The sequence below is a fragment of the Lolium perenne genome, chromosome 3 (assembly GCF_019359855.2).
Source record: "Lolium perenne isolate Kyuss_39 chromosome 3, Kyuss_2.0, whole genome shotgun sequence".
NCBI lineage: Eukaryota > Viridiplantae > Streptophyta > Magnoliopsida > Poales > Poaceae > Lolium > Lolium perenne.
In genome coordinates this window covers 159,668,177-159,740,265 of record NC_067246.2, presented here as the reverse complement: position 1 = coordinate 159,740,265, position 72,089 = coordinate 159,668,177, and the positions used below count along the sequence as shown (strand labels likewise).

The 72,089-nt window shown below is 47.2% G+C and overlaps 2 protein-coding genes across 2 annotated transcripts; both read right to left on the bottom strand.

Moving 5' to 3' along the window:
- Positions 1–45,293: 45,293 nt before the first annotated feature.
- Positions 45,294–46,580, bottom strand: LOC127323553 (uncharacterized). The gene is made up of 3 exons (XM_051351671.2): positions 46,442–46,580; positions 45,976–46,277; positions 45,294–45,887 (listed from the first exon to the last, which is right to left on the bottom strand). Exons 1-3 carry the CDS (start codon positions 46,578–46,580, stop codon positions 45,294–45,296), a joined length of 1,035 nt encoding a protein of 344 aa, XP_051207631.2.
- A 750-nt stretch (positions 46,581–47,330) lies between these two features.
- LOC139837594 (uncharacterized) lies at positions 47,331–48,021 on the bottom strand. The gene is made up of 2 exons (XM_071826966.1): positions 47,581–48,021; positions 47,331–47,486 (listed from the first exon to the last, which is right to left on the bottom strand). The coding sequence occupies exons 1-2, from the start codon at positions 48,019–48,021 to the stop codon at positions 47,331–47,333; spliced, it is 597 nt and encodes a 198-aa protein (XP_071683067.1).
- Between the last annotated feature and the right edge of the window lie 24,068 nt (positions 48,022–72,089).

Genomic DNA, 72,089 nt, shown 5'->3' with positions numbered 1-72,089 from the left:
CTTTGTGTGTGTGCCTGATACAATTGATTTTGACCTCGGCTTGTTGGATCGCCCCGATCTTATCATACCACGGTAAGATTGCGAGGTAGTGTTCTTCCACTAACATACACCATATAGATACCATCGTGCTAACATGTATAGCGACGGAGACGACACGGAGGAGTACATGGAGTACTTCGAGGAGGATGCCTCCTCAAGCACCGCGGATGTGGAGGAACATGTGGAGCTCGACACCGACTCTAGCTCCACAAGCATCATCGGCATGTCCGACATCGAGGAGCTCAACAACGACCATGGCTCCCCAAGCATCACCGACATGACCGACATCGAGGAGCTCTACATCGACAATGGCTCCTCATGCATGGACGACATGGTGGAGCACCACCTCGAGGACGACATGGACGACATGGTGGAGGACCACCCCGAGGACGACATCGACGAGCTCTACATCGACACTAGCTCACTACTCATGAACGACATGGTGGAGCAACGCCACGACTTCGACATCGACACCATGGCGGAGCCTCACCTAGTCTCCACACGGAGCAAAGACGATGCGCCCTCGCATCCATACTTGGCCAAGGGAGCTACATATGAAGATGGAGGACCTCCACGATGGCGCCATCATATGGTTCACCAAGAGCGTCCTCAACATGAGCGTCATCGACACACTACTCCGAGCTCCACAAGGCACCACCATGAGCGTGCTTATGCACAAGATCGTCGACCTCAAGTACATCATATGGAGCATCAAGAGCGTCCCCAACATGATCGTCGTCGACACTCTTCTCCAAGCTCCACAAGGCGCCACAAGCGACATGCCAAGCCACATGAGCCATCATCTTACATGCACATGCACAAATTTTTGCCCTACCACATTTTGGATACATCGACACTCTTTTGGTTCCCATTTTTGCCAAATGCCTCTTGGAGAAACGACTTGATGCTTCGTATTTGATTGAGAGCCTCTTGTTCGCCGATCACAAAATTGGCATCCACAAGCTTTCCATTTGCAAGTTGTTTTTCCCCAAGCTCTTCTTCGACCACGACTTTATCCCTCTACCACAACATGGGACACCCGTCATGGACTACACCATCGGTGAGGAGGAACAAGAGTCGAGGACGACTCTTCCCCAAGGGGGGGGGGAGATGATGTAGCCCCGCCTATCGTCGAAACTACATCATGGCCAACGTTTCCCCCAAGAGAACCAATGACCCGAGACCGAGTGAAGTCCATACATGATAAGGTGAATTCACTCCTCTCTACACTTGAACTCGACATAACCTTGGACGGATTGCTACCTCATATCTATGTCTATGTGTCATTAGGTACCAATCTCGCCAAGGACCCAAAGGAAGCTGATGAGGTCTGAGACCCGTGTGTGGCCCGATCTCGCGGATTGACTTCGAAACCAAGGGGGAAGATGGGAAAAACGCGAGGAACACGAAGAACACGGCGATGAACACGAGGAACTCCGAGACTCACGCACACACACACCCCGATACACCCGATGCTTACCTCCGTGGCTCGATGGACCACGCCAATAGAATCACCCGGAAGAGGCACGCGGCAGAATTCCCGGTGAGAGATTGGGATTGGAGAAGAAGAGCTTGGTGAGGGAGAGAGAGTATCTTGTACTAGAATCTCACTCAACAAGTTCCAAATCAACAACCGAGGTGCCTTGATTACAGAGGGATGATACCCAAGGGAGACTAAGCTCAAATTTAGGTTTGAGTTCAAAACAAGTCTAAAGAGCTAATGAGGGGTTCCAGCTACTTATATAGTCATACACGGCCAGCAAGGGCGAACAGGTACGCGAATGGATAAGTTAAGGCAGTTTGGTGGGGCATTCTCGTCAGGTCCGGTTTGGGGCCGGTCGGACCGGGCCTGGGACCGGGCTGTCCGGTTTGGGGCCGGTCTGACCGGGCCTGTGACCGGGCCGTCCGGTCATGGGTCCGGTCGACCGGGCGCAAACCGGGAAACTGCGAAGTTTCCGGTCCTGGGTCCGGTCGTCGTCCGGTACGAGGGAGCTGGCCCGGTTTGCGCCCGGTCGACCGGGCCTATGACCGGGGCGTCCGGTTGTAGGTCCGGTCGACCGGGTCCCTGGACCGGCCGGCGTCCGTCTCTTCCTTGGAGCGCTTCGTGCGACGTCTGCTTCGGCTTCATGATCATCTCCATGTCCAGTTGCTTCTCTCCTTCCCTTGACCTTGGCGTCTTCTCCTCCCCGTGGTCTTGACGCGCCTTGTACCTAATGACACATAGCGCGTCGGCATGAGGTAGCAATCCATCCAAAGGGGTACCAAGATCAAGGGTGGTGAGGAGCGAGTTCACCTCATCATAAAGAGCTTTGACTCGGGCTCGTGTCATCGGTCCACTAGGGGGACTTGTTGGTCTTGGTGTAGCGACGTCGGTGACCGGGGCTACATCATCTCCCCCCCCTTGGGAAAGAGTCGTCCTCGACTCTTGCACCTCCTCATCTCCATGATAGGGTGACAAGTCCGAGACGTTGAACGTGTTGCTCACCAAGTACTTGGATGTTGGTATGTCGATGACGTAAGCGTTGTCATTGATGCGCTTGAGGACCTTGAAGGGGCCATCTCCTCTTGGCTTGAGCTTGGAGTTTCGCTCATGGGGAAACCGGTCCTTCCGGAGGTGGATCCAAACGAGGTCTCCTTCTTCGAATATCCTTGCCTTCTTCTTGGCGTTGATGTGGTTGGCTTGACGAAGAACATGTGCTTGTATGGTTGCCCTTGTCTCTTCATGTAGTTTCTTGACGGCGGCGGCGCGCTTGTCGAAGTCCATGTTGATGCGCTCGTGGAGGGGAAGCGGAAGTATGTCGAGTGCCGTGTAAGGTTCGAAGCCGTAGACGACCATGAAGGGGCTCCTTGATGTAGTCTTGTGCTTGGCGCGGTTGTAGGCGAACTCGGCGTGGGGAAGGCACTCCTCCCATGACCTCAAGTTTTTCTTCACGAGGACCCGTAGGAGGGTGGAGAGGCTTCGATTGACCACTTCCGTTTGGCCGTCCGTTTGCGGGTGCGATGATGATGAGAACAAGAGCTTGACTCCAAACTTCGCCATGATTGACTTCCAAAGATAGCTCATGAACTTGACGTCTCGATCCGACACAATGCTTTGCGGTACTCCATGTAGGCGAACGATTTCCCTGAAAAACAATGAAGCAATGTGTGAAGCATCGTCGCTCTTATGGCAAGGTATGAAATGAGCCATCTTAGAGAATCTATCCACTACAACAAATATGGAATCATGACCATGCTTAGTGCGAGGCAAGCCTAGAACGAAATCCATGCTAATATCTGTCCATGGTGCAAAAGGAATAGGCAATGGCATGTAGAGACCATAAGGGTTGGAGGTAGACTTAGCTTGTAAGCATGTTGTGCACCGACGGCAAAGGCGTTCCACATCTCGCTTCATCTTTGGCCAATAGTAGTGGGTTGAGAGCATGGCATATGTCTTGTCACGGCCAAAGTGGCCCATAAGACCTCCTCCATGAGACTCTTGCAAAAGCAATTTTCGAAGCGAAGACGCGGGAATGCAAATCTTGTTGGCTTTAAACAAATAGCCATCATGCAAATAGAAATCATCCACTCCTCGCTCAACGGAGCACTTCTCAAAAATGGGAGCAAAGAAAGAATCGGAAGGATAGAGTTCTTTGATCTCTTCAGAGTCCCAAAACATGAAAATCCAAACGAGTTAACAAAAGGGTGTTTTTGCGGGAAAGAGCATCCGCCACAACATTGTCCTTGCCCTTCTTGTATTTGATCACATATGGGAAGGACTCAATGAACTCGACCCATTTTGCATGTCGTTTGTTCAAGTTGTGTTGGCTTTTCAAATATTTCAAGGACTCATGGTCGGAATGAATGATAAACTCTTTTGGCCAAAGGTAATGTTGCCAAACTTCAAGAACACGAACCAAAGCGTAGAGCTCCTTGTCATATATAGGATAGTTGAGGCGTGCGCCATCTAACTTCTCACTATAGTATGCCACGGGTTTGCCCTCTTGCATAAGAACACCACCGATACCAAGCCCACTTGCATCACACTCAATCTCAAAAGTTTTGGCAAAATTTGGAATAACAAGAAGTGGAGCTTCGGTAAGGCGTTTCTTCAACTCATCAAAAGCATTTTGTTGGGCCTTGCCCCAAACAAACGGAACATTCTTCTTGGTAAGCTCATTCAAAGGGCAAGCGATGGTGCTAAAATCTTTCACAAAGCGGCGATAAAACCCGGCAAGTCCATGGAAGCTTCGGACTTGGCCAACATTTGTAGGGGTAGGCCAATTATGGATGGCCTCCACCTTGGAAGAATCAACTTCAATCCCATTAGCGGAAACCACAAAACCAAGAAAAACCAATTTGTTTTGAGCGAATGTGCACTTGGGAAGGTTAGCATAAAGCTTTTCATGGCGCAAGATGCACAAGACTTCTCTCACATGTTGCACATGGTCCTCGAGGTTTTTGCTATAAATAAGAATATCATCGAAGTAGACAACCACGCTCTTGCCAATGAGAGGACGCAAGATGTGATTCATGAGGCGCATGAAAGTAGATGGTGCATTGGAAAGACCAAAAGGCATAACGAGCCATTCATAGAGACCAAGTTTGGTCTTGAATGCCGTTTTCCATTCGTCACCAATAGCCATGCGGATTTGATGGTAACCACTACGCAAATCGACTTTAGAGAAAATCGTGGCACCACTAAGTTCATCAAGCATGTCATCTAAACGCGGAATGGGATGGCGGTAACGGACGGTAATGGCATTGATGGGGCGACAATCCATACACATCCGTTGCGTCTCATCCGGTTTAGGCACGAGGATCACGGGAACCGCACAAGGGCTAAGGCTTTCACGGACATACCCTTTGGCGAGGAGATCTTGAATTTGACGGTTGATCTCCTTGGTCTCTTCGGGGTTGGTGCGGTAGGCGGCACGGTTTGGGAGCGGAGCGCCGGGTATTAGGTCGATGCGGTGTTCTATGCCGCGGAGTGGTGGTAGTCCATGAGGGAGCTCGTCGGGGAAGACGTCTTGAAATTCCTGCAAAAGAGACAACAAAGACGGAGGAATGTTGGTTAAGTCGTTAGTTGCCGACGAGGGTCCCTTGCATATGAGCACGTAGTGCAATATGGTGGATGGGTTCTCTTGTAGCTCTCTCCACTCACTCTTGGTGGCTAGAAGGACACTCTTGGACTCACTCATATATGGCTTGTGGTGCTCACTATCTTTGTGGTGGGTCGCTCCCTCTCCTCTCATCTCACTATGGTGGGTGCGGAGTTGTGCCCTCGCTAAAGCCTTCGCATTATCCGCGATGATTTGGCTAGGAGTCATCGGGCGCAATTCGAACTTCTTGTCGTTGACCTTGAAGGTGTATGTGTTGGAGAGTCCATCATGTATAGCCTTCTTGTCATATTGCCAAGGGCGGCCAAGCAACATGTGGCACACCGTCATGGGTACCACGTCACACTCGATGGTGTCCTCATAAGGGTCGATCTTGAAGTTGACGGTGACGGTATGTTGTATCTTGACGTTGCCCTTGTCACTCAACCATTGGATATGGTAAGGGTGAGGATGCTTGCGGAGAGTGAGGTGGAGCTTCTCACACAACTCGGTGCTCGCAAGGTTGTGGCAACTTCCACCATCGATGATGACCTTGATAGACTTGCCACCAATTCCGGCACGAGTTTGGAAGATGTTGCACCGTTGTTCTTCCATATCATGAGGTTGTGTGGTTAGCACCCTTGTGACCACAAGTGAGGGACTTGGGTCATGCTCACATAAGAGAGGATCTTCTCCACTTTCTTGTTCATAGGCTTCTTCACTTGCCACGGCGGCTTGCACAAGGGCTTCATATTCATCTTCATCAAGAGTCTCGATGTCACCATTCTCCATAGTGATCATGACCTTGGTGTTCTTGCACTCAAACGATTTGTGACCTTGGGTGCCACACTTGAAGCAAGTGACACTAGAGGGTCCCGTGGATGCCTTAGAGGAGGCGGTGGAGGAGACCGTTTGCTTCATGCGACTTTGGATAGTCGTCTTCTTGGACGGTGTAGAGGATGCGTCGGCCTTGGCACTTGTAGCATAAGGAGTTGATGTAGTAGGAGGAGTCGATGTAGCGAGCTTGGAGGAGAAATAGGACTTGGCCTTGGAGTACTTGATGTCCTCAATCACTTGGCGCTCGGCCTTCGATGCTTGGTGGACTAGCTCAACCATGTTGGAGTAAGGTTGGAACTCGACAATCCTCTTGATGGGATAAGTAAGGCCATTGAAGAAGCGAGCAATTGTTTGTTCTTCGGACTCTTGGATGTTGGCTCGCATCATAGTGAGCTCCATCTCCTTGTAGAACTCCTCAACGGTTTTGGTGCCTTGCTTCAAGTTTTGGAGCTTGTTGAAGAGGTCTTTCATGTAGTGCTTTGGGACAAAGCGAGCATGCATCTCCTTTTTCATATCTTCCCAAGTGTCAATTGGAGGTTCACCCTTCTCTTCTCGGAGAGTGAGGACTTGCTCCCACCAAGTGTTGGCGTAGTCTTCAAACTCGAGTGATGCCATAGCCACTTTCTTGGCACCGGAGTAGTTGTGGATGCGGAAGATCTTGTCCACCTTGAGTGCCCATGAGAGGTAAGCTTCGGCGTCGTCTTCACCTTTGAACTTGGGCATGTTGAACTTGAGCTTGCCATACATGTTCTCTTCATCCTCCAAGTTTCTTCTACGAGGAGGGGCGCCGTCAACTCTTGCGGCTAGAGGTGGAATAGGAGGTCTTCTATGGCCAACCATAGCATTGGGTTGGTGGTGGAGTTGAACACTTGCTTCACTTGGTTCACGGTGAGGATGTGGTTGAAGATCTTGTCGCGGTTGAGGACGATGCTCAATGTTGGGTCTCTCATCTTGATCATGGTGAGGCTCTCCTCGGCCACGTTGGTCATGGTGAGGGTGGCGACGAAGATCTCGACGAGGTGGATCTTGAGGATCTTGGTCTTGGGGATGGCCATCACGCCCATGGTGAGCATGGCGATCCGCTTGGTGACGATCTTGTTGAAGGCCTTGAGCTTGTGGAGGACGCTCATGCGGACGAGCATGGCGATGTATTTCTCCACGCCTAGAGTTGGAGCGGGAGTCTTCATGACGAGCATGTGAGCGATGAGGTCGATGATGGTCTTCACGCCTTGAGGAGGAGCTTGGGGACGAAAGGCCACCATGAGAGTAATGGTCTTCATGCCTTGAGGAAGAGCTTGATGAAGAGGAAGTAGAGCGGTGTCGACGATGGCGACCCAAGTTGGTGATGGCGCGCTCGAGGCTATCCATGCGCCGCTCCATGTTGGCATCATTGGCCGCCATTTGGCCATTCAAGTTGTCCGTAGCTTCACGAAGAAGGGCCAAGTCGTGGTTCACGGTGGAGAAGTTGTGAGCCACTTCATTGTATTGCTCATCGATGCGCGTCTCGAAGAGGGAGAGTTGCTCCTTGAACTCTTGTCGTTGCGTCCATAGGTTGTGTTGAGTAGCCAACCTCTCGGTGTTGCGAAGGATCTCTTCATCCCTATTGGTATCTCCGGTCCTATCCATGATGCAAAGACAAGAACTATGTTGTGTATGTTAGTGGAAGGAGACTACCTCGTACTCTTACCAAGGTAAGATAGTATTGAGGCAATCCACCAAACCGAAAGCAAGATCAAGTGTATCGGGGACACACGCAAAACCACACGCAAAAGCTAGCAAATATGGTGTTAGGCGAGTGTTGTGGAAAGCCAAAAGACAAATCCAAGATCAAGTATGTTGTTAAAAGTGGGTGAGGTCCAAAAATCCAAATGTCAATGTGAAGATCACTATAAACACGGAAAAAGATGTGGAACACACACACGAGATAAGCGGGGTTAGTGCAACCAAAAGTGAGCGGAAAAGTGTATGTATAAGTGCTCGGTGTCACACTAACACAAGGAGAGCCAAAGCTTTGGTTGCAAAGGAAGAGACAACAAGATTCACACGTGGCCTCTCTTCTCCTATCTCTCTTTGCTTAAAAGCTTTTTCTCTTTTGTATATGGCGGCACTTGCACTCGTTTGTATCTTTGGTGGCACGTGGACACTTTTGTGTATATGGGCGTATGGATGTATGGATGTATGGATGTATGGTGCTACTCGCACTCTTTTTGTGTTTTTGGGGCTTTTTGACGCACTATGCTAGCGTTAGCCTCGCTTTTGCTATCTTGCCACACGAGTGTTTGCTTGGGTGCCTTACTCAACGCGACACACACACCTCACAATGCGGGGCCACGTGCAATGTCTCGCAACACTAGACAAGCAATGCTCGATGGGATAGATCGCAAAAGGAAGAGGGGTTACAAGGTGAAACCTGCAAGTTATACCTGCGATGATGGTGGTGGTGGTGGTGGTGGTGGAGATCGCCGGATGTCGAGGTCGAAGGAGGGGGCGTAGATGCGCCCGGTCTGGGGTCCGGTTGGACCGGCTCCTGGACCGGCCTGTCCGGTTGCCGCCCGGTCGACCGGGTTCTGTGCTGGGCCGTCCGGTCTGTGGCCCGGTTGACCGGGCTCGAAACCGGATTTCGCGGGATGAAGGTTTCTCTCTCCTGTTCTTCACGAAAACCAAGCCAAATCGACCAAATCGAAGGGAAACGATGGAATTGGAGGCTAAAAGTTGGGGAAATAGTAGATCAAGCACAACAACACCAGATCCACGGACCAAAACCACTCAAAACGCAACCAAATCACAGATCGGTCAAGAGGCAATTTAGGGCTATTTTTTGGGGATTTTTTGAAAAATTTTCTAGGGACGAAATCGGGTGGGTGGGAGGTCAAATCCGCGGTAACCAAGAGCTGCTGATACCATATGATGAGGTCTGAGACCCGTGTGTGGCCCGATCTCGCGGATTGACTTCGAAACCAAGGGGGAAGATGGGAAAACGCGAGGAACACGAAGAACACGGCGATGAACACGAGGAACTCCGAGACTCACGCACACACACACCCCGATACACCCGATGCTTACCTCCGTGGCTCGATGGACCACGCCAATAGAATCACCCGGAAGAGGCACGCGGCAGAATTCCCGGTGAGAGATTGGGATTGGAGAAGAAGAGCTTGGTGAGGGAGAGAGAGTATCTTGTACTAGAATCTCACTCAACAAGTTCCAAATCAACAACCGAGGTGCCTTGATTACAGAGGGATGATACCCAAGGGAGACTAAGCTCAAATTTAGGTTTGAGTTCAAAACAAGTCTAAAGAGCTAATGAGGGGTTCCAGCTACTTATATAGTCATACACGGCCAGCAAGGGCGAACAGGTACGCGAATGGATACGTTAAGGCGGTTGGTGGGGCATTCTCGTCGAGTCCGGTTTGGGGCCGGTCGGACCGGGCTGGGACCGGGCTGTCCTGGTTTGGGGCCGGTCTGACCGGGCTCTGTGACCGGGCCGTCCGGTCATGGGTCCGGTCGACCGGCGCAAACCGGAAACTGCGAAGTTTCCGGTCCTGGGTCCGGTACGAGGGAGCTGGCCCGGTTTGCGCCCGGTCGACCGGGCCTATGACCGGGGCGTCCGGTTGTAGGTCCGGTCTGACCGGGTCCTGGACCGGCCAGCGTCCGTCTCTTCCTTGGAGCGCTTCGTGCGACGTCTGCTTCGGCTTCATGATCATCTCCATGTCCAGTTGCTTCTCTCCTTCCCTTGACCTTGGCGTCTTCTCCTCCCCGTGGTCTTGACGCGCCTTGTACCTAATGACACATAGCGCGTCGGCATGAGGTAGCAATCCATCCAAAGGGGTACCAAGATCAAGGGTGGTGAGGAGCGAGTTCACCTCATCATAAAGAGCTTTGACTCGGGCTCGTGTCATCGGTCCACTAGGGGGACTTGTTGGTCTTGGTGTAGCGACGTCGGTGACCGGGGCTACATCAGAAGCGTCAAGGAGCCGAGGAGAGGGAAGCCACATGATTCATGGAAGAAGAAGGGAAGACCGAAGAGAAGAAGGAGAAGCGCTCCAGCCGCCAGCCACGACAAGGCCGGCACTGCCGCCCCCACCTGGCCGGCACTGCCGGTGGGCACACCCCGGCACTGCCGCTGCGACGCCGGCACCGCCGGCCCAACTCTTGAAGACGCCACGGAGACCAGGCCGGCACTGCCGCCCCATCTTCCCCGGCACTGCCGGCCCCACCGGCACTGCCGCCCCAAACACGCCGGCACTGCCGGCCCCCTCGAAGTCAACTTCATCCCAACCGTCTATTTATCATCTATGGTCACCACTCCTTTATTGTAATGCCCCTTTTACCCCTGGACGGATCTGGGCCTATATATACCTCTCTCCCCACCTCATTTAGGTTTAGACAAGATGATAGCTTAAACATGGATATGAGCTTTGTCTCCCTAGGGTTTCATCCCTCTGTAATCAAGGCAACCCTTGTTGTTGATCTAGATCTGTGAGTGAGATTCTAGTGCGAGCACTCTCTCTCCCTCTCCGATCTCCTTCTCCAACACCGGTCTCTCTCCTCGGAATTCTACCGCGGTCTCTTCCGTAGGAGATTCTATCGGCGTGGTCCATCGAGCCACGGGGGTAAGTAATCGGTTGTATCGGGTAGGTGTGCGTGCGTGAGTTCCTCGTGTTCTTCGTGTTCATCGTGTTCTTCGCGCTCTCCCTCTCCTTCCCCTTTGGATTTCGGGTCAACCGCGAGATCGGGCCACACACGGGGTCTTAGACCTCATCATTAGCGTTAGCTCACTTTTGCTATTTTGCCACACGAGTTTTGCTTAGAAGCTTGACTCCACACTACACACACACCTCACAATCGGGGCCACGTGCAATGTCTCGCAACACTTGGTAAGCAATGCTCGATAGGATAGATCGCAAAAGAAGAGGGGTTACAAGGGGAATGCAAGTTATACCTAAGATGTTAGGCGGTGATGAACACACAACTTGCGATGAAGGCGGTGATGTCAAGAGTACGGTTGCAAGTTCGGGGTGCCGAGGATGTCGTCGCTTGCTTCGGAGCTGCGGGTTAGTTTCACAAACAAGGCACTCAAACCGGAACAAGCAAACACAAGTTAGCGGAAGAAAAGGGTCAAAGTAGCTTGGCGGTGGTGGCGGTGGAAAGCCGGTGGTGGGTGGTGCCGATGCCCTTGCGGTTGCGGTGGTGGTTGTGGAGCCGCGGTGTTGTTTACCGGTGGTTTGGGAGGGTGGTGGTGCTTGCCGGCGGTGGAGAGCGGTGGTGGTGGTCGGCGGTGGAGGTGGATGGGGTAGCGCCCGGTGCAGGGGCCTGTCTAGCCGGGCCTGGGGCCGGCTGCCCCGGTCTGGCGCCCGGTTGGCCGGGTCCTGGGCCGGCCTGGCTGGTCTGCCACCCGGTCAACCGGTTTTCTCAACCGGTCGGTCGTTTCTCACTCCTGTTCTTGAGCCAAACCAAACCAAATCGACCCAAATCGAAGGAAAACGATGGAATTGGGGGCTAAAAGTTGGGGAAATAGTAGATCAAGCACAATAACACCAAATCCATGGACCAAAACCACTCAAAACGCAACGAAATCGCAGATCCGTCAAAAGACAATTTAGGGCTATTTTTGGGGAAAAATTTTCAGAGATGAAATTGGGTGGGTGGGTGGTCAAATCCGCGGAAACCAAAGGCTGCTGATACCATATGATGTGGTCTAAGACCCCGTTTGTGGCCCGATCTTGCGGTTGACCCGAAATCCAAAGAGGGGAGAGAGGGAGAGCGCGAAGAACACGAAGAACACGAGGAACTCACGCACGCACACCAACTCGATACAATTGATACTTACCCCTGTGGCTCGATGGACCACGCCAATAGAATCAACCCGGAAGAGACGCGCGGTAGAATTCCGAGCGGAGAGATTGGTGAGGGAGATGAATCTAGGAGTGGGAGAGAGAGTGGGTAGCACTAGAATCTCACACACCAAATCCAATCATCCAACAAGGGTAGCCTTGATACAAAGGGGATGAAACCCTAGGGAGACAAAGCTCAAATCCATGTCTAAGCCTAAATCTTGTTTAAGGAGTAAAGGGGATGACCTAGGTGCTTATATAGAGGTACAAGGCGACTTGGGTCGAAAAGGTACGCGGTAGTTCGACTCGGGCCGTTTCCGGTCGAGTTTGTCCCGTGAAATCTGGTCAACCGGGTGCCAACCGGGCCTGGGACCGGACGGCCTGGCGCCAGGGCCGGTCAACCGGGCGCCAGACCGGGAAGTTCGCAAAAGTTTCCCGGTTTGGCGTCGGTACGACGCCGGTTGTCGCCGGGGTGGATCCGGTCTGGGGCCCGGTCTGACCGGCCCTGGGACCGGCCTGGCCGGCCTAGGGCCCGGTTTGGCCGGCCTCTGGGTCGGCTGGGCCTCTTCCTCCCGCCTCTTCTTCCTCTTCCTTCTTCTCTTCTTTCCTTCTTCTTCTTCTCTCTTCCTTGCACCATGGGAGTTCCTTCTCTCTTGGTCCTTGTCGATGTCGGCACCTATAGACACAATGATGATAGGCATGAGGTAGCATACCATTCAAGTTGGTGTTGAGGTCGACCATAGAGAGGAAAGGGTTCACCTTGACATATATGGCGGGGGTTTGTGTTGTTGGTCCACTTGGGGGACTCCTTGGCCATGGTGTAGCGTCGACGATAGGCGGGGCTGCACTTGACGGTCTTGAGGTGGAGGTGTCTGAAAGCCACCCCGCATCAGCTAGGGTTAGGGTTAGTGTTAATTAGGGTATAGGGTCTAGGGTTTAGGGTTTAGTGTTTAGGGTTTAGGGTTTAGGGTTTAGGGTTTAGGGTTTAGTGTTTAGTGTTTAGGGTTTTTGGGTTTAGGGTTTAGTGTTTAGGGTTTAGGGTGTTTAGGGATTAGGGATTAGGGTTTTAGGGTTTTATGGTTTAAGGTTTAGGGATCATCGATCGAGTGCGCACACACATTATTAGAGACACCCGCCTTAATTTGCGCATAAAGTGCATGCGTATATATATAAGTGTGTTTCTTGGCCACCAACGATATATAGATCGAGAGATAGAGATTGAAATCCCCTAGAATATGTTCAAATATACGCACACACATGAATTATTAGACGCACCCGCGCCTTTGCGCATAAAGTGCATGCGTATATATATATAAGTGTGCTTCTTGGCCACCAACGATATATAGATCGAGAGAGAGAGATTGATATATATATATCCCCAAGAATATGTTCAAATATATATTGAAATATATGCACGAATGATATGCAAGGTATGCCATGCGCGCATGCACACTAATTATATATATATATATTATGAGACTACTTAATCAGATGTGTTTTCATTCGAGATCGAGAACTTGTCAAAATTCAAGTTAATTAATTTATCAGCGCTAATTAGTTGGTCGCCTGCTTAATGCGCAATTAAGTGTCGTTGTCCTATATATATGTAGGGTTTAATTAGGGTTTAGGGTTAGCTAGCTAGGGTTTTAGGGTTAGGGTTAGGGTTAATTAGGGTTTAGGGTCTATATAGGGTTTAGGGTTTGGGGTTTAGTGTTTAGGGTTTAGGGTCTAGATAGGTTTAGGGATTAGGGTTTAGTGTTTAGGGTTTAGGGTGTAGTGTTTAGGGTTTAGGGTCTAGGGTTTAGGGTTTAGTGTTTAGGGTATACGTTTAGGGTGTACGTTTAGGGTATAATTAGGGATTAGGGATTTGGGTTTTAGGGTTTAAGCTTTAGGGATCATCGATCGAGTGCACACACACACATTATTAGAGGCACCCGCGCCTTTGTGCATAAAGTACATGCATATATATAAGTGTGTTTCTTGGCCACCAACGATATATAGATCTAGAGAGAGATTGAAATATATTTAGGGTTTATGGTTTATGGTTTATGGTTTAGGGTTTAGGGTTTATGGTCTAGGGTTAGGGTTTAGGGTTTAGGGTATAGGGTTTAGTGTTTAGGGTGTTTAGGGTGTACGTTTAGGGTATAATTAGGGATTAGGGATTAGGGTTTTAGGGTTTAAGGTTTAGGGATCATCGATCGAGTGCACACACACATTATTAGAGGCACCCACGCCTTTGCGCATAAAGTGCATGCGTATATATATATAAGTGTGTTTCTTGGCCACCAACGATATATAGATCGAGAGAGAGATTGATATATATACATATCCCCAAGAATATGTTCAAATATATATTGAAATATATGCACGAATGATATGCAAGGTATGCCATGCGCGCATGCACACTAATTATATATATATTATGAGACTACTTAATCAAATGTGTTTATCAGCGCTAATTAGTTGGTCGCCTGCTTGATGCGCAATTAAGTGTCGTTGGCCTATATATGTAGGGTTTAATTAGGGCTAGGGTTAGGGTTAGTGTTAATTAGGGTATAGGGTTTAGGGTTTAGTGTTTAGGGTTTAGTGTTTAGCTTTTAGGGTTTTTGGGTTTAGGGTTTAGGGTTTAGTGTTTAGGGTGATTAGGGATTAGGGTTTTAGGGTTTTATGGTTTAAGGTTTAGGGATCATCGATCGAGTGCGCACACACATTATTAGAGGCACCCGCCTTAATTTGCGCATAAAGTGCATGCGTATATATATAAGTGTGTTTCTTGGCCACCAACGATATATAGATCGAGAGATAGAGATTGAAATCCCCAAGAATATGTTCAAATATACGCACACACATGAATTATTAGAGGCACCCGCGCCTTTGCGCATAAAGTGCATGCATATGTGTGTTGTTCTGGCCACCAACGATAGATCGAGAGAGAGAGAGAGAGAGAGATTGAAATCCCCAAGAATTAGAGGACCCCCTTGCACAAGTGTTGGCCATCTATATATAATATGAATCCCAATAATGTTCATACATGATAGAGCATATGTGTGAAGCAATTTTTTTTCGAGAACTTGTAAAGATTCAAATTTATCAGTGCTAATGGAAACTAGTGCACATTAGAGGGACCCCCTTGCACATGTGTTGGCCATCTATGTATAGTTTGAATCCCAATAATGTTCATACATGATAGGCTATATGTGAATCAATTTTTTCTTCCAAGAACTTGTCAAGATTCAAATTTATCGGTGCTAATGGAAACTAGTGCGCACTAGACGAGCCCCTTGTGCAAGTGCTGGCCATTACATATAATTTAAATCTCAAGAATGTTCATACATGATAGTCCATATGTGCAAAGGAATTTTTTTCCCCGTGAACTTGTCAAAATTCAAGTTTATCGGTGCAAATGGAAACTAGTCCAAAAAATTACATAGAGGTCCCAAAGAACTAGAGAACAACTAATAGGACCTGCAACTTTACAAAAAGGACCCCAAAACATATAGAAGAAAATCAATCGAGTCCTTCTGGACCGCACATCAGATCTCTGTTCCGCATCCTTTCCAGCAACTCCGTCGCCGGGGACGCACCACTTGGGACGGTGTCGCCGGTAGTCGCCATGACAAAGGAGAAGAAGGGCCTCATCAACGGCATATTGGATCTGAGAAGGGCCGCTGAAAGGCCAAGATGTTCACGGGCAAGACGGATGACGCCGTCGTATGCCCCGAGCTTGTGAACGTTAGCAGCTTGACTTCCCCATTGGCTAGATCTGAAGCACTGACCAAAGCAAGCCTCACCGTTAGCGCCATCACCTTGATGGCACCAGATCGGGGTTTGGCCGGCAAGATCCGCCAGATCTGATCCGCCAGATTCACCATAGTCCAGATCTGAAGCCGATGACGAGATCCCCGACTCCATTGCGCCATTCTGCTCATGGGAAACACTGGATCTAAGCTTACAACAACACTAACTCCCTCGGATCCAAATTAGCTGACTCAACTTTGCTTATCTAAATATGGGTGTATCTGATACGTCTCCAACGTATCTATAATTTCTGATGTTCCATGCTTGTTTTATGACAATACCTACATGTTTTGCTTGCACTTTATATCATATTATGGCATTTATTGGATTAACCTATTAACAAGATGCCACAGTGCCAGTTTCTGTTTATTATGTCTGTTTATTGCAGAAAAGGCCCGAAAACCAAAGTGCTCGGAAAAATCCAGAAAAATCACAGAAATTCTATTTCGCCGGAAGACTCACGGAGCCAGAAGGACAAGCCAGGGGGAGGCCCAGGGCCTCCTCACAATAGGCCGGCGCGGCCAGAGGGGTGGTCACCCCACCCTATGGGGTGGGCCCCTCGGGACTCTTCCGACTCCGCCTCTTCGCCTATAAGATGCCTCGTGACCTAAATCTTCGACACGGATTGACGAAACTCCAGAAAGACTCCAGGGACGCCGCCGCCATCACGAAACTCCAATTCGGGGGATAGAAGTCTCTGTTCTGGCACCCTGCCGGGACGTGGAATTGCCCCGGGAAGCCATCTCCACCGCCATCTTCATCGCCATCGCTGTCTCCATGATGAGGAGGGAGTAGTTCTCCCCCGAGAATGAGGGCTCTACCGTAGCTATGTGGTTCATCTCTCTCTTTGTGATCTAGTTGAATATCATCTATGTGTTACTCTGGTGATGTTATTAAAGTAGTCTATTCCTCCTCCATGATGTAATGTTGACAGTGTGTGCATCATGAAGTACTTGGTGTAGGTTATGATTGTGATCTCTTGTAGATTATGAAGTTAACTATTACTATGATAGTATTGATGTGATCTATTCCCCCTTTCATAGCTGATGTTGACAGTGTGCATGCTATGTTAGTACTCGGTCTAAATTGCAATGGTCTATCATGCACTCTAAGGTTATTTAAATATGAACATCGAATGTTGTGGAGCTTGTTAACTCCGGCATTGAGGTGCTCTTCTAGCCCTACACAATTAATGATGTTTGTCATCCAACAAGAGAGTGTAGAGTGGTTTTATTATGTGATCAATGTTGAGAGTGTCCACTAGTGAAAGTATGATCCCTAGGCCTTGTTTCCAAACATCGAATCTCCGTTTATTTACTGTTCCATTGCATGTTTACTCGCTGCCATATTTTATTCAGATTGCTTTTACCACTCATATACATCCATATTACTTGTATTTCACTATCTCTTCGCCGAACTAGTGCACCTATACATCTGACAAGTGTATTGGGTGTGTTGGGGACACAAGAGATGATATGGGCACGGAGGCCTATGTGGAGCCCAATTTCAGGACTCCACCAACCTAGGTGGTACGCCATCAAGGATTCAGGAGTGACACGCTAGGACGACCTACGCCATGTAATAATTAAGTCTAAGGTTGTGTCATTCATTCTATGTTAGGAAATAATGTAGCCAGGTCATGCTGTGGGCCATCTAGGGTTTTAATAGAGTCTGTTTGACTTGGGCCTGTCCAAGTCAAACTAGGTTAGGCCCAATAAGGGGGGCCGGCCGGCCAGCTCTCCCTCTCATATAAGGAGATGGCACGGCTAGGGTTTAGGTAGTTCAAGTTTAGTCTCAAGTTTAGGGTTTCCCTATAGCGTGTAATCACGTGTATCATCCCTCTGGGGGTACGGCGCTGCCGTTATCTAGTATATCCGCTGCGAAGGTTCTTGTGTTCATCAAGGATTGTCTAGCTCTTGGTTTGAGGCCTATCGTTCATCGATCCGTTGCTTGCTGGATTCGTTCCCTCTTCTCCAGGCTGCGTTCATCGCGTTGTTGGGAGGATTCTCTACCCCAAGTTCTCGCTGTGAAAGATCGGGCATCAACTTAGGTGGATTGGCTTGGATCCACCATATCATGACCACGAAGCGGTAGATTGCAATCTTCTAATCCCCAATGGAACAGCAGATCACACAAACTTTCAGTAGCATAAAACTCCAGATCGCAACGAATTGGAGAGTTGGGGAACAATAGTTTTGCTTAGCAAACAACTATGAACTAGGGTTTATCTTAAACGTGGTCTAAAGCAGCTAGGGGGTCGTCCAAGGCACTTATATAGGCGTCCGGGACGAGTTCTGGTCGAAAAGATACAAAGAAAACCGACCCAGAATAGATCTGGTCGAGACAGACTCGGACTGATCCGGTCTGGAATCCGGTCAACCGGGCCAGTGACCGGGTATGCGACCGGTCGATCCGGTTGTGACCGGGTCTGGGACCGGACCCTGACCGGGACGTCGCGACGTCTCACAGAACACGCTCCGGTCGGCATCAGCGCATAAGCCGGTCTGAACCGGGCTCACCCGGCGCCTGGTCCGGTTGGACCGGCCCTGTAACCGGGCTGAAACACCATCAGCACTGGCTTCGCTAACCTTCTCGCCTCCCACTCCTCCCACGCGCATCTGCGCCATATGTACTGGAACATCATCAGCACAAACATCATCAGTCTGCATACTAGCATCAACACAAACTGGAACTGTAGCACATGCTGCAACATCCACATCAACAACAAGTGTAGCTTCATCCGGCTTGTCACCAACAAGAACTTGCTTGTCATCTACAGGCTTGGCTGAAACATCACCAACATCAATGCTCGGAACATCATGCACCTTATGCTGCACATTAGACTTGTGCAACTTCTCCTTACGCACCACTAACTCCACATCGGACTTGATATGATCATCACCCATAGGCTTCAAAGTCCGCTGTTTACCACCATGCATAAAAGAATATGTATTTGCTCGCCCAGCATGTGTCACATTGCGATCATACTGCCAAGGACGCCCAAGTAGCAATCCACACACCTCCAATGGCAACACATCGCAATCGATCTCATCAACATAATCATCAACTGTAAATGGCACACGCACCTTGTGAGTAATCTTTAGCATACCACAACTATTCAACCACTCAAGATGTTTAGGTTCAGGAAGACGCCATGTAGACAACCCCAATGCTGCCACCATCGCCTTGCTAATGCCATTAGTACAGCTTCCTCCATCAATCATCAACTTGCAAGCCTTGCCCTTGATAAAGCACTGAGTCTGAAACAAACTCCACCGCTGACTCTTGTCAATTGTCTTGCAAGCATCACCTTGTACCTTCTTGAGTTGCATATTCAGCCCGCTCAATGGTACATCCGCCTCAACAGTCACAGTAGCGCTCTTGGTATCAGAGCCAGGTTTCCTCTCCTCTGAAGATTTCACCTCAACCTTAGTGACTGTTGGTAGTGGAACAATCTCCTGAATAGGAACTATGCACTTGTCCACTTCCTCTATTGCATGCACAACTCTGGACGACTGCTTACGCTGCAGCAATGGTAACCCAAAACCACCACGAAGAAACGTTGATAAGGCCGCCCAAGTATAAGCATACTCGCCTCTATCAACGGCATCATACCAATATATGTCCAACTCGGCATCCACACGCCTGTGAGCTAGAAGACAGGCATCATACCCAGTGAACTTCCCTTTGTAGCGACGACATCGTTGGAAACCCAACTCCATGTACTTCTCCCAATCCTCGTACTGCTCAATTGTCGCGTCATGGCATAAATACCACTTTAGTCCTGACACACAATGCGGTACGTCCTCCCAACGGCGGATATCAAGGTAATCATTGAAAACATCACCGGATTTCGTGCCACGTGAACACCGTATGCCACGCACATCGTCTCCAAATGAAGCAACAACAGTAGTAGCATCAAGGAGCATCGCCGGAGAAACAAGAGCAGCAGTAGCCGAAGAAGCAACCGCAGTAACAGGAGAAACCGCCGGAGGAAAAGCCGCAGGAACAGACGCCGTCCCGGCCCAGGACCCGGTTGGACCGGCCTCCAGACCGGCCAGTCCGGTCACTGGCCCGGTTGACCGGTCGCCAACCGGATCGGCTGCCTCGTACCGGAGCAAAACCGGAAATTGGCGAATTTGCGAACTTCCCGGTTGGGCGCCCGGTTGACCGGGTTCTATGCCAGGCAGCCGGTCAAGCTCCGGTTGACCGGATTTCATACGAAGTTTTTCCTGGTCGCGAAATTTCGTCTTCTTCCCGATTCTGGTCGCGATTTTTCGCGATTTTGACCTCCGAAACAGCCATGGATGACCTCCAAACTTCACCAAACAACACCAAACTTCCTCCAACCAACCTCCTTCGACCGAGAGCCAAACTCCTCCGATCTTAGAGCTAATCTTCTCCGATGCAAACCGATCAAAGAGATCGATCAACAACACCTCGCCGTGAGCAACCCAGAAAGCTGATACCACATGATGTGGGAGGAACCCAGTGGATCCTCCTTAGTTGATGCCCGATCTTTCACAGCGAGAACTTGGGGTAGAGAATCCTCCCAACAACGCGATGAACGCAGCCTGGAGAAGAGGGAACGAATCCAGCAAGCAACGGATCGATGAACGATACGCCTCAAACCAAGAGCTAGACAATCCTTGATGAACACAAGAACCTTCGCAGCGGATATAATAGATAACGGCAGCGCCGTACCCCCGGAGGGATGATACACGTGATTACACGCTATAGGGAAACCCTAAACTTGAGACTAAACTTGAACTACCTAAACCCTAGCCGTGCCATCTCCTTATATGAGAGGGAGAGCTGGCCGGCCGGCCCCCCTTATTGGGCCTAACCTAGTTTGACTTGGACAGGCCCAAGTCAAACAGACTCTATTAAAACCCTAGATGGCCCACAGCACGACCTGGCTACATTATTTCCTAACATAGAATGAATGACACAACCTTAGACTTAATTATTACATGGCGTAGGTCGTCCTAGCGTGTCACTCCTGAATCCTTGATGGCGTACCACCTAGGTTGGTGGAGTCCTAAAATTGGGCTCCACATAGGCCTCCGTGCCCATATCAGCCGCCCTCGCCACCGAAGGATCTGCTTCACCGCCGACCTCGCCACCGACGGATCTGCTTCACCGCCGACCTCGCCACCGACGGATCTGCTTCACCGCCGACCTCGCCACCGACGGATCTGCTTCACCGCCGACCTCATCCACAGCGTAGCAATCAACGCCTTTCCTGTCGACGCACCGGATCCCCTCCAACGGAACCGGGACTACTTCACCGCGGCCCCCCTCCACAGAAGCCGATCTATTCCACCGACTACCTTGGCGCAGCGGCTGTATCAACTTCACCGAATCCCTTGCCAGCCAACCAGATCTGCTTCACTAACGCGTACTTCTACTGAAACAAGGGTCGACTCATCGTCTCCCGCGTTCGCCGCCGCTGGAATGCAAGTTGCCGCCCCCGTCCACCCCGCCGCAGCTTGGTTAGTACGCTGGCCCGTTAGATCGCGGTGTTTCTTTAGCCATGTTTTGTGTAGTTATTTGCAGATCTCATATGCCATTAACTTTCTTGATGTGTTACTTCGCATGAAGTTCGTTTAAATATTGTACAGTACAAAAGCATTATCCGGTCGCTACCATCCTGTTCATTCTACTGACACCTGTTTGCATCCACATATTTATAGCCTTATACCCATTCATTTGCTGCCAACTGGTTTTGTACTGCATGCTATTCCTTTTATAGTCATGCTATGGGCATTTCCAATCTGGTTGTTCTTATACCACGTCATTAGCTCACTGCTAGCCGCTAGCTGTTTTCCCGTGCCTGCTATTCTCACACTGCATTTATAATCATGCTATGTGCATTTCCAATCTGCTTGCTCTTATACCTCGTCTTTAGCTTATAGCTATTTTTTCCATGAATGCTCCTGTCGCACAGCTTGTATAGTTATTGCTGCGTGCATGTCTTGTCTTTGTATTATCGTAGACTAACTTGTCAATGTTATTTTTCCTAGGGATTGATCATGCGAACCACTTATTAGAATATCCAACATTAACAGCGGGGACGCTAGGGAAGGTTGGAATCTGAGTTCTTGGTTGGTAAATCTGGCAGTTTACTTCCGTTATTATCTATAACCTATATGCATTGTTCCTTATGCAAGAGATTAACACTTGGAACCCTGCCATAGAAATGCCATCCATGCTTTACTATGTTTCTGCCTATTTGATATGCTTGTCTTGGAGCAACTGCGAAGGTGATTTGAACCTGACATTTGGTCATTCTGAATGCCAGTTTACTTTATGTGGAAAACCTTGGCATTACCCTACTCTAAATCTGAATGTCTGAAATTTGTATCTCATGCAAAACAACATCTAGTTGGTTTTAATCTGATATCTGGTAAATATTGGCTTATTCATTTGGCAGCTCAAGTTTTTTGTTATTTGAAACCAGCTGACTTGGTCTTAAATGTGATATCTAAACACAGATTAAGGACAATGGAGCAGGAGGATTAGCATTTCACTTGATGGCTGAACCTAAAATGACAGGCATGTCGACCACGAATAGTGCACGCAAGAGAAGGACCTGCAGCGAGCTAGTATGTGCTTAGTACATGCATCTTATCTTATCTTGTGCTTATTTCTGCTACATGCCGTTATCTGATCTCTACATTGCGTAATACATTTTTGAATAGTTAATTGTTGTAACTATGTTTGCAATATTACCAGAATGCAGTTTTAGTGAAGCAGTCATCATTAGAAGATACTCGCCAAAGCGACCCTGTGCAACATTATGATGTAAGTCTGCTTAGTACAAGTTCCATACATTGTCTTATTTATGCAACTTGTTATTATCTTATATCTACATTGCATAATAAATGTTTGAATAGTTCGCTGTTGTAACTATGTTTGCAATATTACTAGAATGCAGTTGTAATGAAGAAGTCCTTAGTAGAAGATAGAGCGCAAAAAAGGTTCCGGGGTGAGCCTATGCAACGATATAATGTAAGTCTGTGCTTAGTACTTGTGACTATCTCATATCGACAATGCTTAATACATGTTTGCATAGTTCACCGTTTAACTCTTTTTGCATTATTATCAGAATGAAGTTGTGATGAAGCAATCTTCATCAGAAGAGAGGCCCACAAAAATTCTGATCTTTCTTCTGATGCATCCTCTCATAGCCGTCAACCTAGACCATTCTTTTCATCAAACAGTAAATATCTCAAGGCTGTACTTTATAAAAGACATGGTATTGCTGCTTTAAGATCTGTAGCTGATATGTTGACCAAGAGTACACAAGATTCAATCAAGGCGATTGCCAAATGTCAACGTGTTATTGATGATGCTAATAGAAGTCTTCAATGATTCTATGTAATTTTTTTATTTGGGCACATTAATTGCCTTGTAATTTTCCTAGTTATTTTATTTGTGTATGTAATTGTGTGTATCATTGATATCAGATTGTAGGCTCATGAAATATAATGCAATTTGACTAGTCAAACAACCAGGGCCCTACAACAGATTGGGCCGGCCTATTTACATACTTATTGGGCCGCCCCGTTAACACGATAGTGGGCCCACCTGCTTATTGGGCCGGCCCACTATCTTGTTGGGCCGACCCACTTGCTATATGGTGGACCCCACATACTAAATGGGCCGGCCCTTTAACAGGCAAGTGGGACCCACCTGTGTTTTTGGCCCGGCCCACTGGCTATGTGGTGGACCCCACATACTAAATGGGCCGGCCCTTTAACAGGAAAATGGGACCCACCTGTGTTTTTGGCCCGGCCTACTATCTTGCTGGGCCGGCCCACTGGCTATGTGGTGGACCCCACATACTAAATGGGTCGGCCCTTTAACAGGAAAGTGGGACCCACCCGTGTTTTTGGCCCGGCCCACTATCTTGCTGGGCCGGCCCATTTGCTATATGGTGGACCCCACATACTAAATGGGCCGGTCCTTTAACAGGAAAGTGGGACCCACCCGTGTTTTTGGCCCGACCCACTTTTTTATTGGGCCAGCCCATTTGATCTGTGGACCCCACGTTCTAAATGGGCCGGCCCGATAGCAGGAAAGTGGGACCCACAGGCTAATTGGGCCGGCCCAATAACTTCTTGGGCCGACCCACTTGCTTTAAGGTGGACCCCACTTGTAAAATGGTCTGGCCCGATAACAGGAAAGTGGGTCCCACATGTCTTGTGGGCCAGCCTTTTTGCCTGTTGACCGGTCAAACGAGTGCATTCGGCCCGGCCCACATTCATAGTGGGCCGACCCATTAATGTTTTGACCAGTCAACCTTAGAGGTTAGGCCCGGCCCACGTAACTAATGGTCCAGCCCAGCTATATACTTGACCGGTCAAACTAAGTCAGCTGTCCCGGCCCACAAACTTAATGCGCCGGCCCGCTTGATGTGGCAGGCCTTGTGTGGACCTACCATCTACCACGGGGTTTCAGCCGGTTAACGCCGTTAACTGACAGTTAACGGCGTCTGCCACGTGGCAGTTTGCATGACGTCAGCAGTCAATGGGCTCCCGGAAACACTTCTGCAACGGTCCGATTTTCCGTGGCGGAAGGGCGCCCAAGCGCGACGGACCGAAAAAAAATGTGGTAGGACTTTGCCTGACGCAGTTTCGACAACAGAACCCATATCGTCGGGTTAGGCCCATAGGCGACGAAAAATACCCCTTAGCGGACGATTTTGGGACGTTGTCTATCAGAAATTTTCTTGTAGTGTAAAGTGAGCCATGAATCTTTCTGGAGCAAATAATCTTTTTTTATACGATATGTTTGAACAATTCAGTAACCTGTTTTGTATCTTAAGATGCTCTTCCTTTTTTCTAAATCTTATATATCTGGACGCATTTTAGTGTGTCTGTTTACTCATTTTAGTGCGTATGTAGCCCACATTGAAGTAATCTAATCTTATAATTTAAAACGGATCGTGATGAACTATGTATTTCCATCCTTCGTAAACTGTGCATGTGTGTTTAATTTTAGTTTCATTTCAGCAACTGTTATTAGTATATGCACACCTTTTTTTTAATGTTGAGCGGAGTATAAGGGCATTACAATGCTATATACTATATGGCGCTAATAGAGAACAAATGAATGTCAAAAGACTGTAAAATCCTCCATGTAGTCTCCTTGCAGCGCTAATTGCTGATGGCAGACTGACTTCCTGATGAGGTCTAAGACCCCGTGTGTGGCCCGATCTCGCGGATTGACTTCGAAACCAAGGGGGAAGATGGGAAAACGCGAGGAACACGAAGAACACGGCGATGAACACGAGGAACTCCGAGACTCACGCACACGCACACCCCGATACACCCGATGCTTACCTCCGTGGCTCGATGGACCACGCCAATAGAATCTCCGAGGAAGAGACACGCGGTAGAATTCCCCGGGGAGAGATTGGGATTGGAGAAGAAGAGCTTGGTGAGGGAGAGAGAGTATCTTGTACTAGAATCTCACTCAACAAGTTCCAAATCAACAACCAAGGTGCCTTGATTACAGAGGGATGATACCCAAGGGAGACTAAGCTCAAATTTAGGTTTGAGTTCAAAACAAGTCTAAAGAGCTAAAGGGGCGTCCTGGGGGTATTTATAGTCTTACAAGGCGTCACAGGCCGAAAAGGTAAGTTCGGGCCGAAAAGATAACTTAAGTCGTGCAAAGCCGGTCGTGGGGCCGGTCGACCGGGCTGTGGACCGGGCAGGCCGGTCGAGGCAGGCCGGCCGGGCTGTGGACCGGGCAGTCCGGTTTCAGCATCGGGCCCGGGACCGGGCGGCGACCGGACGAGGCTCCAAGTTCCCTGGATGGCGCCCGGATGTCACGAGCGCAAATCCCGGTTCTTGACCGGCGGTCCCGGTCGAGGCCGGTCGAGACCGGCTGTGGACCGGGTGATCCGGTCAGGGAGCCGGTTGACCGGGTTCTGGACCGGCCGTCCGTCTTCTCTTCCTTGCGCTCTTCGGGCGACTTCCTGTCCAGCTCCATGTCCATCTTCGTGTCCATCTTCTTGTCCAGCTGCTCCTCTCCTCCCTTTGACCATGGCGTATCCTCCTCTTGGTGACCTTGATGTTCCTTGTACCTAACGACACATAACACGTCGGCATGAGGTAGCAATCCATCCAAAGGCGTACCAAGATCAAGGGTGGTGAGGAGCGAGTTCACCTCATCATGTAGCGCTTTGACTCGGGCTCGTGTCATCGGTCCACTTGGGGGACTTGTTGGTCTTGGTGTAGCGACGTCGGTGACCGGGGCTACATCATCTCCCCCCCCTTGGGAAAGAGTCGCCCTCGACTCTTGCACCTCCTCATCTCCATGATAGGGTGACAAGTCCGAGACGTTGAACGTGTTGCTCACCAAGTACTTGGATGTTGGTATGTCGATGACGTAAGCGTTGTCGTTGATGCGCTTGAGGACCTTGAAGGGGCCATCTCCTCTTGGCTTGAGTTTGGAGTTGCGCTCATGGGGAAATCGGTCCTTCCGGAGGTGGATCCAAACGAGGTCTCCTTCTTCGAATATCCTTGCCTTCTTCTTGGCGTTGATGCGGTTGGCTTGACGAAGAACATGTGCTTGTATGGTTGCCCTTGTCTCTTCATGTAGTTTCTTGACGGCGGCGGCGCGCTTGTCGAAGTCCATGTTGATGCGCTCGTGGAGGGGAAGCGGAAGTATGTCGAGTGCCATGTAAGGTTCGAAGCCGTAGACGACCATGAAGGGGCTCCTTGATGTAGTCTTGTGCTTGGCGCGGTTGTAGGCGAACTCGGCGTGAGGAAGGCACTCCTCCCATGACCTCAAGTTTTTCTTCACGAGGACCCGTAGGAGGGTGGAGAGGCTTCGATTGACTACTTCCGTTTGGCCGTCCGTTTGCGGGTGCGATGATGATGAGAACAAGAGCTTGACTCCAAACTTCGCCATGATCGACTTCCAAAGATAGCTCATGAACTTGACGTCTCGATCCGACACAATGCTTTGCGGTACTCCATGTAGGCGAACGATTTCCCTGAAAAATAATGAAGCAATGTGTGAAGCATCGTCGCTCTTATGGCAAGGTATGAAATGAGCCATCTTAGAGAATCTATCCACTACAACAAATATGGAATCATGACCATGCTTAGTGCGAGGCAAGCCTAGAACGAAATCCATGCTAATATCGGTCCATGGTGCATAAGGAATAGGCAATGGCATGTAGAGACCATAAGGGTTGGAGGTAGACTTAGCTTGTAAGCATGTTGTGCACCGACGGCAAAGGCGCTCCACATCTCGCTTCATCTTTGGCCAATAGTAGTGGGTTGAGAGCATGGCATATGTCTTGTCACGGCCAAAGTGGCCCATAAGACCTCCTCCATGAGACTCTTGCAAAAGCAATTTTCGAAGCGAAGACTCGGGAATGCAAATCTTGTTAGCTTTGAACAAATAGCCATCATGCAAATAGAAATCATCCACTCCTCGCTCAACGGAGCACTTCGCAAAAATGGGAGCAAAGAAAGAATCGGAAGGATAGAGTTCTTTGATCTCTTCAAGTCCCAAAACATGAAAATCCAAACGAGTTAGCAAAAGGGTGTTTTTGCGGGAAAGAGCATCCGCCACAACATTGTCCTTGCCCTTCTTGTATTTGATCACATATGGGAAGGACTCAATGAACTCGACCCATTTTGCATGTCGTTTGTTCAAGTTGTGTTGGCTTTTCAAATATTTCAAGGACTCATGGTCGGAATGAATGATAAACTCTTTTGGCCAAAGATAATGTTGCCAAACTTCAAGAACACGAACCAAAGCGTAGAGCTCCTTGTCATATATAGGATAGTTGAGGCGTGCGCCATCCAACTTCTCACTATAGTATGCCACGGGTTTGCCCTCTTGCATAAGAACACCACCGATACCAAGCCCACTTGCATCACACTCAATCTCAAAAGTTTTGGCAAAATTTGGAAGAACAAGAAGTGGAGCTTCGGTAAGGCGTTTCTTCAACTCATCAAAAGCATTTTGTTGGGCCTTGCCCCAAACAAACGGAACATTCTTTTTGGTAAGCTCATTTAAAGGGCAAGCAATGGTGCTAAAGTCTTTGACAAAGCGGCGGTAAAACCCGGCAAGTCCATGGAAGCTTCGGACTTGGCCAACATTTGTAGGGGTAGGCCAATTATGGATGGCCTCCACCTTGGAAGAATCAACTTCAATCCCATTAGCGGAAACCACAAACCCAAGAAAAACCAATTTGTTTTGAGCAAATGTGCACTTGGGGAGGTTAGCATAAAGCTTTTCATGGCGCAAGATGCACAAGACTTCTCTCACATGTTGCACATGGTCCTCGAGGTTTTTGCTATAAATAAGAATATCATCGAAGTAGACAACCACGCTCTTGCCAATGAGAGGACGCAAGATGTGATTCATGAGGCGCATGAAAGTTGATGGAGCATTGGAAAGACCGAAAGGCATAACGAGCCATTCATAGAGACCAAGTTTGGTCTTGAATGCCGTTTTCCATTCATCACCAATAGCCATGCGGATTTGATGGTAACCACTACGCAAATCGACTTTGGAGAAAATCGTGGCACCACTAAGTTCATCAAGCATATCATCTAAACGCGGAATGGGATGGCGGTAACGGACGGTAATGGCATTGATGGGGCGACAATCCATACACATCCGTTGCGTCTCATCCGGTTTAGGCACAAGGATCACGGGAACCGCACAAGGGCTAAGGCTTTCGCGTACGTACCCTTTGGCGAGGAGATCTTGAATTTGGCGGTTGATCTCCTTGGTCTCTTCGGGATTGGTGCGGTAGGCGGCACGGTTTGGGAGCGGAGCGCCGGGTATGAGGTCGATGCGGTGTTCTATGCCGCGGAGTGGTGGTAGTCCATGAGGGAGCTCGTCGGGAAGACGTCTTGAAATTCCTGCAAAAGAGACAACAAAGACGGAGGAATGTTGGTTAAGTCGTTAGTCTCCGACGAGGGTCCCTTGCATATGAGCACATAGTGCAATATGGTGGATGGGTTCTCTTGGAGCTCTCTCCACTCACTCTTGGTGGCTAGAAGGACACTCTTGGGCTCACTCATATATGGCTTGTGGCGCTCACTCTCTTTGTGGTGGGTCGCTCCCTCTCCTCTCATCTCACTATGGGTGCGGAGTTGTGCCCTCGCTAAAGCCTTCGCATTATCCGCGATGATTTGGCTAGGAGTCATCGGGCGCAACTCGAACTTCTTGTCGTTGACCTTGAAGGTGTATGTGTTGGAGAGTCCATCATGTATAGCCTTCTTGTCATATTGCCAAGGGCGGCCAAGCAACATGTGGCACACCGTCATGGGTACCACGTCACACTCGATGGTGTCCTCATAAGGGCCGATCTTGAAGTTGACGGTGACGGTATGTTGTATCTTGACGTTGCCCTTGTCACTCAACCATTGGATATGGTAGGGGTGAGGATGCTTGCGGAGAGTGAGGTGGAGCTTCTCACACAACTCGGTGCTCGCAAGGTTATGGCAACTTCCACCATCGATGATGACCTTGATAGACTTGCCACCAATTCCGGCACGGGTTTGGAAGATGTTGCACCGTTGTTCTTCCATATCATGAGGTTGTGTGGTTAGCACCCTTGTGACCACAAGTGAGGGACTTGGGTCATGCTCACATAAGAGAGGATCTTCTCCACTTTCTTGCTCATAAGCTTCTTCACTTTCCACGGCGGCTTGCACAAGGGCTTCATATTCATCCTCATCAAGAGTCTCGATGTCACCATTCTCCATAGTGATCATGACCTTGGTGTTCTTGCACTCAAACGATTTGTGACCTTGGGTGCCACACTTGAAGCAAGTGACACTAGAGGGTCCCGTGGATGCCTTAGATGAGGCGGTGGAGGAGACCGTTTGCTTCATGCGACTTTGGATAGTCGGTTTCTTGGAAGGTGTAGAGGAGGCGTCGGCCTTGGCACTTGTAGCATAAGGAGTTGATGAAGTCGGAGGAGTCGATGTAGCGAGCTTGGAGGAGAAATAGGACTTGGCCTTGGAGTACTTGATGTCCTCAATTACTTGGCGCTCGGCCTTCGATGCTTGGTGGACTAGCTCAACCATGTTGGAGTAGGGTTGGAACTCGACAATCCTCTTGATAGGATAAGTAAGGCCATTGAAGAAGCGGGCAATTGTTTGTTCCTCGGACTCTTGGATGTTGGCTCGCATCATAGTGAGCTCCATCTCCTTGTAGAACTCCTCAACGGTTTTGGTGCCTTGCTTCAACTTTTGGAGCTTGTTGAAGAGGTCTTTCATGTAGTGCTTTGGGACAAAGCGAGCATGCATCTCCTTCTTCATATCTTCCCAAGTGTCAATTGGAGGTTCACCCTTCTCTTCGCGAAGAGTGAGGACTTGCTCCCACCAAGTGTTGGCGTAGTCTTCAAACTCGAGTGATGCCATAGCCACTTTCTTGGCACCGGAGTAGTTGTGGATGCGGAAGATCTTGTCCACCTTGAGTGCCCATGAGAGGTAAGCTTCGGCGTCGTCTTCACCTTTGAACTTGGGCATGTTGAACTTGAGCTTGCCATACATGTTCTCTTCATCCTCCAAGTTTCTTCTACGAGGAGGGGCGCCGTCAACTCTTGCGGCTAGAGGTGGAATAGGAGGTCTTCTACGGCCAACCATAGCATTGGGTTGGTGGTGGAGTTGAACACTTGCTTCACTTGGTTCACGGTGAGGATGTGGTTGAAGATCTTGTCGCGGTTGAGGACGATGCTCAATGTTGGGTCTCTCATCTTGATCATGGTGAGGCGCTCCTCGTCCACGTTGGTCATGGTGAGGGTGGCGACGAAGATCTCGCCGAGGTGGATCTTGAGGATCTTGGTCTTGGGGATGGCCATCACGCCCATGGTGAGCGTGGCGATCCGCTTGGTGACGATCTTGTTGAAGGCCTTGAGCTTGTGGAGGACGCTCATGTGGACGAGCATGGCGATGTATTTCTCCACGCCTAGAGTTGGAGCGGGAGTCTTCATGACGAGCATGTGAGCGATGATGTCGATGATGGTCTTCGTGCCTTGAAGAAGAGCTTGGGGACGAAAGGCCACCATGAGAGTAATGGTCTTCATGCCTTGAGGACGAGCTTGATGAAGAGGACGTAGAACGGTGTCGACGATGGCGACCCAAGTTGGTGATGGCGCGCTCGAGGCTATCCATGCGCCGCTCCATGTTGGCATCATTGGCCGCTATTTGGCCATTCAAGTTATCCGTAGCTTCACGAAGAAGGGCCAAGTCGTGGTTCACGGTGGAGAAGTTGTGAGCCACTTCATCGTATTGCTCATCGATGCGCGTCTCGAAGAGGGAGAGTTGCTCCTTGAACTCTTGTCGTTGCGTCCATAGGTTGTGTTGAGTAGCCAACCTCTCGGTGTTGTGAAGGATCTCTTCATCCCTATTGGTATCTCCGTTCCTATCCATGATGGAAAGACAAGAACTATGTTGTGTATGTTAGTGGAAGGAGACTACCTCGCACTCTTACCAAGGTAAGATAGTATTGAGGCAATCCACCAAACCGAAAGCAAGATCAAGTGTATCGGGAACACACGCAAAACCACACGCAAAAGCTAGCAAATATGGTGTTAGGCGAGTGTTGTGGAAAGCCAAAAGACAAATCCAAGATCAAGTATGTTGTTAAAAGTGGGTGAGGTCCAAAAATCCAAATGTCAATGTGAAGATCACTATAAACACGGAAAAAGATGTGGAACACACACACGAGATAAATGGGGTTAGTGCAACCAAAAGTGAGCGGAAAAGTGTATGTATAAGTGCTCGGTGTCACACTAACACAAGGAGAGCCAAAGCTTTGGTTGCAAAGGAAGAGACAACAAGATTCACACGTGGCCTCTCTTCTCCTATCTCTCTTTGCTTAAAAGCTTTTTCTCTTTTGTATATGGCGGCACTTGCACTCGTTTGTATCTTTGGTGGCACGTGGACACTTTGTATGTATGGGCGTATGGATGTATGGATGTATGGTGCTACTCGCACTCTTTTTGTGTTTTTGGGGCTTTTTCACACACTATGATGGTGTTAGCCTCGCTTTTGCTATCTTGCCACACGAGTGTTTGCTTGGGTGCCTTACTCAACGCGACACACACACCTCACAATGCGGGGCCACGTGCAATGTCTCGCAACACTAGACAAGCAATGCTCGATGGGATAGATCGCAAAAGGAAGAGGGGTTACAAGGTGACCTGCAAGTTATACCTGCGATGATGGTGGTGGTGGTGGTGGTGGTGGTGGAGATCGCCGGAAGACGAGGTCGAAGGAGTGGCGTTGCGTCGCCCGGTCGGAGGCCCGGTTGGACCGGGTTGTGGACCGGCTTGCCCGGTTTGCCGCCCGGTTGACCGGGTTCTGGGCCGGCTCGGCCGGTCGTGGGCCCGGTTGACCGGCTGCTCAACCGGATTTCGCGGGTTGAAGCTTTCTCTCTCCTGTTCTTCACGAAAACCAAGCCAAATCGACCAAATCGAAGGGAAACGATGGAATTGGAGGCTAAAAGTTGGGGAAATAGTAGATCAAGCACAACAACACCAGATCCACGGACCAAAACCACTCAAAACGCAACCAAATCACAGATCGGTCAAAAGGCACTTTGGGGCTATTTTTGGGGATTTTTTGGAAAATTTTCTAGGAACGAAATCGGGTGGGTGGGAGGTCAAATCCGCGGTAACCAAGAGCTGCTGATACCATATGATGAGGTCTAAGACCCCGTGTGTGGCCCGATCTCGCGGATTGACTTCGAAACCAAGGGGGAAGATGGGAAAACGCGAGGAACACGAAGAACACGGCGATGAACACGAGGAACTCCGAGACTCACGCACACGCACACCCCGATACACCCGATGCTTACCTCCGTGGCTCGATGGACCACGCCAATAGAATCTCCGAGGAAGAGACACGCGGTAGAATTCCCCGGGGAGAGATTGGGATTGGAGAAGAAGAGCTTGGTGAGGGAGAGAGAGTATCTTGTACTAGAATCTCACTCAACAAGTTCCAAATCAACAACCAAGGTGCCTTGATTACAGAGGGATGATACCCAAGGGAGACTAAGCTCAAATTTAGGTTTGAGTTCAAAACAAGTCTAAAGAGCTAAAGGGGCGTCCTGGGGGTATTTATAGTCTTACAAGGCGTCACAGGCCGAAAAGGTAAGTTCGGGCCGAAAAGATAACTTAAGTCGTGCAGGCCGGTCAGGGCGGGCCGGCCAGTGGGCGGCAGGCCGGTCAGGGGGCCGGTCGACCGGGCCTGTGACCGGGCAGTCCGGTTTCAGACCGGGCCTGGGACCGGGCGGCGACCGGACGAGGCTCCAAGTTCCCTGGATGGCGCCCGGATGTCACGAGCGCAAATCCCGGTTGCTGACCGGGCGGTCCGGTCAGGAGGCCGGTCAGACCGGGCTGTGGACCGGGTGATCCGGTCAGGGAGCCGGTTGACCGGGTTCTGGACCGGTCGTCCGTCTTCTCTTCCTTGCGCTCTTCGGGCGACTTCCTGTCCAGCTCCATGTCCATCTTCGTGTCCATCTTCTTGTCCAGCTGCTCCTCTCCTCCCTTTGACCATGGCGTATCCTCCTCTTGGTGACCTTGATGTTCCTTGTACCTAACGACACATAACACGTCGGCATGAGGTAGCAATCCATCCAAAGGCGTACCAAGATCAAGGGTGGTGAGGAGCGAGTTCACCTCATCATGTAGCGCTTTGACTCGGGCTCGTGTCATCGGTCCACTTGGGGGACTTGTTGGTCTTGGTGTAGCGACGTCGGTGACCGGGGCTACATCACTTCCTGTTGGTTCTGGTGCTTTAGCTAGGACAGGTGAAAAGAGTTTCACGACCCTGATTTCTTTTGCGTTGACGCTAGGCCTACCGCTGGGATTCACCTCTCCAACCTCCAAACGATTAGTAAATAATTCCTAGCGCCCTTGCAGTAGCGCCGGTGTTGGACATGCCCTAATGTTTTCCTGCCAAAAGGTGCAATCTTTTAAGCACTTGGGTACGGAATTTCCCCACCAGCCTGGATGCAGGCCGCCAAACGCGTCTTGACCAAGGTTTAAAATAGCGTGCTAAATGAATTAGCGGTAGCCTCGTTCAAACAATATGGGCGCTATATCGTGGTAATAGTGTGGTATATTTTAAATAGCATTTTCAAAATAATACTAAATATAGCCTAAAAATAAATAATTTTACTAGAACGAATAGATATATATAGTCCAAAAGTGACTGAATCATACATACATAACCACATATAGAAATAGATCTCAAGTATTTTAGAAGGCTAACATCAACATTTCACAAGGCAACAACATAATATAAATTATTTATTAAAAAATATTAGCATTAGCGATATTATCTTCTCATTTAGAAGTGGAACCAACAGATTGCAGCTCATCACCACGAAAAAGTGAAAGCAACTTGCCTGAAAAAATTGTGCGCTAATGCTATGAAGTTTTAGGGCGATATAGCATGTTGTTTCGCAAATAGCGCCACAGCGAGCAAAATTACTAAGCGTGGACCCTCTAGATATGCTATAGCGCGCTATTAGCGGAGAAAAATCTTGTTATTTTAAACCTTGCTTAACTGGGCTTCATTGAGGTCCTGGTTTGACAAAGCAGCCTGATTACACATCTAAAAAAATCAGCCTGAGGACGCATCTAAAAAAAATCAGCATGAGGAGGCATGCTTGTAAAAAAGAGAGAGCAGACTACAATTACTTCAGTCCCGAACCCTCTATATCTCCCACCTAGTTCAACTCTTTTACACTAAAGACTGCCATGAACGGTTCGCCTCCTCCTTCCACCGGCAGCTGCCTGGCGGTAACGGCCACCGACATAGATGAACATCACCGATATTTCCTGAAGTCAGCCGATTTGATCCACCGCATCCTCCAGCAGCTTGATGGACGTCCAGTCTCTTCTATCCAGATCGTGACTAGAGAAGGATCTACGAGTACATCCGTTTCTTACCCTTTGGCAGTGTCGGTTCCATCTCTCCCGGTACTTTCTTCTCCGCTAGAAGCACCATCTGGCTCGGCACTGATTTCCCTTGCGGCGGCACCAGCTTCTCCATCTGCGCCGACCCCAACCCCCGCGGCACGGTCTTCTCCGGTAGCGGCACCACCAAAAATTGCTGTAAGTTGTCCTGAACTCACTAGGATGCAGGTGTAAGTAGTCAATGATAGTTGGGGTCTTTAAAAAGTTCTTTTTTCTTTAATGACGGGAAACCATAGTAGTATTCTTCTGCAAATGTTTTTTTAATGTCGGGAAACAGTAGATGGTAAGTACTAGTTCTGTCAAAAAAAGATGTTAAGTAATAATATCCATCACAGAGCAGTGTTTCAGAAAGTCTGAAAGCTTGCTCAGTACCTGTAAAATCAAAATTTTCTTGCTGCTGCTAGATTTTGTGCAAACTAATTAAAGAGATAGCTAGATGCATTTTCTCCATGTATGCTACGTTCTGATTTATATGTTGTTGATTGATATATACCGTGCTTAACTAGATGCAGAAGCAAACTCACTCCAACGTCAATGAGCAACTACGTCTTAGGACTGTCGATTGTACATGTCCTCTGCACCCCCTGAGTTCAGAATTCAAAGAAATTCACTAGCCAAAAAGCCAAAGGTGACGGGCAGGCGTGATGCAGCAATTCAATGTTGTATATTAAAAGGGCGAGGGAAAGGCCGCCCTAAACGGGTTGGTCACTCGGCGGACCCTCCTCAGCCCTCACGCTTCTATGTGCAACTGGACGGCATAGATGACATGTATATGTTGGTCATCCCCAGAGAATTCAAGCAATGTCTAAAAGGGATTCTTCCCAAGCCTATCAAGCTCAAGACCAGCGTAGGCTGCGCCTGGTATGTACACATCGATGAGTACCAGGGTGACCTGGTCTTGAAGGATGGTTAGTTCGGGTTTGCAGAGGCGCATGAACTGCAGCTCGATGACCTTCTCATCTTCGAGGTGAAAGACACTTCCTTGATGAATGTGTTGATCTACGACTGTAACACCTACACCCAGAGGATAATATTTTGTGCTGATCACCCTTAGTTGCATGCATGATCTGCAGTGTTTTTAGGAAGAGGGCATCAGAAACACCTCAATATTTTATTGAATTAACTAGATGCTTCTTTTGGACCTGGGGTACTGCACTGCTGATGTTCAAGCTGAACTTGGTTTTTGTATTAAGTTGAACTAGGGATCAGATACACTGTGATGAGACTTTTTAATTAGCTGATATAGTATATGTTAGATTTGTTTTATTTTACTTTAATTTACTGTGATATGTTGCGGTAGTTTCATTGTGCGGTCTGATGATTTGTATTATACCTAGCTACATGGAGCTCAACATTTTGAAATATTCATAGATTTGTAAGTGTAAATGTGATATATCCCAGATGTATTCAATGCTATCTTGTACGAGCTTGTAAAATCTCAGGGAAAAATATATTTTATTTTAGAAAGTGTAAAAGTGACCAATTTTTTTGATCTGATTGTACCGAACACAAATGCAGATGGTCAAACCCCAAAAACTTCTCATATTCATTGTTACATGGCCGAGATGTAAAGGTATTTTACGCACTGGTTTAATACTCAACTGCTTACATCCATGTTTGTTTGCAGTTTTTTTTGACACCTCTTAATGCTCCCTCCGATCCATATTTCTTTTTTTTTAGATCCACAGTACAGATACAGACGCTCTCATATAGATGTATCTAGACACATAATAGTTGTAGAGACATCCATTTTATCATCAAGTAATGAGGATCAGATGGAGTATCGTTTTCATTTTACCAAAAGAAATGGATATACTGTATAGTACAACGTAGCCAGAGGGCCTGAGCTCTGAATGCAATTTCTGTGTGCACACTGAACGGATCATAACCCACACGACATGTCTCACTCGTATGTAGGTCCGGACCCCACCAGATACTGATAAAACCCAGTGACCTGCCGGGTGACGTTTTCTATGTGGATTCCTGCGTTCCTGGCTTCGTTCCTCCAAGACACTCGCATTTTTTTTGACCAGGAGGACACGCGCATTTATTCCCTTGCTGATGTATCATTCTCAGTTTCTTACAGCCCCCTCATGTTCAGATCTCCCCAGATCCCTCGCCGTCCATCTCCCCTGAGTCCTCTCCCTACACCACCGGCGTCCACCACCGCTCGGACTACGCGGCTTGGACTCCGTCCTCTACGGATGCGGTGACGTCGCATCTAAAAACTCCACTAAGGCGGCGTGGCATCCCCGATTCTCTCGGTCCATGGCTACAATGGCGGTATGTTACCCCCGAATCACTAGCGTTGCCGGTCACATCTTTATTATATCTAACCTGTATTGCCGGTTGCTTAGCATTGTTTGATATAGAGTATTTCTCTCATCCAGTGTATATATTAATCCTCTGGTAAAGACTCAGGTTACACATGCACGCATGCTAGCTAGGTTGGGACTGGATCTAATGTGTGCAGTAATAATCGTTCAAATATGATATTGGTCAATCCACAGCCGATGATCACATATGAGGACACCGAGCATGCATGTCTGGCTTGTGGACTCTTTAGGCCGACACTGATTTTTTTTGTTTGCTTGGTCAATCTATACTGGCAGATGATAAACTGCAGATGCATTACTCTGATGCTAGACCTAGCCAGCAAGCATGCATGGCTCATGCTAGCTTGATTTCTATTATCATAGCTACTATTTATATCGATTTGGCTTCTGCGATACAATGATACACTATGCTGAATAATTGATGATACAAGGTTGTACATATCAGCCTAGATAGATTCAGAAGCTTATTGTTCACACTGTGTGTTTGATAAGAATAATGATCCGCTGACATTGCTAGGTGCCTTTGATTATGCATTTGCTTGGAATTACGGTCAGAAGATAGAGGCATTATCTAATTGAGGCCTCTTTTTTGCAGTGTTCAAACAAGAAGCTCAAGCTTGGAGAGAGCTTATCATGGAAGGACACATCTGTAGAGCCAGTCCCAGTGTGCAAGGTGTTTAGGCGCATCGATGAGGAGAATACTGCAGACAGCTTCTGCAAGGTACTATTACATCGGAGTTAGAGGTGATTACCATCCCCAGTCGTGTTCTACCCTGGTTTTACGGTGGGTGTCCAGAGTCCATCAACCTGAAGATGTCCACTGCATGCACCTCGATTGTGGACCTGAAGTAACAAGATGGCAATGGTTTTAATGGACGCAGAATGACCAGAGTTTGTCAAAGCACATGACTTGAAGGAAGGATACCTCCTGACCTTCAAGAAGCTTGACACCAAATCATTGCAGGTGCTCATATGTGGTTACAATTACTGTGAGAAGGTTATATGGTGTTCAGGTTATCACCCATCGCTGGGGCAACAATATGAATCACAACTGTATTAAGTTGTCTTACAAATGTTCTGTAGAGAGAGCTGGTCTATAATAGTATACTGCTCTCTTTAATGATGCATTGTGATGAACATGATGGTACCATTACTGGATTGTGGTCACATGTGAGGGGGATGTTGAAATGTATAAGTGGATTGCCTAGCCATTTCCATTAGTTTGGACTTTTGGTTGCGTTGGCTAGTGCATGAAGCTTGACATGGTATCAGAGCCCAGGGTCTCGAGTTCGAGACCTGGCTTTCGTAATTTATCCTAAAAATTGTTGCTGACCTCCGTTGCCCTCCTCGGAGTCCACGTATATGCCTTTTGATTTATACCTCTGAGTCTCCTTGTGTTGACCACTTCCCTTCTTCCGGTCACACGTGAGGAGGGGTGTTGAGATGTATAAGTGGATTGCCTAGCCCTTCCATCAGTTCGGACTTTTGGTTGCGTTGGCTAGTGCATGAATCTTGACAAACCTTATTTATGTGTACAACTCTCTAGTTGTACTATTAATTATTATGTGCTTATGTTGGCTGGATTGTGATGAACATGAGATGTTCTGTTGTTTCCGTAAAGAAAAAACGTGATGTTTTTTCGAATCCTGCGCTGGATATGTTTTGCACAAACTAGTGAAGTGCCTGCTGACAAAACATATTATGCGCAAATAGGCAACCCTCAATAACGATCATGGGTTCAAGTGTCCAGGATCCAGTGCCTTGACATAAGCAAGGCACAGATGAACAGTACGGTGACTTGTAGATTTGGCCGTTGGATTGAAAATAGATAGCTAAGATCTAAGAACTGTAGCATGTAGCATATGTATAGTTCATGGTTCTAACGCACATGTACTGTGGACGACGTACTGTAGCACATGTACTGTACATTGGTTGGTCCTGTAGAAGTTACTAGTTCATAGTCATCTGTCAAATTATTTTTTATCCAATGGCTGAAAGGGGGGGCCAAGGCATGGTACTGTTTATGTGTGCCTCGCCTTCATCAAGGCACTCGATCTCATTCCGGGTTCAAGTGCTACCCCATGTAGCACCACTTTTTTTTGGGTTAGCCGAGACAACCTTCCCAATAAAAAGAGTACTACCTTCCCTGCATGGGCCAATTGTTTGTACTTTTGGGCTGCCGAGCGGCCATGTACATGGTGATTGTTGTCAGCCTTCTTACTTCGCTGATAACAATCCAAAAACATTTAATGGGCCTCCGACTCATGCCATTGGGGCCCTTCCTAATTTAAACACGGAGATCCTATGATTGGCCCTCAAGAAACCGAGATTCTACATAAGAAGTTATTTTTATTTCGTATCAATTATGATTATGGTTCTTTTTAAATGCGCATAACCAGTATGCGCATCTACATGGGCGCTATATTTTGATATATTCATATAGTCGATTTCAAAATTTTCATAAATTATATAAAGTTTCAAGATTTATTCTATCAGTTTGCAAGATCTTACAGTGTATTTGTAGTTTTAAAAAATGACAAACCTCTTCATCATATTGTTGTTAACAAGTGCAGTGTTGTGAACCCAAAATATATTACATACTCCCTCGTTGATCAAATTTGAACTAATTAAGTTGAACTAAAACCCGGAACAACAGTTAGTATGGATTAGATGCATGGAGTACGAAAAACAAATGAATAGGCAATATTTCAGTTTTTCCTTCAGTTGAGAATGCTAGAGCAGGACCCATTTGCCAGTAGCGTCCCTCAACATTTGAAGGTAAAAACAAACAAAAGGGATCGAAAAAAGCAAGTATCCTAAATATCTCGGGTTAAAATATATCGAGAAATCACATATTTCTTGTACATAGAGGCTGACATCGGGGACCCATCGGCCAGCAGTGGAAAAAAATCCAAGAAAGGAAACAATTATCGTACAGAGAAGCTGACATGTGGGACGAATTTTGCAGCAGCGTCCTCAACTTTAACAAAGGCGGAAAGGGATCGAAAGAAAAAAGCAAAGTTGCCAGAAATCAGCGGTCAAAAATAAATCCAAGAAATGAAATGTTTATTGTTCATAGAGGCTGACATGTGGGACCCAGGAGCCAGCAGTGTCCTCAACGTTTCAAAGGCGGCAGGGGATCGGAAAAAAGGCAAGTGACCATATATCAGGTGCCAAAAATAATCCAAGGAAAGAAACTTTTATTGTACATAGAGGATGACATATGGGTCCCGTTCTGCAGGAGCGGTATCACCGTTTCCAAGGTGGCACGGGATCGAAAAAAAGAAAGGAAAGGTTTATCGTTCAGAGAGGCTGAGATGTGGGACCCATGGGCCAGCAGCGTCCTCTTAGTTTCAAAGGCGGCAGGGGATAAAAAGGCAAATAGCCAGCAATTAGGGTCAAAAATAAATCAAACTAAGGAAACTTTTACTGTTCATATAGGCTGACAAGTGGGACCCATGATCCAACAGCGTCTCAACGTTTCAGAGGCGGCATGAGATCGAAAGAAAAAGGCAAATAGCCAGAAATTATGGGTCAATAATAAATCAAACAAAGGAAAGGTGTATTGTTCATAGAGGTTGACATGTGGGACCCCTGAGCCAGCAGCGTCCTCGACGTGTTAAAGGAGGCAGGAGATCGAAAGACAAAGGCCAAAAATGAGTTGGTAAAAAAATCCAAGAAAAGAAACATTTACCGTTCTGAGAGGATGACATGCGGGACCCATGAGGCAGCAACATCCTCAACGATTCCAAGGCGGCAGGGGATCAAAAGGGGTCAAAAATAAATCCATCAAAGGAAACTTTTATTGTTCATAGAGGATGTGGGACCGACCTGCCAGTAGCGTCCTCATCGTTTCAAAAGGGCAGGGGATCAAAAGAAAACGGCAAATAGCCAGAAATTAGGGTAAAACATAAATCCAATGAAGGACACTTTTATTGTTCATACATGATGACATGCGGGACCCATGAGCCAGCAGCTTCCTCAACGTTTCAAAGGCGGCATGAGATCGAAAGGAAAAGGAAAGTGACCAAATATCAGGAGCCAAAAATAACCCAAGAAAGGAAACTTTATTGTGCATAGAGGATGACATATGCGGGTCCCATTTTGCAGCAGCGGTCTGAACATTTCAAAGTCGGCATGAGATCGAAAGAAAAAAGACAAGTGCCAAATATCAGGAACCAAAAATAATCCAAGAAAATAAACTTTTATTGTACATAGAAGATGACATGCGGGTCCCATTTTGCAGCAGCGGTCTCAATGTTTCCTAGGCGGCACAGGACCAAAAGAAAAAGGAAGTAGCCAGAAATCAGGGTGTCAAAAAATACAAGAAAAGAAATATTTCGATTGGGCTGCTTCTGGCCATCCGGGCCTTCAAACTATCCTGCTGGACGCCTTTTGATTCGTACAATTTCAGCCCATTCTAAAACAGGAAAGTCATATGCTTCGCAAAAAAACAAAAAAAAACAAGGAGATTCAACATATAGTTTGTTTATATAAAAATAAAGATTTAATTTACCCCTTTGCAATAGCTCAGAGCGAAATACACTGTTTATTGTCTGCAAAATAATCAAGATATCACATGTTTCTTGTACGGGGAGGCTGACATCGGGGACCCATGAGCCAGCAGCGTCGTCAACGTTTTAAAGGCGACAGGGGATGGAAAGAAAAAATAAACCAAAAATGTGTTGGTAAAAAATCCAAGAAAAGATACATTTTCGTTCTGAGAGGATGACATGCGGGACCCATGAGGCAGCAGCATACTCAGCGTTTATTGTTCATATAGGCTAACATGTGGGACCCGTGAGCCAGCAGCGTCCTCAACGTTTTAAAGGCGGCAGGAGATCGAAAGAAAAAATAAGCCAAAAATCATTTGGTAAACAAAATCCAAGAAAAGAAACATTTACCGTTCTGAGAGGATGACATGCGGGACCCATGAGGCAGCAACATCCTCAACGCTTCCAAGGTGGCAGGGGATCAAAAGAAGAAGAAAAGGAAATATCCAGAAATTAATTAGGGGTTCAAAATAAATCCATCAAAGGAAACTTTTATTGTTCATAGAGGATGACATGTGGGACCGACCTGCCAACAACGTCCTCATCGTTTCAAAGGGGGCAGGAGATCAAAAGAAAAAGGCAAATAGCCAGAAATTAGGGGTCAAAAATAATTCCAAGAAAGGAAATTTTATTGTTCGTACATGATGACATGCGGGACCCATGAGCCAACAGCTTACTCAATGTTTCAAAGGCGGCATGAGATCGAAAGAAAAAGGCAAGTGACAAAATATCAGGAGCCAAAGATAATCCAAGAAAAGAAACTTTATTGTACATAGAGGATGACATGCGGGTCCCATTTAGCAGCAGCGGTCTCAACGTTTCAAATGCGGCTTGAGATCAAAAGAAAAAGAAAGTTGATTGTACATAGAGGATGACATGCGGGTCCCATGAGTCAGCAGCTTACTCAACGTTTCCAAGGCGGTAGGGGATCAAAAGAAAAAGGCAAGTGACCAAAAATCAGAGGGTGAAAAATAATCCAAGAAAAGAAACTTTTCTTGTACATAGAGGATGACATGCGGGTCCCATTTTGCAGCAGCGGTCCCAACGTTTCAAATGCGGCTTGAGATCAAAAGAAAAAAGTAGCCAGAAATTAGGGGTAAAAAACTCCAAGATAGGAAAGCTTTATCGTTCATACAGGCTGACATGTGGGACCTATGAGCCAGCAGCTTACTCAACGTTTCAAAAGCGGCAGGGGATCAAAAGAAAAAGGAAATATCCAAAAATCAGAGGGTGAAAAAAACCAAGAAAATAAACTTTATAGCACATAGAGGATGACATGCGGGTCCCATGAGCCAGCAGGTTCCTCAACGTTTCAAACGTGTTATGAGATCGAAAGAAAAAAGCAAGTGACCAAATATCAGGAGCCAAAAATAATTCAAGAAAAGAAAGTTGATTGTACATAGAGGATGACATGCGGGTCCCATTTAGCAGCAGTGGTATCACCCTTTAAAACGTGGCATGAGATCAAAAGAAAAAGGCAAGTGACCAAATATCCGGTGCCCAAAAAATCCAAGAAAATAAAGTTTTATAGTACATAGAGGATGACATGCGGGTCCCATTTAGCAGCAGCGGGATCACCGTTTGAGAGGCGGCACGGGATCGAAAGAAAAAGGCAAGTGACCAATTATGAGGTGCCAAAAAAATCCAAGAAAAGAAAGTTTTATAGTACATAGAGGATAACATGCGGGACCCATTTAGCAGCAACGGTATCACCACTTGAGAGGCGGCACGGGATAGAAAGAAAAAGTCAAGTGACCAATTATGAGGTGCCAAAAAGAATGCAAGAAAAGAAAGTTTTATAGTACATAGAGGATGACATGCGCGTCCCATTTAGCAGCAGCGATATCACCGTTTGAGAGGCGGCATGGGATTGAAAGAAAAAGGCAAGTGACCAAATATGAGGTGCCAAAAAAAACTCCAAGAAAAGAAAGTTGATTGCACGTAGAGGATGACATGCGGGTCCCATTTAGCAGCAGCAGTCTCAACGTTTTCAAGGCGGCACGGGATCAAAAGAAAAAGGAAGTAGCCAGAAATCAGGGGGTCAAAAAAATCCAAGAATAGAAAGAATTTTGGTTCATAGAGAATGACATGCGGGACCCATGATCCTGCATCGTAAACGGCTCGATCGGAGAGCGTTGAACGAGATGGCGCGATCGAGAAAAAAAAAACAATGCTAGAGAGGCTGCCATCTGGGCCCTACATCCCTGGGCGGTGCGCATTTGCGTTGACTTGGCCGGCGAACCCGAGAATTCGCGATGCACCATATCCTGGGCCACCATACGAGACTGTAGGGATTCGTTGCATAGAAAACAAAAAATTTCCTACCGCGAGAACGCAATCCAAGCCAAGATGCAATCTAGAAGACGGGAGCAACGAGGGGATGATCGAGACTCACCCTTGAAGATTTCCAAAGCCTATAAGATTAGGCTCTTATTGCTGCGGTAGACGATCACTTGCCGCTTGCAAAAAGCGCGTAGAAGATCTTGATCACGGTGCCACGATCGGGCAGCACCTCCGTACTCGGTCACACGTTCGGTGTTGATGAAGACGACATCCTTCTCCCCGTTCCAGCGGGCAGCGGAAGTAGTAGCTCCTCCTTGAATCCGGCAGCACGACGGCGTAGTGGCGGTGGCGATGGAGAACTCCGGCGGAGCTTCGCTAAGCGTGCGGGAGAGGTGGAGGAGAGAGGGGGCGGCTAGGGTTTGGGAGAGGGGGTGGCCGGTCTCAAGGGGTGCGGCCAGCTTGTGGCTTTGTGGTGGCCGGCCCCCTCCCCTATGCCCCTCATTATATAGGTGGATCCCCAAGTGTTGGACTACAAGTCTTCGAAGAAGACCCCAACACAAGAACCTTCCATGTAGTAGGGAAACCTACCCAAGGTGGGACTCCCACCTCAGGCCTCGTTCGGTTCCTGCGGGATCAATCCACGCAGGGAAGTATCCACCCGTGTATTCGGGTGATCCCACCATGTCACCCCAGTCCCACCAATCCTCTCCCCGCCGGATTCTGGTCCCTAATGCTCATTCGGTTAATCCCGCCGGAGCGCACACACGTAGCGCCTAGCAGCTAGCAGCAGCACACGCAGCGCCTAGCAACAACATCGCTGTTGCTTGTCCATATTGTCTAGCAGCAACAGCGCCTAGCAGTCAGGCAGCGGCAATGTACAAGCAGCATCAGCTCAGTGCAGACATCAGATAATAATTACTTCATAGCAACTTTGAATCAATTTTCGGTGACAATGAAAACTCGATTTCAGTAAAATTGTTATCTCAAACAAAATACACATCAAGTGCTCTGCTCTGAAAGAGAGTCATCAGCTTATCACAATAACACAAACATAAATATCAATTTGTTCGGTTTGAAGCATGAAGCATCAAGTGCTCTGAAAGAGAGTCATCAGCTTATTACAATAACACAAACATAAATATCAATTTGTTCAGTTTGAAGCATGAAGCATCAAGTTCTCTGATCCACGAGGTCCTTCTTGAACTCTTCAACTGGAAGGATGATTTGTCAACTCAGCTCCTCATTCCTCTCTTTTTCTTAGCATCTAATTTTCACAAGACATGTAAAATCAAGCAGTAAGAATTGCATCACACCATAATTTGATCTAAAGCATCATGGCATAATCTGAATGTAGAATAATGGCATAATTTAGATCAAGAGACTTGAAGATCAGATAAAAGAGAAGAAAAAACCATCACAGCTACAATCTATCTGCTTGGCAATTAGAAGATGAATTAGATAAAAACCAGACAGTAAAACATCCCATGGTCTGTAACATGCTTCTCATGATCAACGCAAATGAAAGAAAGGAAAAAAGAGAGGAGATTTTACCTTTCCTAAGCCATTTCATCTCGCAGCCACATCAGAGCAGTATCTGCATCAATGCAAATGAAGAGTTCACGGTTGTCTGCATTATTAAAAACTTTTAGGGCTTTGACCTTCTCCTCTCGTGAGACCGCCATTGTGTTCAGCCTAGCAACACAGTTCTTGATGGAGTACTCATCCACGGCCTCGATCTGCTTACTCTCGATCTGCTTCGACTTAATCTCAATGTATTTTTCCATCATAGCAGCAACATCTCCAATTGTCCGGCGTTTCTTGGGTTCATTTTCAGTGCTAGTTGATGGTGCAGCAGACACCGTGGGTTGAGCCTCCTCGTTCCTAGCAATGTTCCCAGCAAGGTTGTCCAGCAGACTAACCTCTTGCATCCCTCCTTGTGTATCATCCAGAACATGCATTGTGGTCTCTACATCAGGATAGGAATGTGTAGCCTCTACAGAACTGACCTCGGGATTGAACTCCACTTGTGTTGGTTCAGTGGAAGTAAAGTTGTAAGTTCCCTCTGCAAACTGCCCATCGTATAGCTCTCCCAAGGCATCAAAAAGCGGAAAAGCCTTGTTGCTACGGAACTTTCCAATCTTAGGGAATGACTGCATAAGAGAAAAAGAACACATTAGTGATGCATAATGTAAAGAAGAATGGATGGAATCATGTAAGTAGCAAAACAATCAATCTTACAATGATGAGGTTGTCCCACAGCTCTTGATCAGCTTCAATCATACATCGTTTCTCATTCCATGAAACCCCACTCTGCTGTCTAGCCTCCTTCAGCATCTTGTATTCTCTTTTCATCTCCTTTTCTTTGTCTTGTATTTGTCCCTTTGTGTAACTCACATACGGGTGCTTCTCATGGAATTTCTGGGTAATTCTGTTCCAAACATCGGTGGACCATCCATTCTGACCCTTATATTGAGGACAATTGTTCTCATGGAGCAACTCCACAAGATCCTTTTCCATTTCTGTGTTCCAAGAAGCCCTAGCTGTTTGACAAGATTTTCAAGATATGAGTAGAAACTTGATGACTAGACTGAATATACACTACAAGTTACAGTGAGCTTGTCAGGTTGACAATGAAATCATATTAAAGAACATTGAGCAGTAGTGAAAATATTTCGGTCGTCTGATGTAATAAAAAAGCACGCACCTTTGATTCCAACCTTTGATGATGCTCTACTCTTTTTTATAACCCCACCTTTGACTTGCATTCCCACCATTGATGCTACTCCACTCTGTTGGGCATTTTTCGAGTTCTCTAGCCTTGGAGATCGTCTGACAGTTGACATGGTGAGACCTGAAAATATTAATGATACAAGCAGCAAGACATATTTTGTTACATAACATGAAAACAAAAGAAGTCCAAATCTGGTACTTTATTGCATCACAAAATAAGTTCACATGAACTACTTTCTTATAAATTACATAAGTATAGAAGTTCATATTACATCACATGAAAGCAAAAGAACTCTGATTCTGGTACTTTATTACATCACAAAATGAGTTTCAGATGTCACTACTTAACACCGGTAATCTGCCCACATTTATTGCGCAATCGTATCTCTAAGGTGGTTGCCCTCATTGTTGACTTGTTGATTCTGTGGAGGGTCACCATCGGGTAGGTCAACATAGTTTGCTGCAGGTATGAGTTCTCTTTGGTTATCTAACCAACTCTCATCTCCCTTGTGCATACGGATGATGTTATGCAACACTGCAGCAGCAGCCGGTAGCTTTACTTGGTTTTGTACTGTGTGATGTGTTCCAACCTTTAGAATGGGGAAGCGCTTCTTCAAGATTCCCAAATCCCGTTCAATATGATTCCGTATCAGGGCATGGCGGTGATTGAACAATTCTTGGTAGTTTTGGGGTGCTCGGTGACCAAGGCCAAACTCCTTCAAATGGTATCGAACACCACGATACGGAGCAAGAAAGAATTTAGTATTTGCATACCCACCGTCCACAAGATAGAACTTGCCCTCAGGTACTCTAAACCCTTTGCGAATTGCTGACCTAAGAACCCTGGCGTCAGTCGCAGAACCCTACCGACCACAAGAAATAAACGTGAAGTTTAGGTCCAAGTCACACGCCACCATCACATTTTGGCTCAGTGTGCCCTTCCTATTTCTAAATGGTGCGGCTATGTCACCATTAATGTTCATGGGAACATGAGTCCCATCAATAGCTCCAAGACAAATCTGCAAAGAACACCGAGAAGGTATTATTTGCTATGTGAATAAAGAACACATTTTCATGGTTATATGATTTAGATTGAAGTAGTATAGTAAAAACCTGAAAATAAGGAAAGAATCTTGGGTTGTTCCGGATCTTTGGATGTACTCGAGCTGGATTTGGAGGCTTGAGAAAGTGCTTCGATAGTGCAGGAATGATGTTGAAGAAGTTATTCATGATGTTATGGAAAGTGTCATTACTATGCTTGAACTGGAGTTGTAGATCCTGGTAGGAGGCATTATGGGATAGCATCCACAGAAAGGCTGCTAGTTTCTCTTCGACGCTAAGTCTAGTATCACGTACCAACCTCTCGCGTCGAAGGAAACTAGCCAAAGCCCTGAAGATGTGAGACTCCATCCTAAATGCTACCCGGCAATTTTCTACGTGCCCTTCCAGCAAGTCCCTTACAACCTCCTCGCCTCTTATAATCGATGTATGGCGGGGTACTTTTTCCTTTGGTTCACCCAACAGATGCAACATTGGTAAAAGAAAGAGAACCATATCATCATCATCCTCCTCTTCCTCCTCCTCTTCCTCCTCCCTTCTCTTCCTAATGCGATCCGTAATTCTCAAAGCCATCTACCTTAGTTTGAAAGATGTAGATTTAAATACCATAAACACAAAGAAAACACACAGAGTATAATTGCAGCTAAATACCACAGCACTCAATTACACTTTTACACTCAACAGGTTAGTACTGCCTCAACACATCAGACTTGCAGCAACTGCAATCACTTCGTCCATCTCCAACTGTGGAGTATCGAGTGATGAATTAATATAGTACAAGAAAGACAAGTTTGCGTAAACAATCAAGCAAATTTTCTACTTCAATTGAAACACAGCTCTCTGTAATTGGTTCAGAAGAAAGAAAAATCTTGCTATCAAGCTTATCTGTCATTGTTTGGCAGTCATTTTGCATGTTGGATTACAATAACAGAAAAAAAGATACAACAAGAACTGATTATTTTGGGATTCTCAGATCAATTCACCAATGCTTAAATTGGAACATCACTGTACAGCCTAGGTGAACATCTAGACGGCAACATTCCACATCAAACAAAATATTAACAAAACCATGCTAGAGCAGTATTTTCAAACAGTGAGATACGGATCAGACCATAGGAATAACGCTAGAGTAATCTCTGGTTCAACATCTCACCCTGTACAACATCTACCAGACAAATCTCTGGTTCATCCCGAGCAGATCGAAGCCAGATCGAAACATCACTACTGGGAACAACCAACACGAACAAGCCAGAAAAGAAGAAGAGGCAGAGGGCAGGAGGAGGAGGAGATTAATTACCTTCTACCGGCTAGCGTCGGAGGCGGCGTCCGCGTCGGGGAAGAGGAAGCTCTCCGCCTAGGGCTTCGGTCGGGCTCCGCGGTGGCGTCCGCGTCGAGGAAGGGCAGGGTCAGCTCCTCTCCTCCGGCCAGCCACCGTCTAGTCGCCGCCGCCGTCCCCTCAAACCCTCCGTTCCAGTCGCCGCCGCCGCCACTATCGCGTCGTGCTCGGGAGTCGGGATGCTATCCACGGGTCGAGCCTAGCGTTTCTAAAAACCGGCCAAAACAGAGGGTTTCGTACAAAACCGGACGGGGCAGAAAACCAGCGAGGTTTAGCCGAACGGGTCTCCAGCTTGGGCCGGTATTTTACCCCCCGGGGCCCAACCCCTGTGTGGCCACGTGTATCTCGGCCCAAAACCGGCCGGGTAGGGAGCAACCGAACGAGGCCTCAAGTGGGATTCCCCCCTTCCATGTGGGGGGTGGCCGGCCCCCTTAGGTGGAGTCCACCTTGGACTCCCCCTTCTAGGGTTGGCCGGCCATGGGGAGGTGGAGTCCCTCCGGGACTCCTCCTTCCTTAGTGATTCCTTCCGGACTTTTCTAGAACCTTCCGTAAAATCACCGGATCATTTTCAAACTTATAAAATGACTTCCTATATATGAATCTTATTCTCCGGACCATTCCGGAACTCCTTGTGATGTCCGGGATCCCATCCGAGACTTCGAACAATACTTCGAACTCCATTCCATATTCAAGTTCTACCATTACAACATCAAACCTTAAGTGTGTCACCCTACAGTTCGTGAACTATGTGGACATGGGTGAGAACTATCTCCGTCCAATAACCAATAGCGGGATCTGGAGATCCATAATGGCTCCCACATATTCAACGATGACTTTAGTGATCGAATGAACCATTCACATATGATACCAATTCCCTTTGTCACGCGATATTTTACTTGTCTGAGGTTTGATCATCGGTATCACTATATACCTTGTTCAACCTCGTCTCCTGACAAGTACTCTTTACTCGTACCGTGGTATGTGGTCTCTTATGAACTTATTCATATGCTTGCAAGACATTAGACGACATTCCACCGAGAGGGCCCAGAGTAAATCTATCCTTCATCGGGATGGACAAATCCCACTGTTGATCCATATGCCTCAACTCATACTTTCCGGATACTTAATCCCACCTTTATAACCACCCATTTACGCAGTGGCGTTTGATGTAATCAAAGTACCTTTCCGGTATAAGTGATTTACATGATCTCATGGTCATAAGGACTAGGTAACTATGTATCGAAAGCTTATAGCAAATAACTTAATGACGTGATCTTATGCTACGCTTAATTGGGTGTATCCGTTACATCATTCATATAATGATATAACCTTGTTATTAATAACATCCAATGTTCATGATTATGAAACTAATCATCCATTAATCAACAAGCTAGTTAAGAGGCATACTAGGGACTCTTTGTTGTTTACATATCACACATGTATCAATGTTTCGGTTAATACAATTATAGCATGGTATATAAACATTTATCATAAACATAAAGATATATAATAACCACTTTTATTATTGCCTCTTGGGCATATCTCCAACAGTCTCCCACTTGCACTAGAGTCAATAATCTAGATTACATTGTAATGTACCTAACACCCATGGCATTCTGGTGTTGGTCATGCTTTGCCCTAGGGAGAGCTTTAGTCAATGGATCTGCTACATTCAGATCAGTGTGTACTTTGCAAATCTTTACTTCTCCATCTTTGATGTACTCGTGAATCGAGTGGTAACGCAGCTTGATATGCTTCAGCCTCTTGTGTGACTTTGGTTCTTGTGCATTAGCGATGGCACCCATGTTGTCACAGTAGATGACTAGTGGGTCCAATGCACTAGGAACCACACCGAGCTATACAATGAACCTCTTCATCCATACCGCTTCTGATGAAGCCTCTGAAGCCGCTATGTACTCTGATTCTGTTGAAGACTTCGCCACCGTGCACTGCTTCGAGCTTGCCCACCATCGCAGCACCATTCAATATAAACACGTACCCAGACTGTGATTAGAGTCATCAGGATCAGTGTTCCAACTTGCATCGGTGTAACTGGTTACAATGAGCTCTTGGTCACCTCCATAACAAAGAAACATATCCTTAATTCTTTTCAAGTACTTCAGGATATTCTTGACCGCTGTCCAGTGTTCCATCCCTGGATCACTTTGATATCTGGTAGTCAAACTAACAGCATGTGCTATATCCGGTCTAGTACATAGCATGGCATACATAACAGAGCCTACTGCCGAGGCATAGGAGATCTGACTCATCCTTTCTCTTTCTTCTGCCGTAGCCGGTCCTTGAGTCTTACTCAAGACCTTGCCTGGTAACATAGGCAAGAACCCTTTCTTACTTTCGTCCATTCTAAACTTCTTTAGAATCTTGTCCAGGTATGTACTCTGTGATAGCCCTATTAGACGTCTTGATCTATCTCTATAAATCTTGATGCCTAATATGTATGATGCTTCACCAAGGTCTTTTATTGAAAAATTATTATTCAAATAACCTTTTACACTGCTTAATAGTTCTATATCATTCCCAATCAATAATATGTCATCTACATATAATATCAGGAATACTACAGAGCTCCCACTCAATTTCTTGTAAATACAGGCCTCTCCATGACACTGTATAAACCCGAAGTCTTTGATCACCTTATCAAAGCGTCGGTTCCAACTTCTCGATGCTTGCTTCAGTCCATAGATTGAACGCTGAAGTTTGCATACTTTGTCAGCATTTTTAGGATCGACAAAACCTTTTGGTTGTACCATATACAACTCTTCCTCAATGTCTCCATTAAGGAACGCCGTTTTGACATCCATCTGCCAAATCTCATAATCGAAAAATGCAGCTATTGCTAACAAAATCCTCACAGATTTTAGCTTCGCTACAGGTGAGAAAGTCTCATCGTAGTCAACTCATTGAATTTGTCGGAAACCCTTGGCGACAAGTCGAGCTTTATAGATAGTAATATTACCATCAGCATCTGTTTTTCTCTTGAAGATCCATTTATTCTCGATAGCCTTGCGGCTATCAGGTAAGTCTACCAAAGTCCATACTTTGTTATCATACATGGATCCCATTTCGGATTTCATGGCTTCTTGCCATTTGTTGGAATCTAGCTCATCATCGCTTCTTCATACGTCGCAGGGTCTTCATCATTGTTGTCCACAATCATGACATTTAGACAAGGATCATACTAATCAGGAGTGGCACGTTCCCTTGTCGATCTGCGAGGTTCAGTAGTTTCCTCGTTCGAAGTTTCATGATCATTATCATTAGCTTCCTCTGTTGCCGGTGTAGGCGATACAGGTACAACTTCCGGTACTGCGCTACTCTGATCAATGAGTAAAGATTCATCAATCTCATCGAGTTCTACTTTTCTTCCAGTCACTTTTTAGTGAGAAATTCTTTCTCAAGAAAGTTTCCGTTCTTAGCAACAAAGATTTTGCCTTCGGATCTGTGATAGAAAGTGTACCCAATAGTTTCCTTAGGGTATCCTATGAAGACGCATTTCTCCGCTTTGGGTTCTATCTTGTCCGGTTGTAACTTCTTTACATAGGCTTCGCAACCCCAAACTTTAAGGAACGACAGCTTAGGTTTCTTATTAAACCATAATTCATACGGTGTCGTTTCCACGGATTTTGATGGTGCTCTATTTAAAGTGAATGCGGCTGTCTCTAATGCATAACTCCAAAATGATAATGGCAAATCAGTAAGAGACATCATATAACGAACCATATCTAAGAGAGTTCGATTACGACGTTCGGACACACCGTTTCGTTGTGGTGTTCCCGGCGGTGTCAATTGTGAAAGTATTCCGCATTTCTTTAAATGCATGCCAAACTCATAACTCAGATATTCACCTCCACGATCAGATCGTAGAAATTTAATCTTCTTGTTACGTTGATTTTCTACTTCACTTTGGAATTCCTTAAACTTCTCGAAAGTTTCAGATTTATGTTTCATGAAATAGATATACCCATATCTACTCAGATCATCTGTGAAGGTTAGAACATAGCGATAACCACCGCGCGATGCTACACTCATTGGTCCGCACACATCAGTATGTATGATTTCCAATAAGTCAGTAGCTCGCTCCATCATACCAGAGAATGGAGTCTTAGTCATTTTTCCCATCAGACATGCTTCGCATCTATCAAGTGACTCAAAGTCAAGTGATTCAAGTAATCCATCAGTATGGAGTTTCTTCATGCGTTTCACTCCAATATGACCAAGACGACAGTGCCACATATAAGTAGAATTATCATTCAATTTAATTCGCTTAGCATCAATGTTATGTACATGTGTATCACTACTATCGAGATCTAACAGAAATAAGCCATTCTTTTCAGGTGCTCGACCATAAAAGATATTATTCATAAAAATAGAACAACCTTTATTCTCAGACTTGAATGAATAACCGTCTTGCATTAAACAAGATCCAGATATAATGTTCATGCTCAACGCGGGTACAAAATAACAATTATTTAGGCTTAAAACTAATCCCGAAGGTAGATGTAGAGGAAGTGTGCCGACAACGATCACATCGACTTTGGATCCGTTTCCAACAAGCATCGTCACTTCCTCCTTCAGTAGTCTTCGTTTATTCTTTAGTTCCTGTTTCGAGTTACAAATATGAGCAACCGAACCAGTATCAAATACCCAGGTACTAGTACGAGAACCAGTGAGATAAACATCTATAACATGTATATCAGATATACCTTCTTTCTTCTTCTTGACAAGGCCGCTTTTCAGATCAGCCAGATACTTGGAGCAATTACGCTTCCAGTGTCCCTTCTCCTTGCAGTAATAGCATTCAAGCATCGTGCTTAGGGCCGTTCTTAGGTTTCATAGGAGGCGTGGCAGCTTTCTTGCCACCCTTCTTGAATTTTCCCTTAGACTTGCCCTGTTTCTTGAAACTGGTGGTCTTGTTGACCATCAACACTTGGTGCTCTTTCTTGATCTCAATCTCTGCAGCTTTTAGCATGCCAAAGAGTTCAGGTAACTCCTTGTTCATGTTCTGCATGTTGTAGTTCATCACAAAGTTCTTGTAACTAGGTGGCAGTGATTGAAGGACACGATTAATCCCTAGTCTGTTAGGAATCACTATTCCCAAGTCACTGAGTTTCTTCGCATGCCCGGTCATAACGAGCATGTGCTCACTAACGGAGCTGCCTTCTTCCATCATGCAGCTGAAGAAGTGTTTCGATGCTTCATAGCATTCCACGGCCGCATGAGTTTCAAATATAGATTTCAGCTCATTGACCAACTCATGAGGATCGTGGTGCTCAAAACGTTTTTGAAGATCGGCTTCCAGACTGCACAGGATGGCACACTGAACTTGAGAGTACCGAGCTTTCCGAGTAGCGTAAACATTCTTTACTTCATCGGTTTCAGTTTCTACAGGAGGGTCACCTAGCGGTGCATCAAGCACATATTGCAGATTTCCGCCAGCGAGGAAGATCCTCACATGACGGAACCAGTCGGTGAAGTTGCTACCGTTGCTCTTAAGCTTTTCTTTCTCTAGGAATTGGTTAAAATTGATTGGGGACGCCATATCTACAACATATATTTGCAATAGTTTAGACTAAGTTTATGATAAATTGAGTTCAAATTTTAATTCAACATAATTAAAAATCTAGGTGAACTCCCACTCAAAAAAAATATCCCTCCAATTGTCTTAGTGATCACACGAACCAAATCCACCACACCTAAGTCCGATCATCACGAGACAAGATGTAATTTCAATGGCGAACACTCAAAGTGTTCATCACATCAATCATATGATTCATGCTCTACCTTTCGGTATCACGTGTTCCGAGACCATGTCTGTACATGCTAGGCTCGTCAAGGCCACCTTAGTATCCGCATGTGCAAAACTGGCTTGCACCCGTTGTATGCACTTATTGATTCTATCACACCCGATCATCACGAGATGTTTCGAAACGACAAGTCTTGGCAACGGTGCTACTAAGGATGAACACTTTATTATCTTGATATTTTAGTGAAAGGGATCATCTTATAATGCTACCGTCGCGATCTAAGCAAAATAAGATGCATAAAAGGATTAACATCACATGCAGTTCATATGTGATATGGTATGGCCCTTTTGTCTTTGCGCCTTTGATCTTCATCTCCAAAGCACGGACATGATCTCCATCATCAACGGGCATGATCTCCATCATCGTCGGCGTAGCGTCAAGGTCCATGGCGCCGTCTTCATGGTTGTTCACCTCATGTAGCAACTATTACAACTACTTTGAAATACTACTCAACATGAAATTTAAAGACAACCATAAGGCTCCTGCCGGTTGCCACAATACAATAATGATCATCTCATACATATTCATCATCACATTATGGCCATATCACATCACCAAACCCTGCAAAAACAAGTTAGACGTCTCTAATTTGGTTTGCATATTTTACGTGGTTTACGGTTTTCGAGACAGATCTAATCTACCTACAAACATGAACCACGATGGTGATACTAATGTTGTCAATAGAAGAGTAAATTGAATCTTCACTATAGTAGGAGAGACAGACACCCGCAAAACCTCTTATGCAATACAAGTTGCATGTCGAACGAGGAACAAGTCTCATGAACGCGGTCATGTAAAGTTAGTCCGAGCCGCTTACTACCAACTCAAACTAAAGACAACAAAAGCATCAACGCCCACAAACAATTGTGTTCTACTCGTGCAACCATCTATGCATAGACACGGCTCTGATACCACTGTAGGGATTCGTTGCATAGAAAACAAAAAATTTCCTACCGCGAGAACGCAATCCAAGCCAAGATGCAATCTAGAAGACGGGAGCAACGAGGGGATGATCGAGACTCACCCTTGAAGATTTCCAAAGCCTATAAGAGTAGGCTCTTATTGCTGTGGTAGACGATCACTTGCCGCTTGCAAAAGCGCGTAGAAGATCTTGATCACGGTGCCACGATCGGGCAGCACCTCCGTACTCGGTCACACGTTCGGTGTTGATGAAGGCGACGTCCTTCTCCCCGTTCCAGCGGGCAGCGGAAGTAGTAGCTCCTCCTTGAATCCGGCAGCACGACGGCGTGGTGACGGTGGTGATGGAGAACTCCGGGGGAGCTTCGCTAAGCGTGCGAGAGAGGTGGAGGAGAGAGGGGGCGGCTAGGGTTTGGGAGAGGGGTGGCCGGCCTCAAGGGGTGCGGCCAGCTTGTGGCTTTGTGGTGGCCGGCCCCCTCCCCTATGCCCCTCATTATATAGGTGAATCCCCAAGTGTTGGACTACAAGTCTTCGAATAAGACCCCAACACAGGAACCTTCCATGTAGTAGGGAAACCTACCCAAGGTGGGACTCCCACCTCAAGTGGGATTCCCCCCTTCCATGTGGGGGGGGGGGGGGTGGCCGGCCCCCTTAGGTGGAGTCCACCTTGGACTCCTCCTTCCTTAGTGATTCCTTCCGGACTTTTCTAGAACCTTCCGTAAAATCACCGGACCATTTTCAAACATATAAAATGACTTCCTATATATGAATCTTATTCTCCGGACCATTCCGGAACTCCTCGTGATGTCCGGGATCCCATCCGAGACTTCGAACAATACTTCGAACTCCATTCCATATTCAAGTTCTACCATTACAACATCAAACCTTAAGTGTGTCACCCTACGGTTCGTGAACTATGTGTACATGGGTGAGAACTCTCTCCGTCCAATAACCAATAGTGGGATCTGGAGATCCATAATGGCTCCCACATATTCAACGATGACTTTAGTGATCGAATGAACCATTCACATATGATACCAATTCCCTTTGTCACGCGATATTTTACTTGTCCGAGGTTTGATCATCGGTATCACTCTATACCTTGTTCAACCTCGTCTCCTGACAAGTACTCTTTACTCGTACCGTGGTATGTGGTCTCTTATGAACTTATTCATATGCTTGCAAGACATTAGACGACATTCCACCGAGAGGGCCCATAGTATATCTATCCGTCATCGGGATGGACAAATCCCACTGTTGATCCATATGCCTCAACTCATACTTTCCGGGTACTTAATCCCACCTTTATAATCACCCATTTACGCAGTGGCGTTTGATGTAATCAAAGTACCTTTCCGGTATAAGTGATTTACATGATCTCATGGTCATAAGGACTAGGTAACTATGTATCGAAAGCTTATAGCAAATAACTTAATGACGTGATCTTATGCTACGCTTAATTGGGTGTGTCCATTACATCATACATATAATGATATAACCTTGTTATTAATAACATCCAATGTTCATGATTATGAAACTAATCATCCATTAATCAACAAGCTAGTTAAGAGGCATACTAGGGACTCTTTGTTGTTTACATATCACACATGTATCAATGTTTCGGTTAATACAATTATAGCATGGTATATAAACATTTATCATAAACATAAAGATATATAATAACCACTTTTATTATTGCCTCTTGGGCATATCTCCAACAGAGACATTTTGGATGCTTTCGTCAGGATAGGTGGCCTCAAAAATGAGAAAAAAAGTTTTGACATGCACCACGGAGAGACCCAAAATCGTCGGCCATGGTGCACCAACAACCACGGCGCGCCTTCAACTTCGTCGGCCATGGCAACTTTTCTTGTAGTGGAAATTGGTGCACGCGCTAAATCTCGCAAAGTATAATGATAAAAAATTGTGAGACTGTACTAGTACTTCTATTCAAGTCCGAGTGCAACATCAAATCAACATCACGATGATTTTTTTACCATGATCATGATCAATCTCTGAAATTGGCTCATCCGCTAAATCTTGAAAAGTAGAATGATAAAAAATTGTGAGACCGTACTAGTACTTCTGTTCAAGGCCGAGTGCAACATCAAATCGTCATCACGTTGAAAATTTGTTACCATGATCATGAGCTATCTCTGAAATCCAATTCAGAAATGCACCTGAAATATTTCAGGATTGCCGGGAGTTTTGGCCTCTCGACAGAGAGTTGATTTTGAATATGGCTATAGCCAAGTAATATATACTATTACTAATATAAAAAGGGTAGATCATGGTAGTAGCTCTTCTCAGAAATTTAATGTTAGGGGCCACATCAAGTCATCAAATATCAAATAAGTTACTCCCATGTTCTCCAAACTCTAGACCAAAACCGCGTCTGAAATATTTCGGGTTTAGTTGGCGGGAGGTTTTGCTGCTCCACTGAGATTTTGATTTTGATCATTGCTGAAGTAAATAAAAACTATTGAGTATAAATTTGGTAGCGTGATGCTCTGCTCAGGAATCAAGCCCGAGGACACATCGGGGAGAACTTAGCGGGGAGGATGGTGGCGCGGCCCAAGAGGGCAGCGCGGAGAGGGGTGACGGTGCGGTCATCGAACCTCGGCGGACTGTATTATATTTATATATATAATAAAAATAATGGCCTTGTTTAAACCACTCTTGTCAGTGTTGCATCGCGTCCAAATTTAATGCATTCTGTGGAAATCGGAATAATGTTGTAAAAACTCCCATATAGCATGCACCGACACTTTCCAACAAAATGTTGCTTCAAGACCAGCATCGAGCGATGTCGTCTACATTTCCTAGAAAAACCACTGACTTACTTACATTGCAATCCCCAAATAAAGTTTTTATATCGAACAAAATGATATATGCACCTCTACTTTCCGGAGGTTGGAGATGTACATACATGCGAATGTCGGTCATGGTGGTGCGTCGGGGGTGGGGGAGAGCACGGCGGGGACGATGGTGGCACGGCCCCCAAAAGGCGACTTAGAGAGGTTCAACGGTACGGTGATCAAACCACGGCAGACAGTCCGCCGAGGTTCGTACATAAACTAATTTCATTATCTATTTAATGATATTAATTTTGTATTTTGCATGTTAATGACATTTCGTACAAGCTTAGTCAAACTTGACATAGTTTGACTTTCTAAAAATAATAAATCCTTAAGCTTTGGAATGGAGGTCGTATATGCGAAGAAGACATTCTGGTCAAATGAGGCAGCGCGGCCAGTAGAGCACAAGTACAAATAAAATACAATTATTGCAAAATATCATTGTATAAACAGATTGAACATTATGTCATAATGGAACAACCTACCGATCAATATTACACACTAGTAGCAACACCACGTAACTGACTCAATAAACGTCATCCTCATTAGAGGTCCCAAACTCTTCCCATAGGAACGTATCGCGGCTGCGCTGGTAATTGCTGACTTCTCTTCTTCATATCGTAAGGCAAGCTGAAGTTCAGGGTCATTGTAGGCGGCGCGGCTGAGTTTGGGTTTTGCGATGTAGGCGGGACGCTTGTAAGCTCGTAATGGAATTGTGTTTGGTGTTTTGTGCTGTTAATTGGGTGCTTAGAGCATCCATTCTGAGAGCTCTAGAGGTAGAGGGATCTTGCTCATCTATGAAGCTCGAAAGCCCAACAAACATTGATATGGAAAATAGATATATTAGGAAGTCTTGTTGTAATACGAGAAGGACTCGTGTAAACCTTCCGAACATTGTAAACTTGTACGATATGAAAGCCTCGGCTCCACCTCCTATATAAAGGGGAGCCGAGGGAGAAAGAAAGGATCAAATCATTGTCAACATACACCCTAGTTTTTCATAGTCGAGCACCTTTTCGGCTGAAACCTTCGAGATCTACTTGCCCTCTACTTTCCACGAAACCCTAGTCTACAACTTGTAGGCATTGACAAGTTAATACCTTGTCAATTGGCGCCGTCTGTGGGGATTGGAGGCGATAAGGAGATGATCTCGATGGCACGTTCAACATCAACGACATCATCAGTAGCAAGCAACGTGATTGAAGGAGGTAAACAGGTCAAACCTGATCTCATCGATTTTGTTCCTCACCCTCCCGCCCATTTGCATGCATATGCCAATCTGGAGGAGTCGATGGAGATGATGTTCGGGAGCTTCCACTTCCGCGTCGGGAGAGAAGGATCGCATCGTCTGGCGGCACCTTCGGGACCGTTAGCGGCCGATTCCGATTTCTCGGGATCATCATCATCAATCGACTTGGGCAACGAGGAGGCTTCGCCGCCAAGCTACATCAAACCCGCCGCCAGCGGAGAACTCGCCGATCTGCTCGGTAGCATGTCTTTCGGTTCATTCATGGATTCCGATCTGGACAGCAAATCGGAGAGCATCGACAGTTTAGAATTCATCGATAGATCTACTTCTATTCGGGAGGTCTTCGCCGATCGTTACGACGGTGTCACCAACCCGTAAGATGAAAACACAATGGCAAAATATCACCAAGTCTATGTGGTTGGAGAAGCAAGCCGATAAGAAGATGAAGCATCGGAAGCTTTCGAAGACTTGGGCAACCCATACATCGAACCTGCGAATCTCACCCGCGGAACAGGCCCCAAATACATCGGCCCCACACTGCAAGAGAGGGTGCAGCTACCGCAAGTAGCTTGGGATAGAGCTGGAAGAGCCATGAACGACACAAAGCCGATGACCACAACAGCCACGTCAGAAGAATTGCAAGCATATAAATATAGACTCGCTCGTGCCGGACGTGAGCTGGAAAAACAAAGAAAAATACTCGATGATAGAAGAGCTGCAGCTTCCGCGTCAAGTGCGCGCAGGGCCAACCTGAGCCGACAATCAGGGTCAACGGGAGATAGTCACAAAGCAGCACGCGCGAGAGGAAGATCTCGGCTAGCTAATGTGCCTGAGCACGAAAGAGAGACCCTGATACAAAACCTCGACATGTCCTTTATGTCGATAGATACAAGAGGGCACATCATCCCCAAAACACCGGAAGCGGGATATATGGCAACACATGCATATCTGCCGCAACTTTTGGTCAATGAGGTAATCCAGGAAAGGTCGGTTCCAAGCCGGAGTGATAACCATCACCTCCTTAGCCGAAGACACCGCCACATCTGGGTTTTCCGGGTTGGCACCCTTTACCGAGGGTGTCCGTAGATGCTCAAGGAAGATTCCAGGCGAAATGGGTTTCCTGTCAGATCCGAGCTTGGACAGCATATCTGCCGATGTGTTATCATCTCTCCTGACGTACTTTGACTTCATATCCGAGGAAGCACTTGGCGATCTCGTCAACTTTGTCTTTGTAGGCCGCCATAACGGAGTTTCTGGCGTTCCAGGTTCCGGCTACTTGTTGTGCCAACAGGTCGGAATCTCCGCGGCATATGATGTGCTTGATCCCGATTTCCTAAGGGATGCGCAGTCCGTGTAGTAGATCCTCGTATTCCTCCATATTATTTTTAGCTTTGAAGTGAATCTGCAGAATGTACTGTAGATCTTCTCCGGTTGGTGACTTCAGGGTAACTCCAGCCCCCGAGCCTTGATGCTGCTTGGATCCGTCAAAGTGCATGACCCAAGCTTCAGGTTCCGGCACAGGTGTGCCCTCTGGCGCTTCAGTCCAATCAACGAAGAAATCCACAGAAATTTGGGAATTGATCGAGGTTTTGGCTTTGTAGTTGATGTCGAAGGCAGAAAGTTATATGCCCCACTTTGCTACATGCACTGTTGCGTCGGAGTTGTTGACGATGGTTGACAATGGAGCTTTGCTCACAACTGTCATAGGATGCTCTTGGAAGTACTGTCTCAGCTTCCGGCTATCTAGGAATACTCCATAGGCTAGCTTCTGAAAGTGAGGGTATCTTTGCTTGGATTCCGTCAGGACCTCGCCTATGTAGTAAACTGGCCTTTAGACTCCGTACTCATAGCCTTCATGTCGCTCCACCACGATAACGAGACTGATGACCTTGTTGGAGGTTGCCAGGTAGAGGAGCATAGGCTCGGACTCAGCCGGAGCTGCCAAGATAGGCTGGGAAGAGAGTTGTCCTTCAACCCCTGAAGTGATGCATGTGTTGCGTCGTCCCAGACAAATTTGTTTGTTTTCTTCAGCAGCTTGTATAAGGGTAGTGCTTTCTCGCCAAGACGGCTAACAAATCTACTGATTGCACCAACGCATCCAGTTAATCGTTGCACATCTTTGAGACAAGTTGGCCTTTTGATGTTCAGGATAGCCTCGATTTTTTCTGGTTTACTTCAATTCCTTTGTGGGACACAATGAAGCCAAGGAGTTTTCCAGCTGGTACGGCAAAGACGCACTTTAGCAGATTCAACATCATCTTGTACCGTCGGAGATTCTCGAAGGTTTCCTTGAGGTCGCTAATCAATTCGGATCTTTTCCGGGTCATGATCGCGATGTCGTCAACGTAAGCGTGCACGTTCCAACCAATTTGGTCACTGAGGCACCACTGCATCGTACGCTGGTAAGTGGCACCTGCATTTTTCAAACCAAAGGGCATTGTGACATAGCAGTAAGTGCCAAAGGGTGTGATGAACGAGGTCGCCTTTTGGTCGGACTTCTTCATCCGGATCTAGTGATACCCGGAATATGCATCAAGAAAACACAGAAGTTCCGCCCCTGCCGTCGAATCAATGACTTGGTCAATGCGCGGTAGGGGAAACGGATCCTTCGGACAATGCTTATTCAAGCCGGAGTAATCAATGCACATTCTTAGAATTTCAGAATTCTTTTTGGGTACAAGGACGGGGTTTGCGACCCACTCAGTATGGATAACTTCTACTAAAAAACCTGCCTCTAGTAACTTTGCTAGTTCCATCCCTATGGTGCGACGCTTCTTCTCTCCAAAGCATCGCATAGCTTGCTTCACCGGTTTTGCACCCGGATTTATGTTGAGGTTGTGCTCGGCGAGTTCCCTTTGTACTCCGGACATGTCAGAAGGTTTCCATGGGTAGATATCTGTGTTAGTTCGGAGGAACTCAACTAACGCGCCTTCCTATTTCGGTTCCAGGCCAGCTCCGACAGACACTTGCTTGGAGGAGTCGCCTTCAACGAGGTCGACCTTGTTGGTGTCTATCGCGGCCTTGAACGAGATCTTCTGTTCGGAGATCTGCTTCTTGGTGGTATGAATATCATTCGGATCCACCACGGTCCTGTAGCCTTGCAGCTCCTCTCCAGATATTACAGATTCTACAAAGGCGGCTTCGCCCTCCTCGCAGTATCGAGCTTTCTTGTAGTCTCCGGATACGGTGATCATACTGTTAGGACCCGAAATCTTGAGCTTGTTGTAGATGTAGCAAGCCCTTGCGTGAAACTTGTGGTAGGTGGGCCTGCCGAAGATAACATGGTAGGAGCCCTTGAAGGGCACAACCTCGAACGTGATCATCTCTTCATGGAAATCATTAACATCACCGAAGGCCACGGATAGTTTGATGCTGCCCAGAGAGTTTGCCTTTTTACCCGGAACCACACCATGGAAATCCGTGGTGCTGTGCTTGAGCTGCTCCTTGGTAAGGTTCATCTTCTCCAGAGTCTCCGGGTACATGATATTCAGGTTGGCTCCGCCGTCCATGAGGCACTTGGAGAAGTCATACCCATCGATGCGGGGACTCACAACCAAAGCATAGCACTCTTTAGGGATGACAGTAGGATGATCCATCTTGTCGAAGGTGCATGGGCTTTCCGACCACTTGACGTACTGTGGCGCAGCCGGAAGTGTGGTGTTCAGGATCCGGAGGGTCGATTTCTTGGCCCTGACCGTGGGGTTCCGAGGAAGGTATGGTATGCACCAGCACTCTTTTCGACGAAGGGGTTGGATTTGTTAGTTGTGGAACCCTCTTTGGGATCCGGAGAAGTGTCATCCTCATCCATTGCCTCGGAATTGTTCTCGTCCTTTTCCTTGTTCTTGCCTTTTGCCTCCTTTGCCGCGCGGGCTGTGCTTCCGAGCGCGCTTGTATCCTGCTTCCGGATCAGTCTTCAGATCATTGACCCACTTGCAGTTGTGATTAGTGTGTGAGGACTTGCCAGTAGCCGGATCAACATGGGCTAAACATGGCATGTCCCTGTACTCTTCGTAAGTTTGGGGAGCGCGGAATCCAGTGACGGTGACCTCGTCAGCGCGTTGCTGTCCCCTGCTAGCTCTGCCTCCATGGTCGCAGCCTCTTCCGCCTCCTTGACCTCCGCGTTGGAACGTCATGGCAACCATGTCGGATCCGCCGCTCTTCTAGTCGTCAGAGGGGTTCTTCCGATTGTTGTTGCCGCTGCCACCGTTACCACGGTTCTTCTTTTGTTGATGCAGAGGTACGGCTGTGGCTGCGACTTCTCCACCTGCATCGTCATCAGCGGTGGTGTGAGTGCTGGCGATGCCGATCATGTCATCTAAGGTCAGATTATTCTTGTTGATCATGCAAGTTAGCTTGTGCCGGAGCATCCCTCCTCGCTGCAAACCACCTATGAAGGTGTGCATAGCTGTGCAGTCATCTACGTTCTCGCACTCGTTTCTTGTTGCTAACCATAGAGTGAGAAAAGCTCGAGAGGTTTCATTCTTCTTCTGGATACATGCATGTAGGTCGCTGGTTGTGGCAGGTCTATTGTAGGTGCCCCTGAAGTGTTTCTCGAAAGCGATCTTCAGGTCGAACCAGCAAAAGATGGTGTTTTCCTGAAGGTCACTAAGCCAGGTACGGGCTGGGCCAACAAGGTACAACTGAAGCATGCGGCTGGCTACATTGGGGGTCTCTCCGGCAAAGCTGACTGCATTAAAGAAGTCCTCGATCCAGGTATCGGGCCTTTCACTGCCATCGTAATGCTTCAGATTTCCGGGTAGCTTGAGACTCAATCCTTTTGGCTTTCGTTCCTCTCGGATCATCCTGCCGAAGCACTTTGGGCCAATGTATTCAGGTCTATATTCGTTGAGATGTTCCCGAGCATTGTGCGGGCCGTTGCGGGCGGGGGACTTCGAGCAGGAGCGAGATCTCCGGCCTCCACCTCCGCCTCCACCTCCTCCACTAGGTGGTGGGGAGGGAGATCTGCGAGGGGGCCGATGAGACCTTTTGCTTCCTCCTTCAGATTCTCTGCGCCCTTCCAGCTGCTGACTCCAGCTTCGGTGGCTACCTTCGCCGTGATGGCGGTCACCTCCCTCATTACGGCTTCTGCGTGGCTCAGGCTCGCGTTCTTCATTCTGCCTCCAACGCGGCTCCGGCGTGCGTTCCTTATTCCGATTCCTCTGAGGTGCCACATTGTTGTGGATGTTAATTCCACCAGGCCCATGGGGTCTTAGTTTCCAGCTGGACTGCGTCGGCGAGGTGACGGAGGAGGATACTTGGTCCGGGGCGGCGGTGACGGGTTCCGGTACTTGTCCCTGCCAGTGTACATCGGATCCTTTCCCTTGTTTGGGTCTGTCGGAGGTGTTCTTGAGGGTACGGGGATCGGATTGGGATGTTCTCTGGTCCTTCGTCTGCGCTCTGTGGATCTGGTGCGCGATTCATAATCACGATGTTCCCTTCCTGAGGCGTCTTTCTGCGTGGTGGATACACATAGTTCCGGGTTGGATTCCAACCTGCGCGAAGTGTCTGCCTTACTCTGTTGCTTCATTGCTGAAGCTACGAGTGTGCGGAGGTGGTTGATGTCGATTTCCTCATCGTTCTTGGCCAATAGCTCCGCAGCCTTCTTCATACTGTCCTTTGGAGTTGTGAGAGGCTGCTGATTGGTGGGGGTCATAAAGTTGGTCTTGTGGGGGCCAATGGCTTCCCGACGGATGCTATCTGCTTCCTTGTCGGCATCCTCTATGATGGTTTCCCATCGTGCTCGGAGTTTTTTTTGGCCTCCTCCAAGTATTCTACAGCTTGGCGCTCTCTTTCTAGGAATTCCGTCATCACCTCCTCTGCATCTTGACTTTCCTACAGCATTGTTACTACGGTGTTGGCAAATCTCTCAACGGTTGCCAGCAGTTCCTTCCTTTTGGCTTCTAGAGCTTCCGGGTCTGCGGCATCTGAATGGATCGTAGCGAACAAGAGGGGGGGGTGAATGGACGCTACGTCAAGTTTTAGTCTTTTTTCAATTTTAGCGGTGAGGAAGGTAAAGGTGATTTATTTAGTGGTGTTGGCGTTCCTACAATGATCCTAGACAAGTGCAACAAGCAAAGGAACAAGCAAGATAGTAAACGTAAGGAGCGGGACAACCTGATGGCGCGGAGACGAGGCGAGGTTTGTTTCCCGCAGTTCCTCTCACAAAAGAGAGTACATCTGCGTTGAGGAGGTGCTAGCCTCACACAAGAGGCTAGGCGGCCACACCACGAAGGAAGGCCTCACCTTCTTCCTCGAGAGAGCTCCACAAAGGGGCTCCCCCTTCTCCACTATGGCACCGGTCGAGGCGGTGATTCCTTCACAAGGTTGGGGCGAGCTCCACACCACAAGGAGGCTCCCAACAACCTATGGAGCTAGCACAACACCAAGCTAGCCTCCATAGGTGCACTTTCTCGAAGATCCCACCATAGGAACCCTAACACCAAGATCCACTAAGGACTAGCAAGTATTGGTGAAATCTCTCTTGGTAGAACTATAGATCGGGGTCTCCTCCACCACTCCTCAAAATTTGGGCAAGATTGGTTGGATGGTTGGGGAGATCCTCAAGGTTTAAGCTCAGCAACAATGCATGAGAGAGAGAGGAGAGATAAAATCGTGTTGGGGAAGAAGGGCCCTTTAAATAAGCCCCCCGAAATCCAACCGTTATCTGCAGTTTATTCCTAAGCGGTACTACCGCTATGGGAAGCGGTACTACCGCCCTGGATTCGAAATCTCACAGAACTTATTCACGTGGACACATAGCGGTACTACCGCTCGCGGTACCGCTCGAGGTACCGCAAAGGGGTCCAAACCTTACTGGATCCAGAGCGGTACGGCCGTAACTCCGTTACGGTACTTAAGCGGTACCTCGGGCGCTACTACCGCTCTCAAGCGGTACTCCACTCAAGGTACCGTAAAGGTACCGTAACCTGTTCTGTGGGACAAAACCAGCGAAAAACTCTAGAGCGGTACCATGGGGCGGTACTAGTAGGGGTAGCGGTACTGCCGCTACTAGTACCGGTAGTACCGGCCTGACAAAAACTGCTTTCTCCTCTTTTCCTCTCCAACCATGTTACCTCACGATACACACACAAAACCAGAAAACCTATAAGCTAATTTCAGTCCTCCGATCTTGACGTGTCCAGCAAGGTCACCGTGTACTTACAAATCTAACAAGAATACTCAATGCACACAGTGAGATTGTTCAAGTGTTGTCATCAAACACACAAAACCCGGGGTTTAGACTTTGATCTTTGATACGTCTCCGACGTATCGATAATTTCTAATGTTCCATGCCACATTATTGATGATATCTACATGTTTTATACACATTATATGTCATATTTATGCGTTTTCCGGAACTAACCTATTGACGAGATGCCGAAGTGCCAGTTCCTGTTTTCTGCTGTTTTTGGTTTCAGAAATCCTAGTAAAGAAATATTCTCGGAATCGGACGAAATCAACGCCCAGGTTCCTATTTTGCCCGGAAGCATCCAGAACACACGAGAACCGCCAGAGAGGGGGCACAGGCCACTGCACCCTAGGCCGGCGTGGCCAAGGGGGCCGCGCCCCCTATAGTGTGGGCCCCCGTAAGTCCACCGACCTTGCCCTTCCGCCTATTTAAAGCCTCCGTCGCGAAAACCCTGATACGTTCGACGAAACCAGAGAAAACCTTCCAGAGCCGCCGCCATCGCGAAGCCAAGATCTGGGGGACAGGAGTCTCTGTTCCGGCACGCCGCCGGGACGGGGAAGTGCCCCCGGAAGGCTCCTCCATCGACACCGCTGCCATCTCCACCGCCATCTTCATCACCGCTGCTGCTCCCATGAGGAGGGAGTAGTTCTCCATCGAGGCTCGGGGCTGTACCGGTAGCTATGTGGTTCATCTCTCTCCTATGTACTTCAATACAATAATCTCATGAGCTGCCTTACATGATTGAGATTCATATGATGATGCTTGTAATCTAGATGTCATTATGCTAGTCAAGTGAGTTTTACTTATGTGATCTCCGGAGACTCCTTGTCCCACGTGTGTAAAGGTGACAGTGTGTGCACCGTGTGGGTCTCTTAGGCTATATTTCACAGAATACTTATTCACTGTTATGAATGGCATAGTGAAGTGCTTATTTATATCTCTTTATGATTGCAATGTGTTTGTATCACAATTTATCTATGTGCTACTCTAGTGATGTTATTAAAGTAGTTTTATTCCTCCTACACGGTGTAATGGTGACAGTGTGTGCATCCGTGTTAGTACTTGGTTTATGCTATGATTATGATCTCTTGTAGATTATGAAGTTAACTATTGCTATGCTAGTATTGATATGATCTATGCCTCCTTTCTTAGCATGAAGGTGACAGTGTGCATGCTATGTTAGTACTTGGTTTAGTCTTATTGATCTTTCATGCACTCTAAGGTTATTTAAATATGAACATTGAATTGTGGAGCTTGTTAACTCCGGCATTGAGGGTTCGTGTAATCCTACGCAATGGTGTTCATCATCCAACAAGAGTGTAGAGTATGCATTTATCTATTCTGTTATGTGATCAAAGTTGAGAGTGTCCACTAGTGAAAGTCTAATCCCTAGGCCTTGTTCCTAAATACTGCTATCGCTGCTTGTCTACTGTTTTACTGCGTTACTACTGCTGCGTTACTACTGCTCACATATATATTCATACCACCTGTATTTCACTATCTCTTCGCCGAACTAGTGCACCTATTAGGTGTGTTGGTGACACAAGAGACTTCTTGCTTTGTGGTTGCAGGGTTGCATGAGAGGGATATCTTTCACCTCTTCCTCCCTGAGTTCGATAAACCTTGGGTGATCCACTTAAGGGAAACTTGCTGCTGTTCTACAAACCTCTGCTCTTGGAGGCCCAACATTGTCTACAGGAAAAGGAGGGGGAGTAGACATCAATCTTTCAATCTCCCCCTTTTTGGTGTTTGATTACAACACAAGGCTTTGCAATGGCATATGATATTATGATGAGATATTTAGATTTGCAAGAGCTCGACGGAGCTCCCCTAGACATGTGCATATTTTGAATATGTATTTGAATACAAATGCACACGTCCTAGAGGCATAACTCCCCCTAGATTTACAAAGCAAGCACATATGCAACAAAAATACTTGACATGTTCAAATAGCATATGCACAATATGGAGGCAACACAAGATCATGCAAGGAGTTTTGGGTGAAGTTATCATACCTTTGCCTTGAGAATACCCAAACTTACCGTAAGATGCCTCCATAGAGTTGATGTAGCCACAAGGAAAGATAAACAACGAGGACCAAAAGGCTACAATCAACAAAAGTCCCCATGCAAAAACCCATCCGAATAGGAACTTCTCCCCCTTTGGCATCGGAACACCAAAAAGGAGGGTAATGAAACTATAAGGATGGTAAGAGAGAACACACAACCAAGCTTGCAAAAACCAAAAGGAAAACAAAGCTTGAATGATACTCTCCAAAAACATGGATAAAAAGATAGAAAGAAGAAGGACAAAAAGAAAGTCACAAAGAAACACGAAGAACCGAAAAACTCCTCAAGGAGGAGGTTGGTGGCTGAAGCCACCGTGTAAGAGTATAGTAGTGTGAGGTCGCGTAGATGTATCTAGGACTCACGACTACAACTCAACATGAAGCTCATTAGTCACTTGTTTGACAAATAGCATATGTTTTGGATTTCTTTATGCATTATGGGGGGAGGGATAGCTCAATAAGTTTAAACCGCACTCCCCCTATGTCCATGCATGCCTTTCATCTAGATATATAGTTTGAGAGTGGTATGTGCGCACGACGGTCAAGCAAAGTTTGATGGATCAATGATATTTAGCTCATGTCTCAACTCAATGAAATGCTTCTCATCCAAGGGCTTCGTAAAGATGTCCGCCAATTGCTCCTTGGTACCAATGAAGGATAGAACAATATCTCCATGAGCAATGTGATCCCGGATGAAGTGGTTCCTTATCTCAATGTGCTTCGTCTTTCCATGAAGAACCAGATTGTAGGCGATCTTGATTGCGCTCTCATTGTCACACAAAAGAGGCACCTTGCTATACTCAAGCCCATAATCCCGCAAGGTTAGCCTCATCCACAAGATTTGAGCACAACTACTTGCCGCGGCAACATACTCGGCTTCCGCGGTGGAGACGGAGACACAATTTTGCTTCTTCGAGGACCAACACACCAAGGATCTTCCAAGAAAGTGACAAGCTCCGGATGTAGACTTCATATCAACCTTGTCGCCCGCCCAATCGGAGTCGGTGAAGCCAACCAAAGCAAAGTTCGTGTCCCTTGGGTACCATAGTCCGAAGTGTGGGGTATCAACTAAATATCGAAAGACCCTTTTGACCGCCACAATGTGGCTTTCCTTCGGGCTTGCTTGAAACTGTGCACACATACCAACGCTTAACATTATATCCGGGCGAGAGGCACAAAGGTAAAGAAGCAAACCTATCATCCAACGGTAGAGCTTGGGATCCACCGCCTTGCCGGTCTCGTCAAGGGAGAGTTGACACTCGAGATGCATCGGAGTTCCAATGCCTTTGGCGTCCTTCGTGTTGAAGCGCTTGAGCATGTCTTGGAGGTACTTTTCTTTATTGATGAAGGTCCCTTGTCGCATTTGCTTGATCTCGAACCCAAGGAAGTTGATGCGGGGTGGCCTTCGGTCACTCCCACACCAAGACCAACAAGTCCCCCAAGTGGACCAATGACGCGAGCCCGAGTTAAAGCTCTTCATGATGAGGTGAACTCGCTCCTTACTACCCTTGATCTCGGTACCCCTTTGGATGGATTACTACCTCATGCCGACGTGCTATGTGTCATTAGGTACAAGGAGCATCAAGATCACGGAGAGGAGGACACGCCATGGCCAAAGGGAGGAGAGAAGCAGCTGGACGTGAAGATGGACATGGAGCCGAACCGGAAGTCGCCCGAAGAGCACAAGGAAGAGAAGATGGCTGGCCGGTCCAGAACCCGGTCTGACCGGCCTCCTGACCGGGCCACCCGGTCCAAACCGGATTTCCCGCTTGTGCCATCCGGGCACTATCCCGGGGCCCCGGAACCTCGTCCGGTTGCCGCCCGGTCCCAGGCCCGGTCTGGACCGGCCTGCCCGGTCCCAGGCCCGGTCTGACCGGCCTCCTGACCGGCCTCCTGACCGGCCTGCACGACTTAAGTCGCCAAATCGGCCCGAACTTGTTTTACTTGTACCTTTTCGGCCCGTGACGCCTTGTAAGACTATATAAGCCCCCAGGACGCCCCTTGACCTCTTTAGACTTGTTTTGAACTCAAACCTACCTTTGAGCTTAGTCTCCCTTGGGTTATCATCCCTCTGTAATCAAGGCACCTTGGTTGTTGATTTGGATCTTGTTGAGTGAGATTCTAGTACAAGATACTCTCTCTCCCTCATCAAGCTCTTCTTCTCCAACCCCAATCTCTCTCCGGGAATTCCGCCTCGTGCCTCTTCCTCGGAGATTCTATTGGTGTGGTCCATCGAGCCACGGAGGTAAGCATCGGGTGTATCGGGTTGGTGTGCGCGCGTGAGTCTCGGAGTTCCTCGTGTTCGTCGCGTTCTTCGTGTTCCTCGCGTTCTCCCATCTCTCCCCCTTGGTTTCGAAGTCAATCCGCGAGATCGGGCCACACACGGGGTCTTAGACCTCATCATATGGTATCAGCAGCTCTTGGTTACCGCGGATTTGACCTCCCACCCACCCGATTTCATTCCTAGAATTTTTTTCAAAAAATCCCCAAAAATAGCCCTAAATTGCCTCTTGACCGATCTGCGATTTGGTTGCGTTTTGAGTGGTTTTGGTCCGTGGATCTGGTGTTGTTGTGCTTGATCTACTATTTCCCCAACTTTGAGCCTCCGATTCCATCGTTTCCCTTCGTTTTGGTCGATTTGGAGTTGGTTTGGGGAAGAACAGGAGAGAGAAATCGCGCTGTCCGGTTGAGCAGCCGGTCAACCGGGCTACAGACCGGCCGGGCCAGCCCAGAACCCGGTCGACCGGCCGTGTGACCGGCCAAGCCGGCCCCAGGTCCGGTCCAACCGGCCCCCAGACCGGGCGCAACAACGCCCCCTCCTTCGACCTCGTCTTCCGGCGATCTCCACCACCACCACCACCACCACCATCGCAGGTATAACTTGCAGCTTTCACCTTGTAACCCCTCTTCCTTTGCGATCTATCCCATCGAGCATTGCTTGTCTAGTGTTGCGAGACATTGCACGTGGCCCCGCATTGTGAGGTGTGTGTGTCACGTTGAGTAAGGCATCCAAGCAAACACTCGTGTGGCAAGATAGCAAAAGCGAGGCTAACGCTAACATAGTGCGTGAAAAAGCCCCAAAAACACAAAAAGAGTGCGAGTAGCACCATACATCCATAC

Coding starts and splice junctions, on each gene's coding strand:
- LOC127323553 (XM_051351671.2), bottom strand. CDS start 46,580: ATGTCAACTGTCAGACGATCTCCAAGGCTAGAGAACTCGAAAAATGCC. Junction 46,278..46,441: donor ATCAAAGGTTGGAATCAAAG/GTGCGTGCTTTT, acceptor CTTGTCAAACAG/CTAGGGCTTCTTGGAACACA. Junction 45,888..45,975: donor TGTGGGACAACCTCATCATT/GTAAGATTGATT, acceptor TCTCTTATGCAG/TCATTCCCTAAGATTGGAAA.
- LOC139837594 (XM_071826966.1), bottom strand. CDS start 48,021: ATGGTTCTCTTTCTTTTACCAATGTTGCATCTGTTGGGTGAACCAAAG. Junction 47,487..47,580: donor GATTCTTTCCTTATTTTCAG/GTTTTTACTATA, acceptor TGTTCTTTGCAG/ATTTGTCTTGGAGCTATTGA.